Source organism: Phyllobates terribilis, unplaced genomic scaffold (assembly GCF_046119375.1).
Source record: "Phyllobates terribilis strain yellow unplaced genomic scaffold, ASM4611937v1 Scaffold_1__5_contigs__length_1240528914, whole genome shotgun sequence".
In the NCBI taxonomy this organism is placed as follows: Eukaryota; Metazoa; Chordata; class Amphibia; order Anura; family Dendrobatidae; genus Phyllobates; species Phyllobates terribilis.
The window spans coordinates 1182819980-1182892068 of record NW_027362761.1 but is presented as its reverse complement, the minus strand read 5'-3'; the positions used below and the strand labels follow the sequence as shown (position 1 = coordinate 1182892068).

At 45.1% G+C, this 72089-nt stretch overlaps 1 pseudogene; it reads left to right on the top strand.

The window, feature by feature from the left end:
* The first annotated feature begins 50827 nt into the window (after window positions 1-50827).
* Window positions 50828-51125, top strand: LOC141173195 (large ribosomal subunit protein eL42-like; annotated as a pseudogene).
* Window positions 51126-72089: the final 20964 nt, after the last annotated feature.

Here is a 72089-nt window from a genome sequence, read left to right as displayed (position 1 = left end):
TTATGGAGAGTAATCGTCCTGTCCATCTCTTACAGCTATTCACAAAAAGACCCAACCCTATCATTGCCGATTAACCCCTCTCACCACATTAGATACTGAAGAGAAGCTTCAATTTTCGTGATACATATCTCTCCTCACATACATTGCCAGTGACCCTGTCACTATATATATATATGTACTAGCTATTGAACCCGTTCTACGCCTGGATGGCGAGCATTTTTATTGGTATATGGTCTCCCATGCTGGTATGTGCTGCCCCCCTCCTTGTATTTGTGCTGCCCCCATCCTGTCCCCACCATCCAATCCTGGTATGCGTGGTACCCCTCACCCCCAATCCTGGTATGCGTGACACCCCTCACCCCCAATCCTGGTATGCGTGGCACCCCTCACCCCCAATCCTGGTATGCGTGGCACCCCTCACCCCCAATCCTGGTATACGTGACACCCCTCATCCCTGTCCTGGTATGTATTGCACCCCTCATCACTATCCTGGTGTGTATGGTATCCCTCATCCTGGTATGCATGGCACCCCATCCCTCATCCTGGTATGCATGGCACTCCATCCCTCAGCCCCAATCCCGGTATGCGTGGCACCCCTCATCCCCAATCCCGACATGTGTGGCACCCCTCATCCACAATCCCGGCGTGCGTGGCACCCCTCATCCCCAATCCCGGCATGCGTGGCACCCCTCATCACCAATCCCGGCATGCGTGGCAACCCTCATCACCAATCCCGGCATGCGTGGCACCCCTCATCCCCAATCCCGGCATGCGTGGCACCCCTCATCCCCAATCCTTGTATGTTTGGCACCCCTCATCCCCTATCCCGGTATGCGTGGCACCCCTCATCCCCAATCCCGATATGCATGGCACCCCTCATCCCCAATCCCGGTATGCATGGCACCCCTCATCCCCAATCCCGGTATGCGTGGCACCCCTCATCCCCAATCCCAGTATGCGTGGCACCCCTCCCCCTCAATCCTGGTATGCATGGTCCCCTCACCCCCCAATCCTGGTATGTGTGTTACCCCTCACCCCCAATCCGGGTATGCATGTTACCCCTCACCCCCCAATCCTGAAATGTCTGGCACCCTTCACCCCCAATCCTGGTATGCGTGTTACCCCTCACCCCCCAATCCTGGTATGTGTGGCACCCCTCACCACCCAATCCTGGTATGCATGTTACCCCTCACCCCTCAATCCTTGTATGTGTGTTACCCCTCACCCCCCAATCCTGGTATGCGTGGCACCCCTCACCCCCCAATCCTGGTATGCATGGCACCCCTCACCCCACAATCCTGGTATGCGTGGTACCTCTCACCCCCCAATCCTGGTATGTGTGGCACCCCTCACCGCCCAATCCTGGTATGCGTGGTACCCCTCACCCACAATCGTGGTATGCATGGTACCCGTCACCCCCCAATCCTGGTATGTGTGGTACCCCTCACCCCCTAATCCTGGTATGCGTGGTACCCCTCACCCCCAATCCTGGTAAGCATGGTACCCCTCACCTCCAATCCCGGTATGCGTGGCACCCCTCATCCCCAATCCCTATATGCGTGGCACCCCTCATCCCCAATCCCGGTATGCATGACACCCCTCATCCCCAATCCCAGTATGCGTGGCACCCCTCATCCCCAATCCCAGTATGCGTGGCACCCCTCCCCCTCAATCCTGGTATGCATGGTCCCCTCACCCCCCATCCTGGTATGTGTGTTACCTCTCACCCCCCAATCCTGGTATGTGTGGCACCCCTCACCCCCCAATCCTTGTATGCGTGGCATCCCTCACCCCCCAATCTTGGTATGTGTGGTACCCCTCACCCCCCAATCCCGATATGCATGGCACCCCCCTCATCCCTAATCCCGATATGCGTGGCACCCCTCATCCCCAATCCCGGTATGCGTGGCACCCCTCATCCCCAATCCCGGTATGCGTGGCACCCCTCACCCTCAATCCTGGTATGCATGGTCCCCTCTCCCCCCAATCCTGGTATGCATGTTACCCCTCACCCCCCAATCCTGGTATGCGTGTTACCCCTCACCCCCCAATCCTGGTATGCGTGGCACCCCTCACCCCCCAATCCTGGTATGCGTGTTATCCCTCACCCCCCAATCCTGGTATGTGTGTTACCTCTCACCCCCCAATCCTGGTATGTGTGGCACACCTCACCCCCCAATCCTGGTATTCGTGGCACCCCTCACCCCCCAATCCTGGTATGCGTGGTACCCCTCACCCCCCAATCCTGGTATGTGTGGCATCCCTCACCACCCAATCCTGGTATGCGTGGTACCCCTCACCCCCAATCGTGGTATGCGTGGTACCCCTCACCCCCCAATCCTGGTATGTGTGGTACCCCTCACTCCCCAATCCTGGTATGCGTATTACCCCTCACCCCCAATCCTGGTAAGCGTGGTACCCCTCACCCCCAATCCTGGTATGCGTGGTACCCCTCACCCCCAATCGTGGTATTCATGGTACCCCTCACCCCCAATCCTGGTATGTGTGTTACCCCTCACCCCCCAATCCTGGTATGTGTGGCACACATCACCCCCTCAATCCTGGTATTCGTGGCACCCCTCACCCCCAATCCTGGTTTGTGTGGTACCCCTCACCCCCAATCGTGGTATGCGTGGTACCCCTCACCCACCAATCCTGGTATGTGTGGTACCCCTCACCCCCCAAACCTGGTATGCGTGATACCCCTCACCCCCAATCCTGGTAAGCGTGGTACCCCTCACCCCAATCCTGGTTTGTGTGGTACCCCTCACCCCCCAATCCTGGTATGTGTGCTACCCCTCACCCCACCAATCCTGATATATGCATGGTCCCCTCACCCCACAATCCTGTTATGTGTGGTCCCCTCATCCCTTTGACACTGTACACACATGCAAAAAAAACAAAAAACAGTTATACTCACCTTTCTTCTCTGTGCTCCAGCGCTGCTGCGTCCTCTTCTGCCGGAGGCCGGGGGAGGAGTGCGGCGCTGAAGCACCGCGCTGTCCGGCGCTATTTTGCTGAAGACACACTGTAAATGTGTCTTCAGTAAAATGGCGCCGGATAGCGCAATGCGCACGCGCCGGTCCGATGCCTTCACTCCGCCCCCTGTTTCCAGCGAAGAGAGGCGCCGCGACAATGCTCCTCCCGGTCAGGTAAGTATGTAAGTATGGCGCCGGAGATCGCGGGATGCGTTCAGTGTCTACGCATCCTGCGATCTCCGACGCCATACACCTCCTCTTGCCTGTAACGGCTGGATGCCTGCTTCTGTCTGGAGCCAGACTGCGCGTCGTGCATGCGCAGTCTATAAAGGCTTCAGACAGAGGGAAGCATGCCGCCTTATATTATAGATATATTTTTTTACACTTTGGCTACTTGCTATTTATTATCTTACTGCCTCTATTGTTCACTCTGGTGCTATCTGTCTACCTTTTGTTTGATCATAGAGGTCTTGTTCATCTTATGTTTTTATGACCTTTTCTAAGTGCACTTTATTAGAGCGGTATTGTATTCCGTAACATTTCTCTCATAACTGCTTTACATCAGCACCATCTATAAAATGTTCTTTTATTTTGTTAGAATGTTTACATATGTAGCAGTAATTTTTCACCTTTTGAAGGAAATTTACAAAACTTATTTTTGAAGTGACTTTGCGAGACCTATATGTAGGAGAAAAAAAAAAAGTTGATACCATTTTAAAAACATTGCCCCCAATATATTCAAAACTGGTGTCAGGTAGTTTATTAACCCTTCAGTTGCTTTCCAGGAATTAATGCAAAGTGGAATGATAGGAAAGAAAACTTTGATTTTTACCATCTAAATATTGCAAACTTCTAAACAGGTCACTATAGCCGGAAGACTCTAAGGCCATTAATTGGACATGGCAACCATCAGGACCACACAATCAGGTTACCATTGGGGTTAAAGAGGGCGCTTCCACACCCTGTTAACTGTCTAGATGCCATAGTCACTATTGACAGCTGCATCTAAGGGGTTAAACAGCCATTGTCAGTTTTACCACCAATCGTGGCTTATGCAGTAGGGTGCCAGCTGTAATGTACAGTCAACAGCTGCAGGATTTTGACCCTTCAGGGAATGCTGTTTGCTTAGTCAAATTCTCAAGTTATTAGTAAATATTAAATATTGTATTAATTATCTAATAATCAATTTTCAGTTTTACCTGGGTATAATAGTTATTATTTTTAGTAATAGTTGACAGTAGTAGTAGCAGAACTAATAGTAGTGCTATCATTATTTAATATTTATTTTTTTATGTTGTTTCTCTTAAAAATACGTTTATTAATTATCTTAGTTTTACCACCAAATTAGCAATAACAAAGTGTAACTTTAAACAATCCCCATGGGTACAGCATGGGCTACTTATCTTAATTATTGCGATGTCTGAAGTTTGCCGTTAGCTACCGCTTCCTGTTCTCCGAAAGCAAGGACTGGCTTGACTCGGGGCGAGTGATGTTCTGTAATGCTTTGTATAAATTATAACCCAAGACTGCTATTTCATCTGATTTCTTTTAATTTTTTTTTTTTTTTTCTGGCTTCCAGTAAAATAAGTATTCTGCTGAGATCACATTAATTCATTCGGCACATAATGCTTTTAGCATCAACAGCTAAAGTAACAAATGAATTGCCGAGATGTAGATATGTAAATAAAAGGTTCTATTGATGGATTCGGAGGCTCTGGCGGTATTAGATAGCCCTCGTCTTTTTACCTAATGTTTATTAGAATAAGGTATTAGTATGTAAAAATAAGCCTGTGCGCTGTGAACAAATATACTAATATGTGAAGAGGGTTAGGAAATTATGCTGCCATATTTTTGGTTTTTGTACCTTAAATTCCAGATTATTACACAGGAACTGCATGAAAAAAAATCAGTAAATTAAAGGGAATCTGTCAGCAGTTTTTTGCTATTTAATTTGACGTAGGGGCAGGGAGCCTAATTCCAGGGATGTGTCACTTGCTCAGCTGCTTTCTATAGTTTCAGTACAATCATCATTTTATCAGAAGGAGATTATCACTAGAGGACTATGTCTCACGTGCAAACCAGTCCAGCCCATCGGTGTACACCCACCCCCACCACTGATTGGCAGCTTGATGACAATGTACACGGGAAGCTGCCAATCAGGTGTGTGGGCTGGGGTTATACACAGCTCAGCATTATGACCACTGCTACATCTAGAGCAGGAAAAATAGGGATTTGATCAAAACTGTGCCAATCAACCCAGTAAGTGATACATTGCTGGAATAAGAGTCTCTGCCCCTACATTATGCTGCTCTCAGATTCCACAAAAAAAAACCACTGACAGATTTATCGGCATATGTATATACACAATAAATAATATTTAGTTCCTCCAAAAGATGATATGGATTCATTAAATGGTTCCCACTGGGTAAAAATATCAAATGTTGCTTTACTTGCCATTTCCTGTTACAGAGCAAGCTCTTCATCTCTGCCTTCGGTGATGTCACCACAGCCGCCTGTCCACAAGAGCAAATGCAGAGGTGAATATCTGTTGGCTGCACAGGGGATATTAAGTAAAGCTATAATATTTAACTCTTTAATCATGTATGATTTTTTTTTCTGAGATTAGCACTTGTTAGTTTATACTCCATAATAGATACTGTATGTACAACAGGCTCGTTGCATGGTACTGCTTCTGTACTGAAGCGAACAGTTACAGGCTCCTGCTGTAACTGATCAGATTGGTGATCTCACTGATCAGAGCAGTGTAACCCCTCACATCCTGCTGTAAATGTTGACAGTGGCAAATGAGGAGTTTGACAGAGGGAGAGAGCTTCCTCTGTCAGCTCATTGGCTACCCTCAGGCACTTTAAGTTGATATGGCAAGTAGAAGTCTGAAAATGGCCCTGAGTCTGACATACACTACACTCAGATCAAAGTGGAGGCTGGGTCAATTAGGCTAACTGTTAGTTAAACAGTGACAGGATCAGTTAATACAATGCACTACAAGGACAGTGCAGTGTATTACCTATTCGATAACAGGATACCTGGCTGTTGCATTCAGGATGGATTGGAGAGGGGGAGTTTAGTAAGATGGAGTACGATCAGTAGAGCGTTGCAATAGTCCAGACAAGAGTGAATAAGAGCAACAGTAAGAGTTTTTGCAGAGGTAAGAAAATGTTGAATTCTAGAGATGTTTTTGAGTTGTAGATGACATGAGCAACCCAATGGTTGAATGCAGGAAGTAAAAGAAAGATCTAAGTCAAATATAACCCCAAGAGAGAGTGCATGTTGCTGAGGAGTAATGATAAAACCATACACGGAATTGGCAATATTGGGTTTGGAAATATTAGTAGAGGGAGGAAACACAAGGAGTTCAATTTTTGACTGATGGAGGACATGGTGTTAGAGACAGTAGAAAGACAATCACTGGCAATTTGTAGTAATGCAGTTGTGATGTCAGGAGATGATGTGTATAATTGGGTGTCATCATCATATAGATCGTACTGGAAATTGAATCTATTGATAGTTTGTCCAATAGAGGCAGTATGTAGGGAGAAAAGGACCTAAAACTGAACCCTGAGGAACCCCAACAGAAAAGGGAAGAGTAGAAGAAGAGGATACAGCAAAAGATACAGTGAAGGAGCAGTCATAGATGTAGGAGGAGAACCAAGAGAGAGCAATATCATTGAGCCCGATAAAGGGAAGCATAGTGATGAGGAGCTGGTGATCCACAGTGTCAAATGCTGTAGTGAGATCCAGGAGACTCAGTGTTGAGTTGTGGCCAATAGAGTTAGCTGTTATTAGATCATTAAAGGCTTTAGTAAGGACAGTTTCAGTTGAGTGTAAAGGGCAGAAACCAGATGTAAATGCGTCAAGGAGAGCGTTATCTGAGAGATAGATTCGATGGGAGTGGATCAAACGTTCCAGAAATTTAGAAATGAAGGGGGGATTAGAGACAGCTCTTTAGTTAGCAGCACAATGCTGGTCAAGGGATGTTTTTTTAAGTATTGGGTGTATACTGACGTGTTTGAATGAGGAAGGAATGATACCAAATGAGAGAGAGAGAGAGATTAAATATATTAGTTAGTTGAGTGGTAACAGCCGGGGAAAGTGACTGAAGGAAATTAAGTTCACTGGTGCAGGTAGTAGGGTGAGGGGATGTGAGGAGCCTGGTTACTTCTTAATCTGAGACCAGTTCAAAAACAGAAATTGAGCTAGATGAAGTGTAGGAGGCAAGAGAATGCATCATATGACGATATTGGTAGAAAATTTCCTTTTCTGATAATGGTAAATTTTTTCTTTGAAATAATTGGCCAGATTATATTGCTGAGGTTGGTGGTTCAAGCCTACACTCTTGGACTGAGGAGGGAATGAAAACCGTTGGAGAAAACAAGTTTCCAGCATGTGCCAGGGTTGCTACCATCTGTGCCGAGTTGTTCCATGTGTAGTAGGTGCAGCCTCATGCAGGGCTCTTTCCAGTGTTACATTATAATGTTTCAGTGCAAAGTCAGTACATGAGAGATAGGAAATTGGGGCCAATGATGACTGCTAATTTTTCATAAGTTTCTGGATTTTAATGGCATGTATATTACTAAAAGTGTTTTAAGTGGGTGACAGTTCTTGATAAAAAATGAAAGAAGGTTGTGATCAGAGAGCGGGAGAAGGGAGTTAGGAAAATTATGCACTTAGTAGAGCCGGGAGAAGATCAGGTCCAGCGTATTCCCATCTTCATGTGTAGGACAGTTAGTAAGTTGTGAATGGCTGAGAGAGGAGGTTAAAGATAAAAGATGAAATGCAGATGGTGAGAGCGTATCTTCGATGGAGATGATAAAATCCTCCTTGATGAGAGTGGGGATGTCACAGAATGTAAAGTGTTGAAGCCAAGTGGCAAAGTGATTGAAGAACTGACGGGAGAGGCCCGGAGATTGATATACAACCGTCACTTGGAGGGAAAAGGGCCAGAAAATTCTGACAGTGTGAGCCTCATAAGAAGGGAAGATAAGTAAGGGTACTGGGGGGATAACCTAAAAACCAAATTTTGTTAAAAAGGAGCTGACCAACACCTCCAGCTTGTCTGCTCTCAGGTCTGGTAGCATGTTAAAAATGTAGGCCACCATACAAGAGCAGCAACAACGGTAGTGTCCAACTTCTGGATCCAGGTATCAGCCAGAAGGTTAAGAATGTTTGAAAGGAGAAAGCCATGGATGTAAGAGAGTTTGTGTTAGGTTCTGCAACTTAGAACTAAGGAATAGGAGGGAAAAGCTGTCCCTGCACTGAGACTCAGCTTTACCCTACGCTGGGGTGGGTGCCCTATTCCTTATGAATAGCCCCACCGAAACTCCTTCACTGAACTCAAGCGAAGACCTGTAGGAAGGGGAAAGGGGTCCCTTAAAGATCTAAGGACTGGGAGCAAAAGCAGGAGACCTCCTAACAGAAAAGTTAGTTGCAGAAATGAAAATCAAAGGAAACAAAACTGGTGGAACAAGAAGTCCCAGGATAACAATAGTCCAAAGCAAGAAGAACTAATCTACTTAGCCAGAGCACGAGCCTTACAACACTGATGTCCAGCGGGCAATGAGAGCCAGGTGCTGAGTAATAAAGGGTGCAAAGATCACATGACCAGGAAACCCAGCACCAGAGGAAAAGACTAGAAGCCAGCAAACCACAACAAGATGGCCGATAGTAAAACAACATAGATTCTAACAGTGTGTTATACGCTGACCATGAGTTCCAGAGGACACATTTAAGAGACTGAAGGCATGCAAAGAATATTAATGAGATTTGCAGAGTTTCTGAGTGTAGTAGGGAAGAAGTTAATGTTACTTTTACAAGAAATTAAATTTCTCCTGGGACAAATGAAGGAGCATACAGAGTGAGCAGATTTATAAGTGATTTCTGAGAACGTCTCTTATATTGTATGGTGGAAGTGAATGGATCTGTGCGATTTAAGATGATAGAAAGAGCATGGGAGCTGTTTATAAAAATGGGTAGGAAGGAGGGGCTAATATAGATGGAGTACACAGAGAGTGTGAAAAGGCGGTAGATATGAGTGACTACAGCAACTAGAACATAAATTATTCAAATACATAGGGTGAATGAATTTTGCAGTACAAATGAACTGGAAACAATATTGTTTCAATATCTTGCATGTCTTACCTGAATCCTGCCCAGTCCAGCTTTCATGTTTAACTGCCCTGGCAGTTTTAATAATATGGAACTTTGATAAAATCAGCACAAGTGCCTTCCCCTTATCTCTGTTCAAACATATAGGAAGGTTTGTGCTTAGACATAGCTCTAGTTTAAGTACAGTAAATTATATACTTCTGATATAGCGGTGTCAGTATCAGATATGTAAGTATTTTTGGAAGATATTCCCTTATCTGTCTTGTCTGATTCCCATAGGACTTTCCTGGATGAGCCTATTACAATCTTAGATTTAAGAGCTGAAGTAAAACATATTTAAGGGAATTCTTCCCTAGGAGTGGATGGGATCCCATTTGACGCATATAGCAGATTTGATCAGGATCTGATGGATCATTGATGGAAGTTTTTAATATGTCCTATAAAGTGGGCCATATTCTACAATCTAACACTTATGGTTAGTGATGAGCGAGCATGCTCGCTACTGCTCGGTGCTCGCCTGAGCATCTCACTGCCGAGTATTTCCGGGCTGCTCGGGCTTGAACTCAGGTCCCCTCCCTACATGTTTGGCACTTTTTAGAGAGCCAATGAACATGCAGGGATTGCCTGCCATGCACTGTAATGCCGTAGCCATGTTGGTTGTGGGCATTACAGTGATTGGCTGGCCGCACAGCGTCATCAGGTCTATATCAGACCTGGTGCCACCATGCTCGTCACAGTCACTCCGGATCAGACAGTGTAGGGAGAGCTGCTGCTGTGTAATGGAGAGATTTTCTTGTGTATTAGGTAGTGTAGGGAGAAAAACCGTACATTACACATATCCATCTTAACAAACAGTCCTTCTGAGGACTAATCCATCTGCAGAGATATCAGGCAGGCAGGATGTGTAGGCAGGCGGTGTATATAGCAGACTGCAGTGCATATAGCAAAAGAGGCTCCATTCCAATTCTGTCTTCTGCTGCTGTTATATATTTCTATTCAAAGGCCCAGGTCTCAGGGGCCAGGAATACTTTTCTTTGGATCTTAATCCTCATTATTTGCTTAAAAAGCAATCCAGAGAACAGAATTTTTTCTGCGCCATTTGCTTGTTGCCACTGCAGAATACAGCCAGGTTCTTTCCTTATTACAGCTCTAGAAATCCAGCTATTTGAAACTGTGTTTTCTCCGTCAAACGGATCACATATACGTTGTCAGAAAATACTGCCATTTCTGGCCTCCATTAAAAATTTCCTTTAGTGTGTCATTCATTGAAGCAATTCACCACAGTTTGCTGTTCAAACTACTTACCTACAGGCCAGGTATTTAAAACTCTGTTTTCTCCATCACAAGGATCACATATAAGTTCGCTCCAAACTCAGTCATTTGTAGTGAGCGTGGAAGATACTCTTTCCATTTAAAATGGGCAAGGCACGTGGCAAGGAACAGGAAACTGGACGTGATGGTAATGGTGCATGCAGAGGCCGAGGACAAGGCGGTGGGCAAGCCGAAATTGTGCCACAACAAACACCCACATCTTCTCGCCTGACCTTCCTGTCCCAATTTCTAGGGGACTGCAGCACACCACTGTTGAACCCAGAGCAGTGTCAAAAGGTTGTTGGCTAGATAGCAGATAATGCTTCCAGTCACTTAGCCACCACCACCACCACCCTGTCTTCCACACGGTCATGTCTCAGTAGAAGTGAGTATGGACCGCATATTCCTCACCCTGATCCTCCTTCCTCCCACCATGCCGAGTACCCACAGACAACTGATCCCACACTAGGACACTCTGAAGAGCTGTTCACTTTTCCATTTATAGATTCGGGCCTCTCGCCCGGTCCACTTGAAGCGGGGCAAAAGGAGATCGCGTGTAGCGATACCCAAATATTTGAGCAGCCACGGTCACATGAAGGCGACGATGGGAAAGTGTCACAAGAGGTGGATAATGATGAGACACAATTGCCAGAAAGTCAGGAGGAGGACCAGGGTGCGGAAGTGGAAGACGAGGTGGTGGATGATATAGTAACTGACCAAACCTGGCAGGAGGACATGCAGAGCGAGGACAGCAGCACACAGGGGGAGGGAGGCAGAGCACCCCAACAGGCAGGAAGAAGCAGTGTGGTCGCCGCAGACAGAAGTCAGGCAACCGTTCCCCGTAACACCAACACAAATGAAGTTGCCAGTACAACTGTTAGGTCTTCCTGAGTCTGGTTGTTTTTTAAAGTCTCTGCCGATAACTCAAAAAGTACATTTGTACCACCTGCCAGGCCCGCATCAGCAGGGGTGGCAAAACGACCAGCTTGACCACCACCAGCATGATCAGGCACATAGCAGCAAAGCACCGACTTTGTGCGCTGAACTCCAGGGTCCAGGAACAGTGTCTGCGGGTGGCACCATTGCTTCTTCCGATGTTGTGCATGCAAGCCAATCCCCTGTCCATGGTGCATGCGAAGACACCTCCTGCCCTGCACCTGTCGTGACACACTCTCAAGTAGCAGCATCATGAAGCACGTCCATGTCCTTGTCCCAGCACAGCGTTCAGTTGTCCATACCCCAGTCCTTGGAACGCAAGCGCTAATATGCAGTCAACGCCCCACAGGCCACACTACTAAATTCTCACATTTCACGACTGCTTGCGCTCTAAATGTTGCCTTTTAGGCTTGTGGAGATGGAAGCATTCCGCAGCTTGATGGCGGCGGCCGTCCCTCAATACTCGGTCCCCAGCCGCCACTATTTCTCCCGGTGTGCCGTCACCGCATTACAAAAGCACGTGTCCCAAAACATTAGCCGTGCTCTCAACAACACAGTTACCAGTAAAGTTCACCTAATAAAGGACACGTGGACAAGTGCTTGTGGGCAGGGACGGTACATCTCGCTGACGGCACACTGGGTTAACATAGTTTAAGCCGGGACCCAGTTGGACCTGGGGACGGAACACGTCCTCCCGATGCCAAGGATTGCCGGCAGAAGGTCAATCAGGGTTGCCCCCACGGTCTACAGCTCCTGCATCTCATCCTCCTCAGCTTCCTCCTCCTCTTCAGCCTCCATCTTCGAAATGACCACATCAGTCATAATCTGGAAGCACTGCTGCACTGCCTCGGCCAAGCGGCAACAGGCTGTTCTGAAGCTTAATATGCTTGGGTGAAAAACCGCACAATGCTGAAGAGTTGTGGACAGCTCGGAAAGAGCAGGCAGATCTGTGGCTCATACCGCTTCCGGCTCACAGACTGGTGTGTGATGTCCCTACGCGTTGGAACTCTACACTGCAGATGTTGGGAAGGATTTGTGAGCAGAAGAGGGCAGTTGTTGAGTACCAGCATCAACAAGGCCATCGGTATTCAGTTCATGCTCCACACATAAGACCTCAGGAGTGGAGATGGATGTCAGACATATGTAACATCCTCCAAAAATTTGAGGACTCCACCAAGATGGTGAGCGGCGATGACGCCATAATTAGCGTCACCATCCCGCTTCTCTGTCATCTGAAACACTCTCTGCTCACAATCAAAGAGGATGCATTGCAGGCGGAGCACTATGAGATGGAGCAAGGAACCATACAGGGTGATTACACACAGCCAAGCCTCATCTCATCCCAACGTGGATTGGGTGACAATGAGGAAGAGGAGGAGGAGGAGGAGGAAGGACAGGAGCTAGTTTCATGCACTATAAATGGTACTACCTGCACAGCTGTCATACCGTCTGTTCAGCGTGGATGGCCAAAGAACAGAGAGGAGGAGGAGGAGAGCATGGTCAGTCATCCTCTTGGTGAGGACACGGAAGTCTTGCCTGTTAGCAGTCTGGCACGCATGGCTGAGTTTATGTTACGCTGCCTTTCCCATGACCCTCGCGTTCTTAAAATTTTGGGTGACAGTCATTACTGGTTGGTGACCCACGCTACAAGGAGAACTTTATATCTCTTATTCCTGAGACAGACAGGTCTACAAAAATGGGGCAGTACCAGAAGGCACTTGTTGCGGAACTATTAAAAAAAATCCCATCTGAAAACGCTGGCGGCAGAGGGCACACTTCGTTGGACAACCAAGGAGTACAGGCAAGAGAGACAAACCTTCAATCCATCAGAGGCAGGGGAACCCTGTCAAAGTTCTGGGAGAGTTTTCTCAGACCCTCCCATCGCACAGGCCCTGAGGCGTGGGGTACTCTCACAAGGAGTGCAAAGTTTGGGAAGATGCTGAGGGAGTACCTTGCCGACCGTACCAACGTCCTCCGTGATTCCTCTGTGTCTTATAATTATTGGGTATCCAAGCTGGATTTGTGGAATGAACTGGCTCTCTATGCCTTGGAGGTCCTGGGCTGCCCTGCCGCCAGCGTTTTATCACAGCGGGTTTTTAGTGCCGCTGGTGGAGTTATAACTGATTAGTGCATCAGCCTGTCAACTGAAAATGCTGACAGGCTGACTCTTATAAAAATGAACAAGGGCTGGATTCGGCCAGACTTCTCAAGACCACCGAATGATAGCAGCGCAACATAAACTCAAATCCAGTGTCTTTTCTTGGGAGGTGTATTCCCATTCCTGATTTTGTCTATTTGCTATTGTCCTCCTCCTTCTCCTCATCCTCACCATCATAACATCAGGATGACCGTGGTCCATGATGCAACACCCCCATAATTTTTTTAAAGGGTGTTTATGATGCCCGTGAAAATTTTTTTTTATACAGTATGTTCATGTATGGGTAAATGTTTGTCAGCCCATTCACTTAGTGCATGAGCATTACAAGTATAGGAGGCCCGCTCCTTTCTAATGGGAACATTTTTTTATGGGGCCTCTTCCACGTCTCTTCCAAGGAGCACTGAAGTGCTTCCAAATTTTTGGCAGCCCTTGCAACACTATGGGAGACTCTCTCCTTTCTAATGGGAATTTTTCGTTACTTTGGCCCTGCTCTGTGTGTATTTATCATAGAATCATAGAATCATAGAATGGTAGAGTTGGAAGGGACCTCCTGGGTCATCTGGTCCAACCCCCTGCTCAAAGCAGGATTCACTAGATCATCTCAGACAGATGTCTGTCCAGCCTCTGTTTGAAGACGTCCATTGAAGGGGAACTCACCACCTCTCGTGGCAGCCTGTTCCACTCATTAATCACCCTAACTGTCAAAAAGTTTTTTCTAATATCTAATCTGTGTCTCCTCCCATTTAGTTTCATCCCATTGCTTCTAGTCTTTCCTTGTGCAAATGAGAATAAAGATGATCCTTCTACAATGTGACAGCCCTTGACATATTTGTAGACAGCTATTAAGTCTCCTCTCAGTCTTCTTTTTTGCAAGCTAAACATTCCCAAATCCTGCAACCGTTCCTCATAGGACATGGTTTGCAGACCAGTCACCATTCTGGTCGCTCTTCTCTGAACTTGCTCCAGTTTGTCTATGTCTTTTTTAAAATGTGGTGCCCAAAACTGTACACAGTATTCCAGATGAGGTCTGACCAAAGAGGAGTAAAGACCGATAATGACTTCACGTGATCTAGACTGTATGCTTCTGTTAATACATCCCAGAATTGTATTTGCCTTTTTTGCTGCTGCATCACACTGTTGACTCATGTTCAGTCTATGATCTATTAGTATACCTAAGTCTTTTTCACATGTACTGTTGCTTAGTCCTATTCCTCCCATTCTGTATATGCTTTTTTCATTTTTATTGCCCAGATGTAGTACTTTGCATTTTTCCCTGTTAAAAACCATTCTGTTGGTTGCTGCCCACTGCTCCAGTTTATTTAGGTCTTTTTGAATCCTCTCTCTCTCTTCTCTAGTATTAGCTATCCCTCCTAGCTTTGTGTCATCAGCAAATTTAATCAGTTTACCCTCAATTCCTTCATCTAAATCATTGATAAAGATGTTGAACAATACAGGTCCCAGGACGGAGCCCTGTGGTACCCCACTTGAGACATTCATCCAGCTGGATGTGAAGCCATTTACAACCACCCTTTGAGTCCGATCACTAAGCCAGTTATGAATCCACCTAACAGTTGCCTGGTCCATTGCATACTTGGTCATTTTTTCAATAAGGATGGTGTGAGATACTTTGTCAAATGCTTTGCTGAAGTCAAGATATACTATATCTACAGCATTTCCCTGATCCACCCAGTCAGTGATTCTGTCATAGAAGGAAATTAAGTTAGTCTGACATGACTTGTTAGTTACAAACCCATGCTGACTCTGGTTAATCACTTCATTCTTATCCATGTACTTACATACATGTTGTTTAATAATTTGTTCAAATATCTTTCCTGGTATAGAAGTCAGACTCACCGGCCTATAGTTCCCTGGGTCCACCTTCTTCCCCTTTTTGAAGATAGGAACAACATTTGCTCTTCTCCAGTCTTCTGGGACTTCTCCTGTTCTCCAAGAATTTTCAAAGATTATGGAGAGTGGTTCTAAAATTTCTTCTACGATCTCCTTCAGTACTCTGGGGTGTAATTCATCTGGACCTGGAGACTTGAACTCATTTATGTTAGCTAAATATTCCCTCACAATCTTTCTGTTTACAGATAACTTGGATTCCTCTATTCCTTTAAAAGGACAGTGAAGATCAGTTGATGTTACATTTTCTTTCTGAGAGAAAACAGATGCAAAATAGGAATTAAAAAGTTCGGCCTTCTCAACATCCTCTCTTACCATTTCTCCATTTTCATCCTGTAAAAATCCTATAGCATCTTTGACTTTTCTTTTACTTTTGACATACCCCCAAAATCCTTTTTTATTGCTTTTGACATCTCTTGCAAGCCTTAATTCATTGTCAGCTTTAGCTAACCTGATACGTGCCCTGCAGGATCTGCAGACTGCATTATAATCTTCTTTAGTTATGCCTCCCTCTTTCCATTTAATAAACATTTCTTTCTTTCTTTTTAGCATGTGTTTAAGTTCTGTGTTCATCCATCCTGGTTTCCTTAAATGCTTCCCATTCTTCCTACTTTTCGGGATTGTTAACGATTGTGCTTTGAGAATCTCATTTTTAAAAATTTCCCATCCTTCCTGGACATTTTTGTCCTTAAGGACATCCAGCCATTGGATCCCTCCTATTCTCTTTCTGAGTCTCTTAAAATCTGCCTTTCTAAAATCTAACCTTGAAGTCTGAGTCTTCACATGTCTTCCTCCTCTAGTTATCCAAAATTCTATAATAGCATGATCGCTGCCTCCTAGGGTCCCAGCCACCTTTACCTCCTCAACCATTTCCTCCCTGTTTATAAGGATTAGATCCAAAGTAGCAGATCCCCTTGTTTTCTCCCCTACCTTTTGGAAGATAAAGTTGTCAGCAAGAGAGGATAAGAATTTGCTTGACCTGTTAGTTTTACTTGAGAGAGATTCCCAACAAATGTCTGGATAGTTGAAATCTCCCATGACCACTACGTCATATTTTTTGGAGAACTTGGTCATTTGATACATAAAGAGTTCATCCATATCTTCAGCTTGCCCAGGTGGCCTGTAGTAAATGCCTACAAAGGTGTCCTTTCCGTTGTTCTCTCCTTGTATTCTTACCCAAACAGTTTCCACAGAACTCCCAGTCTCTGAAGCTTCAATCTCTGTGCAGATATACGCTTTTCTAACATACAATGCGACTCCTCCTCCTCGTTTATCAAGTCTGTTTCTTGCAAATAAGTTGTATCCTTTTAGCCTTTTATTCCAATCATGTGTATCGTCCCACCAAGTTTCAGTGATTCCAATGACATCATATTCCTTTTCCTGCATTAGTAGTTCCAATTCTCCTTGTTTGTTGCCCATGCTTTGTGCATTTGTATAAAAACATTTTAGTTTGTGATTGGTTTCTCTTCCTCCCATATTTTTATTATTTAAATTGTTTTGTCTTTGTTCTTCCTTTCCACTTCCAGTAGCAGAGATCTCAGTAGTATTTGTCAGCTGTATGGCTTTTTCTGGCCTTTTGCTTCCCTTCCCACATTGTTCTAGTTTAAAGCTCTTCTGATGAGTGTAGCAAGGCGACTTCCAAATACATGTTTTCCAGTCTTCGTAAGGTGCACCCCATCTCTAGCAAGTAGTCCATCGTATAGGTAATTCATTCCATGATCCAGAAATCCAAATCCTTGTTGACGGCACCATCGACGTAGCCAGTTGTTCACCTGTAGAATCTTATTCCACCTCATTGTTCCATGGCCATCCACTGGGAGGATGGATGAGAAGACCACCTGCGCTCCCAATTCTTTCACTTTCTTGCCTAAGTCTTCAAAGTCACTGCAGATGGTTTCCAGGTCCTTTCTTGCGGTGTCATTTGTCCCCACATGTATTAGCAGGAATGGGTAGTGATCTGTAGGTCTGAAGAGTCTTGATATCCTGTCAGACACATCTTTAATTTTTGCTCCTGGAAGACAGCACATTTCTCTTGAGGTTATGTCTGGTCTGCAGATAGCGGCCTCTGTTCCTCTTAACAGGGAATCCCCCATGACCACCACTCTCCGTTTTTTTAATTCTTAATTTAAATTCTTAGTGGGGTTTTTCCTAAAATTGGTCAGCCGTTGGACTCACTGCATACCCTATAACTGTATAGCAGACCCTCTCCTTTCTAATGGGAACATGTCGTACCTTATTACTGTTGCCCTGCTCTATGTGTCTTTAAATTCTTATTTGGATTTTTCCCAAATTTTGGCAGCCCTTGCAGTCACAGCATGGGCATTACCACTATAGGAGACCCACTCCTTTATAATGGGAACATTTTTTTTACTGAAACCCTCCTCTATGTCTCTTCAAAGGGGTATTGGGTTGCGTCCAAATTTTTGGCAGCCCTTGCAGTCACTAGATATGCAATAACAGTATAGGAGACCCACTTGCTAATTATGGGAACAACAAAGCAAAGCCGACTGATGGCTCTCTAACAATAGCTATGGCCGACTGCTGTCCTTTCAAGAATAGTAAGGGCCATCTGATGTCCCTTTAAAAATAGGATATATTACTTTCAGAGTCCTTCCATCATCAATAAAACAGGAAGTGTCTGATGATGTGTCACACACCACATTGCCAGATAAGGTTGTAAAATGTTAAAATGACATTTCCCGGTGAATGCATTTGTCTTAAAAAATAACGTAAAAAAACCAAAACAATAGGATCTTTCTTTAGTATAAAAAACAGCGTCACCAATTTAACCTCAGTGTAATCACATTGTTCAGCTCATGCACCTCCTCCTCCATCTCCGAAATGATAACATCAGTCACAAGCTGACAGCACTGCAGCACTGCCTTGGCCAAGCGGCAACAGGCTGTGCTGAAGATAACATGCTTAATGCTTAATTGACAAACCGCCCAGCGCTGCAGAGTTGTTGAAAGCTGTAACACAGCAGCCTGATCTGTGGCTCTCACAGCTGAACATACAGCCAGGCATGGTTGTGTGTGACAATGGGCGGAACCTGGTGACGGAGAAATGACAGCAGGGGTAGATACGGTTTCCCTCTATGCCAGTCCTTTCACCGAGCTAAAGAATATGGCTGTGGTGAAATACAACTCCTACTGAGAAGCTGTTTCAGATTGAAAACCATTTTGCCCACCAGAGGATTTGATTCTGAGGGCTAACCTTTCTTACGCGCTCAAGAGCCTCATAGCAGCTTCAAAGTTAGGGCTATCATGAACTCTCCTGAGGTAGAAGCTAAGGCACATCAGAGGATTCTGTGGTGGGACCATCCAACCTTGCCGAGAAGCAGTCCTGGCTAAGAAAAATGTGTGGGAAGGTTCCCGGACACTCTATGGCTGCTTTTTTACTGATGAGGAAACACACGCAAACACTGTGAGAATGTACAAAGTCCTTGCAGATGTTATCCTTGCTGGGATTTGAACCCAGGATCCCAGCGCTGCAAGTCTTTAATGCTAACTAGAGATGAGCGTTGTTCGACTCGAACTGTTCGCCAATCTCAAATTCGAGCTGTTTTGGGCGGTGTTGGAGCCGTTCGGCGAACACGAACGATTTGAGAAAAATTCGGCTGTTCGAGGTTTTGTTCGATAACTGTTCTTGCACCAAAATCATAACTGGATTTTTTCTCAGTAATGATGAAAATTAATGTTAATACGCAGTTTGAGTGTACAGCGGGGCGGGGGGAGGTGCAGGGGATGGATCTCTGCAGGATTAATGAAGATCTCCATTTTTTTTTCTCTTTCCCGCATTTACAGTGGGGAGGTGCAATCTGTCAGCCTATCAGCAGCGCACACACGGAGCGAAGTGCTTTTTTTCACACAAGCAAGGGCATGTGTCATTGGCAGTGTATGTCACATGTCCTTGCCCTATAAGACCAAGCCATTTTCCCCGTCGCCACCATTTTCTCACTGCTGCAGCTGCGTGTTAGACAGCACCGCTGTTGCTGTGTGCTCTATACCTTGTTAATTTCAAGCCAATTTTCGCACATATCTACAGATAGCTTGGGAGTAGGGAATAGTTGTGATTGCAGTCCTTTTAAGGACTAGGTTACAGCATTTCCTACGACTTTTATCAGGCAGGTCTGTGCTCTTAAATAGATAGGTTGTGGGAGTAAAGACTAATTGTAATTGCAGTCCTTTTCAGGACTATGTTACATCAGTTCCTATCAGTTTTTGCCAGGCAGGTCTGTGCCAGTGCTGTGCAAGTTTTTTTCACAGCATTTGGCTGAATCTAGCAAAGCTAATCCTTTTTGGCCTATTGCAGAGTGTGTTAGTCAGTGGAGTAGCCTATCTGTGTTGCAAGATATACCACCTGTGCATAGAATACCAATTTTTTTACTGCACCTAGTGAAGTAAAATCTTTTGGGCATAGCATCATTCTATTAGTCCATCTATACTGACCTCCATCAGGTTGCAAACTGAATATAATTTTTTTCTGCATCTAGCTCTGAAAAAATATTTGGCCTTCTAGCAGTGTGTGGGACTTGTTCTATTAGTCCACCTATACTGACCTCCATCAGGTTGCAAATTCAAAATATTTTTTTGTCTGCATCTAGCTCTGAAAAAATATTTGGCCTTCTAGCAGTGTGTGGGACTTTCTCTATTAGTCCATCTATACTGACCTCCATCAGGTTGCAAATTGAATATAATTTGTTTCTGCATCTAGCTCTGAAAAAATATTTGGCCTTCTAGCAGTGTGTGGGACTTGTTCTATTAGTCCATCTATACTGACCTCCATCACGTTGCAAATTCAAAATAATTTTTTGTCTGCATCTAGCTCTGAAAAAATATTTGGCCTTCTAGCAGTGTGTGGGACTTTCTCTATTAGTCCATCTATACTGACCTCCATCAAGTTGCAAATTAAAAATAATTTTTATATGCATCTACCTCTGAAAAAATATTTGGGCTTCTAGCTGTGTGTGGGACTTTCTCTATTAGTCCATCTATACTGACCTCCATCAGGTTGCAAACTGAATATATTTTTTTTCAGCATCTACCTCTGAAAAAATATTTGGGCTTCTAGCTGTGAGTGGGACTTGTTCTATTAGTCCATCTATACTGACCTCCATCAGGTTGCAAATTGAATATAATTTTTTTCTGCATCTAACCCAGCCAATAGTTTTGGCCTAATACCACAGTTTGGCCACTCAGCTCTGCTCGGTTCCCATCCATTGTTTTTTTGTGCAAACAACTCCAGAGTTGTGAATTAGTTAACCACCAAAATGAGTGGAAAAAGGCCTGCTGCTGGTGGAAAGGGGAATAGGCGTGTTGGGAAGGGGAAAAAAGGTTGTGTCCGTGGGGTAGGTGTTAAAGCAACAGTAACATCTGCAAAAGAAAGACCATCTTCCAGCCAAACTAAAATGTCTACTTCTTTTAGCGTACAATGTGATAAGATCCCTTTCTTACGGCCACGCCAATCGCTACAAATTCCAGATGAGGCACAAAAACAGCAGGTGCTTCAACGGATATCAAGTGTTCCATTAAGTGGGCTCTCCTCCACATCAACTTCAACATCACAAATACTCCAGTCCTCAAAGGTGTCACCCGAATCGCACTTGCTTCCTCACAGCTCCCAAATCTCCAGCTGCCCGTCTGAGTATGAGGTAGAACAGATGGTTGAGTCTGCAGAGCTGTTTACTCATACTATAGCCTGGGAATCAGAGGTCGACTCCAGCGCTTCTGTGAATCCAGACGAGGAAATGATCAGCACTGATGCCCAGAATCTTTATGAGTCGGATCCAGGACCAGACGCAGAAGGTTCTGACCATAATGTAGACCCTCATTCCCAAACTGTAACTCCTGTTGGTGGAGACAATGAGGAAGACGATGATGAGACTCAAATACCTGATTGGAGCGACAACTTTAGTTTTTTGTCAGGGCAGGAACAGGTTGGCTCTGAGGACGACGGGTGTGATAACGCACAGGGTGATGATGATGAGGTTGGAGATCCCACTTACTGTCAACCCACAGTCAGCCAAGAGATGAGGTCAGCAGAGGAGGTGGAGGAGGATGCTAGTGACGACGAGGTCAGGTTGCGCCTTCCTGGACAGAGACGTAGTACTGGAAGCACGTCAACAACTGCATCCTCAAACACAACTCTTCCTCTCACCACAAGTCGTGGTGGCTCTTTAGGTCGCATGGGTGCTAAGCCTTGCATAGCCTGGGCATTTTTTCAGATCGATAAAGATGACCCAACTCGTGTTATCTGTAACATTTGTCAGCAAAAGCTAAGTAGAGGCCAAAAAATACATAGTTTGAGTACTTCATGCATGAACTGGCACATGGACATGAAGCATAAGTTGCAGTGGGAAGCTCACTGTGCTACAATGCGGCCTAGCCGGCCGGGCCAACCACCGTCTGCCATATCTTGTGCATCCGCGGCCTCTTCATCCTCTGTGACTGGGGGGACAGCAGTCACACCTGTTTTGGGGCGCAGACCTGCCACCTCTTTACCCGCAACAGCCAGCGTGATTGGCAGGTCATCATTTTCTTTGGAGGTGGTAACACCAGCTGGTGTTGAGCGCTGTCCGACATCGATAGCATCACCTTTGGATCAAGGCAACCTAACATTTCTGCCTGCATCTTCCTCACAGACCGGCAGTTTGCCGGGGACACCCTTATCAACCCCGTCTAAGCACAATAGCCAGCCCAGTCGGCACTATTTCTCAAAGAAAGGTGTGCCTGCGCTCCATCAGCATGTCGCACATAACATCACCGCTTCTTTGAGAAGCTCTGTGTGTGACAGGGTGCATTTCACCACAGACACTTGGACGAGTAGGCATGGACAGGGGCGTTACATGTCGCTGACTGGGCACTGGGTAACTATGGTGACAGCAGGACAAGGGGCTGCTGTCCAAGTCTTGCCGTCCCCACGAGTTGTGCGTCAATCCTCTTTATCTCAAAGTTCCTCCACTGCTTCTGCCTCCTCAACCTCCTCTCGGTCCTCCACCTGCACCCAAAGCCTGTCTGGTCATGCTACAAGCTTTCTAACTGCGCAGAAGGGATCCTGCACACCTCCTTACTATGCTGGCAGTAGGGCTCAACGTCATCAGGCGGATTTTACTTTAAAATGTCTGGGAAATGTGAGTCACACAGCTGAGGAGTTGTGGTCAGCTCTGGAGAACCAATTTCATGAATGGTTGTCTCCACTGGACCTGAAACCAGGGAAGGCCGTGTGCCCCAATGTTGCAATCCTGGGTGCGGCCCTTCGCCGGGGCAATGTCACACACGTGCCTTGTATGGCTCACGTGTTGAACCTGGTTGTCCAGCAATTTTTAGCCCACTATCCCGGACTAGATGGCCTTCTGCAGAGGGCACGGTCACTGTGTGCTCACTTCCGCCGTTCGCATCCCGCAGCTCAGCGACTTACATCTCTACAGAAGTCGTTGGGCCTGCCACTTCACCGGCTAAAATGCGATGTGCCTACCCGGTGAAATTCAACTCTGCACATGTTGCAGCGACTGTGGCAGCACCGACAAGCCCTGGTGCAATACGTTCTGATGTATAGCCTGGGCCAACGAGATCCAGAGGTGGGGCAAATCACGCTGGACGAGTGGTCTCAGATCAGGGACCTATGCACCCTTCTGCACAGTTTTGAAATGGTGACTATGATGTTTAGTGCTGACGATGCCATTATCAGCATGACTATTCCGGTGATTTACAAGCTGGAACACATGTTAAACAGAATTCGGAGTCAGGTGGTGGCACAAGAGGAGGTGGAGGAAGTAGAGGAGGAGGAGTTGTATGCGGAAGGGCTAACATCTGCAAGGTCCAGACGGTCGGCAGCACCAAGGCGGCAGGCATTTGAGGGTGGGGGAGATGGTTTTACCAGGGCGCATGGTAGCAGCCAAACTAGTGAGGAAGGTGCAGGAGCCCAGGAAGAAGTGGAGGACGAACTTATGGAATACTCATCAGATGAGGGAGACCTTGATCACATTTCTGTTGTGCGAGGTTGGGGGGAGAGGACAGAGGAAGGAAGCATGATTGTTACCTCGCCACCAACACAACAGGGACTTGGTGCTCCTGGATGCGCAACACACATGAGTGCCTTCTTGCTGCACTACCTGCAACATGACCATCGAATTGTGAGAATTAGAAATAATCCTGACTACTGGGTTGCCACACTGTTAGATCCCCGGTACAAAATTAAATTTGCAGAAATTATTCCTGCCATAGAAAGGGATGTACGCATGCAGGAGTATCAGCAGAGACTGTTGCAGAATCTTACATGTGCTTTTCCACAAAACACCAGTGGTGCACGTAGTGAATCTCACAGTTCCAACTGGCCAACCGTGGGACCGTCAAGTGTTCAGCACTCAAACCGTAACAGAACCACAGTATCTGCTGGTAACATCAATTTTGCGGAATCATTTCACCACTTTTTTAGCCCATCCTTTGCAAGGCCACAGGAGACAAGAAGTCTGGCACATAGTCAACGCCAAGAGACGATGGTACAGGAGTATCTCCAAGTAAACATTGAAGCCATGACTGCGTCACTGGACCCTTGCTCTTTTTGGGCTTCCAATCTGGATAAAGGGCCGGAGCTAGCCACTTACGCCTTGGAGATCTTGTCATGCCCCGGAACCAGCGTTCTGTCTGAACGTGTGTTCAGCGCTGCTGGTGGTGTGCTGACAGATAAGCGCACACGGCTCTCCACTGATAATGTAGACAGACACACGTTCATAAAGATGAACAAATCATGGATCTGAAACGACTTTTCTACCCCTGTGTCATCCTGGGGAGAGTAAAAGCTTGATGATTGGTTAAAATCACCTCACCAACCGTTTTAAGCTTTCAAATTACTAATCTTGTTTATCTTTATCTTGGCTGGAAAATAATTTGGGCTTTGTAGCAGTGTGCAGCACTGATTCTATAAGGCCATCTTTAATAAGATCCACCAGATTTAAAATTACTCATCATGTTTATCTGTATCTTGGCTGGAAAATAATTTGGGCTTTGTAGCAGTGTGCAGTACTGATTCTATTAGGCCATCTATACTAAGCTCCACCAGATTTAAAATTACTAATCATGTTTATCTGTACCTTGGCTGGAAAATAATTTGGGCTTTGTAGCAGTGTGCAGCACTGATTCTATTAGGCCATCTATACTAAGCTCCACCAGATTTAAAATTAATAATAATTTTTAGCTGCATCTAGCCCGGAAAATAATTTTGGGGCTCCGAGATGCGCAAGACACATAAGTGCCTTCTTGCTGCACTACCTGCAACATGACCCTCATATTGTCAGACTTCGAAGTAATCCTGACTACTGGGTTGCCACACTCTTAGATCCCCCAAACTTTTCGATCAACCTTTTCATTTTGGTAAAGACCAAAAAAATGGTTATTTTTGAAATTATAAGCATTAGCAGGTTATTAGAAACTGAAATCAAACAGTTTTCAACTCAAAACTTTATTCTAGGTGATGTTACATTTTCACATAGGACCCCTTTTTCGAAATGAGCTTCTGAACTCTCTCGTCCATTGAATTTGTCAGGTTTTGGATGGTTTCTGCTTCAATTGTTTTGCATGAGGACAGAATACCCTCCCAGTGCTGATGCTTAGATGTGAACTGCATCCCGCCATCATAGACACTCCTTTTGATGATGCTCCAGAGGTTCTGAATGGGGTAGAGGTCAGGGGAGCATGGCGGTCACACCATAAGTTTGTCCCCTTTTATGCCCATATCAGCCAGAGATGCAGATGTTTTATGTGCAGCATGAGATGGTGCATTATCATGCATAAAAATGATCTTGCTGTGTAATACACGGTTCTTCTTCTTGAACCATGGCAGGAAGTGCTGTTTGAGAAACTCCACATACATTATGGAGTTCATCTTTACAGATTCTGGGATCCTAAAGGGGCCAACAATCTCTCTCCCCATGATTCCAGCCCAAAACATTACACCACCTCCTCCTTGTTGGCGCTGTAGCCGTGTTTGCGTGGGGTGTCCATCAACCAGCCATCCTCCACTCCATCCATCTGGACCATCGAGCGTTGCACGGAACTCATCCGTGAACAAAACAGTTTTGAAATCAGTCTTCATGTAATGTTTGGCCCACTGGAGCCGTTTCTGCTTGTGTGCAGTGGATAGAGGAGGTCGACAGGATGGCGTATGCACAGCTGCAAACCTCTGAAGGACCCTGCATCTTGTTGTTCGGGGGACGTTGGAGGCACCAGCAGCTTCAAAAACTTGTCTGCTGCTATGACAAGGCTTTTTTGCCGCTGCTCTTTTAACCTGACGTAATTGCCTGTAGGAAAGAGTCCTTAATTTTCCCTTATCAGCACGCACACGTGTGTACTGTGAATCAGCTACATACTTCTTGATTGCCAAGACACTTCATCCTGATCATCAATGTTGATTGTAGTCATGCCTTGACCTAAACACTCCACAATTTGTTGCTCCTCAGCAGCCGACACATCCTTTTTCTTTCCCATTTTGGCAGAAAATGTAGTCTGCTTAATAATGTGGGACAGCCTTCTTAAGTAGTCTTGCCTTTCATTGGACACACCTGCCAAACTAATTAGCACAGGTGTCTGCAATTGCTTACAGTGATATAAAGAGCCCTGACACACATCACCATCAATGAGTTTAACTGACAAACAAACAAATTCTTCCCTTATCACTCCTAAACACTTTTTGCATAATAATTTGGAACACAGTGTACATGTGCTTTTCCACAAAACACCAGAGGTTCAAGTAGTGAATCTTACAGTTCTAACTTGCCAACCGTGGTCTGTATGGAGTTGTTCAATAAAGGGCCCAAAATTAAGATAACATAGATGGGAGAGGTCTGTATGAATAGGAATTCCTAAGTATTTGATACCCTGTGAGGGCCAGGCAAAGGGAAAGTTGGACTGGATGGAATCCTGTATGGATTTGGGGAGGGAGACATCGAGGGCCTCAGACTTCGCTGCATTGATTTTAAAATTTGACCATGTAACAAAGTGATCTATTTCAGCCATAACAGCATGGATGGATATATGTGATTGAGTGATATATACTAGGACATCATCAGCAAATAGAGAGCACTTGTACTCGGTGCCTCCCACCTCAATCCACCTAATATTGGGGTTATGGCGAATTGATGAGAGCATGTGCTCCATCACTAGGATGTATAAGAGAGGGGACAGAGGACTTCCCTGCCTTGTCCCATTGGTGATTGTGAAAGGTGATGAAAATGTTCTGTTGCACCCCCTGGGCCTTGGGACACCCGGAGCCGGACCCTTTTTGGTGGATGCTGGTGGTTGTAGTCTCCGTGGCGGCGACCCGGTTCCGTGGCTCAGGGCGGTCAAACCAGTGGCGGAACTATTTATGTGGTTTTGACGTTTAAATGTCTGACTACGCCACCCGTGGATTGCGGTCAGAGTGAAACGCCGCTGCAGGGCAGACCGCTGAGGCTGGTGTTGTGGGTGCAGCAGAGCATAGCATAACTCCCCACAGGAGGAGTATAGCCTCAGGGCAGTGTATGCGGAGGATGGGGGTGATGGTGCAGGGCAGCAGCAGTAACGACACGGAGTCAGTGATGCAGTCCAGGACCTTTACTCACAGTTCTTATTATCCAGACCACGTCTGCAGTTAACGGCTGCCCACGTCGTACTGTGCTCACCAGGTGAGGGGCTCAGACAACTCCCAGATCACTTTGGAGCGCTTCACAGGACCCCCTTTGTGTGTCCTTTGTCTGGCCTTTCTTACCAACCCTTCTGTCCGGCTGCCTCAGGCCTCCTCTTGGTTAACTTGGCGCCAGTTTCCCTGACCCTATGTGGTGCCTTCCTAGCGGGTGTAGCGAGGTGCTGCGCCACATAAAATGTCACAGCCTCCGGTTTCTAGCTGATGGTCATTTCCTGCCTCCACTAGTTTCGGGGACCGGTCTCCCCCTTTTGCCTGACCCCTCCACGCAGGTGGATTCGGGCGTGCGGTGGTGACTCGCCCGTCCGCACCTCTGGGATCCCTTCGTTCCTCGTTCCTGGAGCCTTCTCCGCTCCTCTTCCTTCCTTCTCCCTCTTCCAGGCCTGGGCCTCTGTTACTAGGCCCGCCTCCGGAGCAGAGCTCATGCAGAGCCCCTGCTCCCTGCCACTTCTGCTCAGACTTCTCTGCACTGAACTAAGATGGTGCCCACCTTTTATACTCCCTTCTCAATGCACCCAGGAACTGCTTCCTCCCTGCTCCTGCACTACAGGGTTCCCCTTCCTCAGTGTTCCCTCCCCCCACTCCAGCCAGGGACAGGGACTGTCGTGCCCATCTCAGGGGCATATTGGTCGCCCTGCCCCACGGCAATGTGGTGTAATGCATGCAGGTGTCTGGTCCTGATCCACACTCCATCCTTACCTGAGAGTGAGATATCACACCTCTGGGTGAGGTGCAATACCTCTGTAGCAACCGAGCCCTCAGGGTGCTACAGTTCCATTCATCTTCAGCCTAGGTGACATATTGCGATATACGGCTGTGATTTTGGCTATAAAAGGGTCATAGAATCATATATGGCATGCCAGGAGACTCTATTGAATGCTTTCTCAGCATCCAACGAGAGTATCTAATTACAAATTTTTAACTGCATCTAGCCCAGGAAATACTTTGTGCTTAGTAGCAGTGTCTGCTAGTCAGCGGATTATCCCGGCTGTTAAGCAAGCTACACCACCTGTAGTTTGGACATTTAATTTTTTCAAAGGAAATGCTTCGGGACCACGGGATACTCAGTGAAGAGCATCAGGAGGCACCCCAAGGCATAGGGGCTGGGACTGGCAGTAGGATGCCTTGCGGTGGACAGCCGAGCTCGATCCTTATAAAAGCTTTTTAACTGCAGCAGCTTTAGTGGATGCTACTGGAGCTGGAATTACGCGGCTGCTGGCATGAGACTTGCCCTCCAATAGATCCTTGTAAATGGATTTAAAGTGTATTCATTCAAATTAGAGAGACAATTTAAATTAAAAAGCTTAGAGCTGCCTCCACCACAGGGGGGCTCGCTCGACCCACCAGCGGACAGGCACCAGTATTGGGAGAGGGGGGCTGGCCGTCAGAATTCACCGTGGCTCTGGCACAAACCCGGCGACACGGAGGTGGCACAGGCAGGAGCGGACTGGCCGTGTCGGCTTCTCACTTTTTGGATTTTAGAAGGGCATGACATGCCTATATCTGTGTCTCCCCCTCCTTTTACTCCTCCACCTCTTTTCTTTTCGCATGACTATATGTACTTGTCACTTTTCCATGTGTTAGTTGTGTCTTCTGAGCAGTTTGTCAGCTTTTGGACACCTTTGAAGGTGTTTTCTATGTGTTTCTATGTGTTTTTGTTTGCCTGCCATTGGTTTTAACGGTGTTCGAAGGTGTTCGACGAACAGTTCGACGAACAGTTCGGCGAACACACGGGTGTTCGACGAACCGAACCGAACTCGAACACTATGGGGGTGGCTCAACACTAATGCTAACCACTGATCCAATGTGCTGCCATTCACCCTCTAATATCTAACAGGCTGGAGAAACTTGCACCTACTGCTACTCTATCTTCAGCTCCTTTGTGAGAAAATGTATTTGTGCAGCCACTCAGTCTACCAAATAAAATTCCTGAGAAGGAAATTGGGGATGGCTTTGCTACTTGTACTACTCGCAGTGCAAATACCATGGCGTCGTACAATAGTTTGCTGGAAATATTCCAGGCAGGTAGGAGGCAAGCAAATTCTAACAGAAAAGTACCAGCAGTAATGTTCAGGCCACATTTCAAGTGCAAGCAGCTTTAGAGCACTTTCTGGGAGAAATGACACGCAGGGTAGATACGGTTTCCCTCTATGCCAGTCCTTTCACCGAGCTAAATACAACTCTCAGCAAAAAAAGTTGTGGACTGGCTCCGTACCGTCCCTGGCCACATTCACCTGTCCACGTGTTTGTGGTTAGGGAGTCCTTACCATTAAGTGCACTGGGGAGGGCACGGGTGATGTTGTGGGACCCGTGCTTGTGGAAGGCGGAGGCGATACCGGGAAATATAGTGGCGACTGGGGACCGAGTCAGAGATGCTTCCAGAGGTCTTCCCCATGCTGTTCCCATGACTTATCAGCACGGTATGCATGTGTCTGATGATGTGTCACACACCACATGGCAAGATAAGGTTGTAAAATGTTAAAATGACATTTCCTGGTGAATGCATTTGTCTTGGTTGAAAGCAATTCAAAAGTGCAAAAACGCATCAAAAACGCTATGTGTGATCATAGCCAAAGTTGTGGAGGAGTGTTTTTGTTTTGGTTATTTATTTTGCCTTATATACAAGTCATTACCCTGGAAAGGATGTTCCTTAACATATTTCCCAGGAAAATACATTATGGTTTTGTTTTTGTATGTTTTATTGTGAGTCCTTAAAAGTAGCGTAATACTCTGACCACGTTGCTGACAGCAGTGATCTTGGAGTCAGATATACTTCAAGGGGTCTTCCCCATGCTGTCTCCATGTCATTTGAGCACTGTTCCCATCAATTTGGGCAATTTTCAGGCCCTCTGCAGACCGCCGGGGGGAGCCACCTGAAAAATGCTCGAGTTTCCCATAGACTTACATTGGGCTCGTTGCTCGGGTTGAGCACCCAAGTATTCCAATGTGCTCGACTCGAGCAACGAGCACCCGAGCATCTTAGTGCTAGCTCATCACTACTTATGGTATTATTTTACTGATTCTGAAGAAAGGGAGAGACCCATTATAATTTAAAACATGTAGACAAATTACTTTCTTACAATTTAATAAAATGTAAAAATCCGTGGAAATGTCCTGACTGAAAGATTGAAGAAAATTATATCTACTATTGTTCGTCTGGACAAGTGCGGGTTTATTGCTCACATGAATGTACAAAGGTTTTTTATAACACTCATATACAGTACAGACCAAAAGTTTGGACACACCTTCTCATTTAAAGATTTTTCTGTATTTTCATGACTTTGAAAATTGTACATTTACACTGAAGGCATCAAAATTATGAATTAACACATGTGGAATTATATACTTAACAAAAAGTGTGAAACAACTGAAAATATGTCTTATAGTCTAGGTTCTTCAAAGTAGCCACCTTTTGCTTTGATGACTGCTTTGCACTCTCTTGGCATTCTCTTGATGAGCTTCAAGAGGTAGTCACCGGAAATGGTCTTCCAACAATCTTGAAGGAGTTCCCAGAGATGCTTAGCACTTGTTGGCCCTTTTGCCTTCACTCTGCGGTCCAGCTCACCCCAAACCATCTCGATTGGGTTCATGTCTGGTGACTCTGGAGGCCAGGTCATCTGGCGTAGCACCCCATCACTCTCCCTCTTGGTCAAATAGCCCTTACACAGCCTGGAGGTGTGTTTGGGTTCATTGTTCTGTTGAAAAATAAATGATGGTCCAACTAAAAGCAAACAGGATGAAATAGCATGCCGCTGCAAGATGCTGTGGTAGCTGGTTCAGTATGCCTTCAATTTTGAATAAATCCCCAACAGTGTCACCAGCAAAGCACCCCCACACCATAACACCTCCTCCTACATGCTTCACGGTGGGAACCAGGCATGTAGAGTCCATCCGTTCACCTTTTCTGTGTCGCACAAAGACACGGTGGTTGGAACCAAAGATCTCAAATTTGGACTCATCAGACCAAAGCACAGATTTCCACTGGTCTAATGTCCATTCCTTGTGTTCATTAGCCCAAACAAGTCTCTTCTGCTTGTTGCCTGTCTTTAGCAGTGGTTTCCTAGCAGCTATTTTACCATGAAGGCCTGCTGCACAAAGTCTCCTCTTAACAGTTGTGTCTGCTGCTAGAACTCTGTGTGGCATTGACCTGGTCTCTAATCTGAGCTGCTGTTAACCTGCGATTTCTGAGGCTGGTGACTCGGATTAACTTATCCTCAGAAGCAGAGGTGACTCTTGGTCTTCCTTTCCTGGGGCGGTCCTCATGTGAGCCAGTTTCTTTGTAGCGCTTGATGGTTTTTGCAACTGCACTTTGGGACACTTTCAAAGTTTTCCCAATTTTTCGCACTGACTGACCTTCATTTCTTAAAGTAATGATGGCCACTAGTTTTTCTTTACTTAGCTGCTTTTTTCTTGCCATAATACAAATTCTAACAGTCTATTCAGTAGGACTATCAGCTGTGTATCCACCAGACTTCTGCACAACACAACTGATGGTCCCAACTCCATTTATTATGCAAGAAATCCCACTTATTAAACCTGACAGGGCACACCTGTGAAGTGAAAACCAGTTGCGGTGACTACCTCTTGAAGCTCATTAAGAGAATGCCAAGAGTGTGCAAAGCAGTCAGCAAAGCAAAAGGTGGCTGTTATGCACACGCCCGGACTGACTGGTGTGTGCGGGAGTAGTGGTTCCACTGGACCATGAACCGGAGAGTGCCTGGAGGGGCGTGACTAAGTATCTGGCCGATCCGACCAAGGTGGCACGACGGCATACGACGCCAGTGCACCAAGGAGAAACCGGGTAGAGGGACCAGGTGCTACTCCAGGTCAAACTCCGGACACGGGGGCAGACCCACACAGGGATTACTGGAACAGGCAGGTTAGGCTGGCACAGACTGGTGGATATAAGCGAACACGGCAGGTATGCAGACGGGTGGATACAGGCGAGTATGCAGGCGGGGAGGTACTGGCCGAAAGGACGGGCTGGAGCACAGAGAGGACAAGACCCAGTACAGACTGGGTCACAGAAACAGAACCGCAGATGCGGTAGCCAAACACAGCAGAGAGGGAACGCCCGAAGCGGTGGGCAAGAGCAGAGCAGGACGGGACTGCCGGAGCAGCGAGCGCAAGCAGAGCAGGACAGGACTGCCGGAGCAGCGAGCAGATGCAGAGCAGAAACCGCAGGAGCGGCAAGCAAGGCAAGAGCAGAGTGGAAACCGCAAGAGCGGCAAGCTAAGCAGGAGCAGAGCGGAAACCGCAGAGCGGTAAAAAAGGCAGGAGCAGAGCGGAAACCGCAGAGCGGTAAACAAGGCAGGAGCAGAGCGGGAACCGCAGAGCGGCTAAGTAGGCAGGAGCAGAGCGGCAAACAAGGCAGGAGCAGAGCGGAAACCGCAGAGCGGCAAACAAGGCAGGAGCAGAGCAGAAACCGCAGAGCGGCAAGCAAGGCAAGAGCAGAGCAGAAACCACAAGAGCGGCAAGCTAAGCAGGAGCAGAGCGGAAACCGCAGAGCGGTAAACAAGGCAGGAGCAGAGCGGAAACCGCAGAGCGGCTAAGAAGGCAGGAGCAGAGCGGAAACCGCAGAGCGGCAAACAAGGCAGGAGCAGAGCGGAAACCGCAGAGCGGCAAACAAGGCAGGAGCAGAGCAGAAACCGCAGGAGCGGCAAGCAAGGCAGGAGCAGAGCAGAAACCGCAAGAGCGGCAAGCAAGGCACAGCAGGGGGGACAGGGCTCTGTTCACACGGAACAGACAGGAAGAGAAAGGCAGAGCCAGATACCCACAGGGTACTTGCAGTGAAGTAGCGAGTGGACCACAAACTCACAAACGGGAGTACAGAGACAACAAGCAGGAGTAGGGTACGAGTTCAGACTCTGCAGAAAAAGGAAGGGAACGGACATAGAGGCAAAACAGGTAAAGGATAGGAGAGAGTTCAGACTGGAACTGAGTGTACGGAGGAGACCGACACTGCAGCGGGATACAGGAGCGGGTCTGGGAATACGGCCCCCAGAGAGGCGGGACGAACAGGCAAGGAGCGTGTTCAGACAGGACAGACACGATACAGGAGCGGGTCTAGGTAATCGGCCCCTAGAAGGCGGGAGGAACAGGCTAGGAGCGTGTTCAGACAGGCCTGGAAATACAGCCTCCAGGAGAGGCAGCAGGCAAGAATACACAGACAGGACTCAGTTCAGACACGGGAACTGATACCGCAAGGCAGGAGACATAGACAGGACTCAGTTCAGACACGGGAACTGATACCGCAAGGCAGGAGACAAAGACAGGACTCAGTTCAGACACGGGAACTGATACCGCAAGGCAGGAGACAAAGACAGGACTCAGTTCAGACACGGGAACTGATACCAAAAGGCAGGAGACATAGACAGGACTCAGTTCAGACACGGGAACTGATACCGCAAGGCAGGAGACAAAGAACGGGACCGGCACCTTCAGAGTGCAAGCACACACTGAATGAAACACTATGCTCAGGCAGGGATAGATGGGAGCAGCTGAGCTATATACCAGGTGACAGACAGCAATAGGCTGAGGACGCACAAGGGGCGCGACCCACAGCAGGCACAAAAAGCAGGAAGTGATCGGGCGCCGCCCTTAAGCAGCAGAAACAGACACAAACAGACAGCATGGAGGGAAGCCAGAGAGACATTCTGGACAGGAGATCAAGTGCGCGCTCTTGCACAGTGGGAGATGGACCACTATGCAAGGACGCCGCCAGGTATGTTACAGTGGCTACTTTGAAGAACCTAGAATATAAGACATATTTTCAGTTGTTTCACAATTTTTTGTTAAGTATATAATTCCACATGTGTTAATTCATAGTTTTGATGCCTTCAGTGTGAATGTACAATTTTCATAGTTTTGAAAATACAGAAAAATCTTTAAATGAGAAGGTGTGTCCAAACTTTTGGTCTGCACTGTAGGTGAAGGGGGTTTCCATTCTAACCTCTCTTTGGTGGAAGGGAATTTTCTGTGAAAGGTTTTGAAATGGTTTGAATGTGGCACTAACATTATTACATGTTGCATTTGCTGAATCATAGCCCCAGGCCAGATTGGGCATCAACAGGGAAGTTACTCAACCCTTTTAATTATTTAGGGGCACAAGATAGGGTTTTCCTTTATTTTCATTGCTATTTGCCTTTTTTAATCCTTGCTCACTTCCAAAGTTGATTCAGGTTATTGAGGAATGTTACCTATTCTTGCTTGGAAATCAATAAGTAAGTCTGCAATAGGGCTAAGTCTTGTATGAGGGTACTGAATACCTTGAGGGGGTCTTGAGAATTTTGAGTATTAAGTTAAGGGCCCCATCATTTTTGACCAGACCATTTTCAGTAGTTTTTCAACTCAAAAGCAATGTCTGATTTTTTTTTAGTGTATATTCACTAAATTTAAAAAGAAAATTACTTTTGTCCCTTTCAATATCAGTGACCATTGTTGGGTTTTTCTTTCTTTTACAGAAGGTACCAACAATTTTGTCCATGTCTGTAAGTGCCAGGTCAGACAGCGCTGAGAAATCATAAAGGATTAAATTATCATTCTTGGATGAAAAGTAAGTACACCAACCTCATCAGGAGGTGACCTATTCCACTATATGTATAGGTTATATTGTTAGAGCTAGTGATGGATCTGATTTAAAGATAACAGTCAAAAACAATGCATTCTTCTCAAGATAGGTCGTTAATCATTTGGTGATTGAAGGTTCTGGGACTCCCACAATTATCAGAAGGGGTCATCAATGTGCATTTCCTGAAAAATCAATTTCAGATTACGAAGTCTCTCTATCAGAGTACAATTAAAAAACCTCAACTACTTTTCTCGGCACGAAAAAAATATAATCCAAAATTCGACACCAAAAATGGTGCTGATGTCATATTTACAGATTACTTTTCACATTACACTAAAAATTATGTTCCTTGAAATCAATTTTGCCAAATGAACACATGTTGTTTGACAAACACAAAAAAAACAGTGGTCTCGTAAAAAAAAGAATCAACTGAGCATGCTGCACACAGAAACATGAAGATGCTTACACATTGTTATCTGCTTTCGAGAGACGTCTTAATTAACCATGCTATCAGTGATCACCATATGCTTCAATGTAAACACTGTATTATAAGACTGTAATCTGCTCAATTTACTAGTACATTTTAAGAAATGAAAATTTGTTTTTCAGATCTTGCTTTACTTCTGTATCAGGGAACAGGATGACGAGCTTGTAAGTACATCTATATTTTAAAGAGTAACTGGATTTTCAAAAAAGGTTTAGATGTTCTAGACTATGAATTTGTATAGTGCGAATACTCAATTTTTGAAAAAAAATTAATGAACCACTAATCTTACAAAAATGGAGTCCAGCTGTGTTTTTTTTAACCTTTACAATGGGTGACAGAGACTTTCACTGTTTGGGAGAAGAGTTTGAGTCTCACATTCCAATTATTATTTTAGACAGGGGAAAAAGAGGTGAAGAAGAATGATAACGTCAGTGAAGTACCAGCTAAGTGTTTTCTTGTATCCCGTATATCAAATCTAAGTGAGACATGAAAGAGGACTTACTTTGTGCACATTGTATCCCTTTCTACTCATTGGTTGCAAAAAAAGATAATATTTTCCACTCTGTTCCCTTCAAATTCCATGGATTCACTGAGGAGAGGTTCTTAATCCTAACACCATCTCATGAAGGTTTATTGTTGCTTCTAAAACATTTTTTTTGTGCTCGACTATTATGTTAAGACCCAAAGACATGAACAAAAAACCCCTCTATTTATGTCCATATTTTAAGTCTAGATTTATGTTCATTTTCCACTGTGATAGTAATTTCTAGTGGATCTTGAAGCATTGAGGTCCGAACCCTAAAGCCAGCACCATTACTTACCCAATGAGGAGAGTGTAGCCATTGGACACATTTAATTTCAATAAAAGATGCAGCATAATAGTAGTTTTAAAAACTCGGTGAGAGTACTAATAAAGGTTGATTTATAAATCCAATTATTCTGATCCAAGCGACTGCCATCAATGGGATCCTCACAAACATTTATGGCACACGCTATAAATATTTCCCTCCAGAAAGGTGGGTCTATATTGATTATTTTAATTTTTTTTTGTATTGTGTGTACCAATGTGTTAGGAGGACAAACTGAAGAATGCACTTCTCCCAATTGTACCAGTTGCACATATATATCTGATACCAGTCCACTAGCTAACGAGTAGTGTTGAGCCACCCCCGTAGTGTTCGGGTTCGGTTCGTCGAACACCGGTATGTTCGCCGAACTGTTCGTCGAACTGTTCGTCGAGCACCGTCGAACACCGTTAAAACCAATGGCAGGCAAACAAAAGCACATAGAAACACATAGAAAAGACCTTCAAAAGGTGTCCAAAACCTGACAAACTGCTCAGAAGACACAACTAACAATGGAAAAGTGACAAGTAAATATAGTCATGCATAAAGAAAGAGGTGGAGGAGTAAAAGGAGGGGGAGACACACATTTAGGCATGTCATGTCCTTCTAAAACCAAAAAAGTGAGAAGCCGACACGGCCAGTCCGTTCCTGCCCGTGCGACCTCCGTGTCGCCGGGTTTGTGCCAGAGCTGCGGTGGACCCTGACGGCCAGCCCCCCTCTCCCAATACTGGTGCCTGTCCGCTGGTGGGTCAAGCCCCCCCGCGGTGGAGGCAGGTCTAAGCTCTGTAATTTAAATTGTCTCTCTAATTTGAATGAGTACACTTTAAATCCTTTTACAAGGATCTATTGGAGGGCAAAACTCATGCCAGCAGCCGCGGTAATTCCAGCTCCAGTAGCGTCCACTAAAGCTGCTGCAGTTAAAAAGCTTTTATAAGGATCGAGCTTGGCGGTCCACTGCAAGGCGTCCTACCGCCAGTCCCAGCCCCTGTGCCTTGGAGTGCCTCCCCCGATGCTCTTCACTGAGTGTCCCGGGGGCCCGAAGCATTTCCTTTGAAAAAATTAAGTGTCCAAACTTCAGGTGGTGTAGCTTGCTTAACAGCTGGGATAATCCGCTGACTAGCAGACACTGCTACTAGCCCCAAAGTTTTGCCTGGGCTAGATGCAATTAAAAATTTGTAATTAGATCTACAGGCGGTGGCTACTCCGCTGACTAGCAGACACTGAAGCTTTGCAGCAGACCTCTGATTCCCAGGCTATAGTGTGAGTAAACAGCTCTTCAGACTCAACCATCTGTGTTACCCCAAGCCATAGTGTATGTACTTCCTTATGGTTAAAAGGGGGGGGTAGAGACCCGACCCACCTGGAATTGATGATGCCAACGTCATGTAAAACACAGCATGGGGACTCCAAAAAGAGTCTCCATTTTTTCCAACAATTGTGGCACAGACACCACTTAAGTGGCATCAATTGTCCCAGAGTTGCTTAAAATGGTTGGTGAGGTGATTTTCCAAAATCCTAAAGCTTTTTGTCTCCCCAGGATGACACACGTGGGGCAGATGGTGGTTGGACCGGCCCGCTAGGCCGCATTGTAGCACAGTGAGCTTCGCACTGCAACTTATGCTTCATATCCATGTGACGGTTCAAGCATAAAGTACTCAAACTATTGTTTTTTTGGCCTCTACTTAGCTTTTGGTGACAAATGTTACAGATAACATGAGTTGGGTCAATCTTAGACATCTCAAAAAATGCCCAGGCTACGCAAGGTTTAGAGCCCATGCGACTCTGCTACTAGCAATACTATCAAATGATTGGCTGGGTTAGATGCAGTAAAAAATTCTTATCAGACACACAGGTGGTGCAGCTTGCTTCGCAGCTAGGCTACTACGCCCAAAGTATTGGTAGACTCTATACTAAATAAGGAAGGATTCACTGACTGTGGTGGCCCCTCCGCGGGCCGTGACGAATGATCATCCACTTTCGCTGCCCCTTTCTCAACGAATTCACAAACATCTCCCGTTGGTTTGGAGTCCCATTAAGCCCAACCAAAAACATAGGCCCCACAACAAAGATATCATTCTTAGGCATCGAAATCGATACCACAGCAAGGTTGTTCCGTCTCCCATGGGAAAAAATACCAAAACATTACCCCTGATCTAGGTTTTTTGCGCAGTTTGGAAAGTAACACTACAGCAGATGCAAGTATTACTAGGTCTACTCGTGTTTGCTAGCCGGGTGATGCCAGTCGGAAGGGTTTTTTCTCTTCATTTATCGCCCGCAACAAAAGGGGCATCTAAACCGAGTCATACAGTCAGAATCAGCAGGCAGCTACGGGCGGACTTAGAGGTGTGGAAAACCTTCTTATAATCATTCAACGGTCACACGTTATTTATGTCAGCAGAATAGTCCAACATTGAAATAAGATTATTCACCGGGGCGGCAGAATCAGGCGGATATGCAGCGATACTAAATAACCAATGGTGCACAAGCTTATGGCCTCCGTATTGGGCAGAACAAGTGCTGACAAAAAAACAGACAGTCCTGGAACTGTTTCCAATAGTGGTAGCAATAGAAATATGGGGCGCGCCTGGCTAACAAAAATATATGCTTCATAACAAAAAACACCAGCCTAGCGCACTTCATTAATAATATGGCATCATCGTCTCTCCCAGTGCTAGGCCTACTATGCCGGCTAGCATAACTGTGCCTAAAACACAATGTATGGGTCCGTGCTAGCCACGATGCTGATGGGTCTAACACTGCTGCTAACGCTTTATCACAATTCAATTGGCAGATTTTCACAGAGCTCCTCCCCAACGCCCACCCATCGGGCAACAGTTGCCCAGCCTCTCTATGGGATCTAGTAGTGAATAGTTGATGCCATTAATCAGAGCGTCAGTTGCCCCGTCAATGTGGCAAGCATACGATAAGGCATGGGAAGAGTGGACACGACTAGTAGCAGGCAGATGGGTTGACCAATGTGAACAAGCCAGATTACAAGTCACCTTAGAATTTCTCCACCAGCTAATGATGAGGGGCATATCAGGGGCGTCAGCGCAGCGGTGGCTGACCGGATTAGCATTTCACTTCCAACTACTGAATTGGGAAGATGTGACAAAGAGATTCATCATCAGACAATCTATAAAAGGGTGGAAAAGGGGTCAGCCAAGTCAGGAGTGTAGACGTCCCGTCCCGTGTCATTAAAACTGATTTCTCACATCATATCCCTAACACCATTAACAGGACACTCACAATTCGAAGCAACACTACTGTCTACTGCATTTGCGATCGCCTTCTTCGGGGCGCTATGCATAAGCGAATTAGTCCCTCAATCCAAAATTACCACCATTAGAGGCTTATTACACCAGGACGTAGTCATAGCCAATAATGTAATACGTCTACACATATGCAAATCGAAAATGGTTCCAGCGGGCAGGGGCACTTGGGTACTTCTACAACCCACAAACGGTATGCTGAGTCGGGTAACAATAGTAAAAACATATATAACCATCAGATCACAAAGTAATTTCTTCCTATCACACATTGATGGAACGCCATTATCAAGATACCAGTTCCAAGCTATATTTAATAAATGCCTAACATGGGCAGGGAACCACCCCAAAGATTATGGGACACACTCATTCCGCATAGGCGCAGCCATGGAAGCAGCAAGAGCAGGACTGTCATAAACGGAAGTTCAGAGGATAGGGAGATGGCGATCCACATGTTTGGCGAGATACATAAGACCGGACTTGTTATCCTAACGTGGTTTGTTTCTTTTACAGGTGACTCTAAGCCAACAGTGTGGATGATAGGCCACTCGTATATATATTGTGCAGAAAAAAGGGCGAAAGTCCACCCAGGCAGGAGGAAATTTGAGTTTCATAACACATATTTCAACTGGAGAGGTATTAGAGGCCTGCAATGGCCACAGGTACTAATGGAGGTAATCAAGGAAGGGAGAGAGGCAAGAGGTCCGGTCATCTTAGTTATACAGGCCGGGGGAAATGACATAGGTTATCACAAGAGCGCATAACTAATGGCAATAATGAAACTAGACACTGAGCGCTTCAGAGAATTTTTCACAAAAATAACTATAGTATGGTCAGAGATTGTGCAGAGAGCAGTATGGCAAGGTGCCTGAGACATCACGGCCATTGAACGGGCAAGGCGGCTAATAAATATTTGGATGGCAAAATTTATAAGAGACAGAGGCGGTGTAGTGATACGACACTGACAACTGGAAGGAGATAAAGCAGGCCTCATACGGCCCGACGGTGTTCACTTAATGGATATTGGACTGGACATATTCCTGTCAGGACTCCAGGACGGAGTGGAACTTGCGTTAAGAGTGATGGATGGGGGTCAGAGTCTTGCATACGAATACGCAGGATCCTCCGTGGCCTGGAAATAGAAAGGACATGTTGGAGAGTTACACTTGTTGGCCAACTTGCCGGTGTGGAGACACAGGGCATGCTGCAACAAGCTGAATTATTTTAGAAATAAAATGCCTTTCTAATGTCATGAGTATAAACAGTTAATAATCTGTGACCGATCCTCACCCATCCAGTTGTAAGAGTTACATGATTGTATTGTCAATGAAAGGGGGGCGGTAGGGGGGCTGAGCGTCTGGGTTTGGTTGGGGGTCCCCACAGTCTGCCTAGGCTAGATGCAGTTAAAAATTATTATTAGATACACAGGCGGTGCAGCTTGCTTCACAGCTGGGCTACTACGCTGACTAGCAGACACTGAAGCTTTGGAGCAGACCTCTGAGTAAACAGCTCTTCAGACTCAACCATCTGTGTTACCCCAAGCCATAGTGTATGTAGTTTCTTATGGTTAAAAGGAGGGGGGGAGACCCAACCCACCTGTAATTGACGATGCCAACGTCACGTAAAACACAGCAAAGGGACTCCAAAAAGAGTCTCCATTTTTTCCAAAAATTTGTTGCATAGACACCATCAATTGCCCCAGAGTTGCTTAAAATGGTTGGTGAGGTGATTTTACCAAATCCTCAAGCTTTACTCTCCCCAGGATGACACAGGGGTAGAAAAGTCCTTGCGGATCCATGATTTGTTCATCTTTATGAACGTGAGTCTGTCTACATTCTCAGTGGACAGACGCGTGCGCTTATCTGTCAGCACACCACCAGCAGCGCTGAACACACGTTCAGAGAGAACACTGGCTGCGGGGCACGACAAGATCTCCAAGGCGTGAGTGGCGAGCTCAGGCCATTTTTCCAGATTGGAAGCACCAAATGAGCAAGGGTCCAGTGACACAGTCATGGCTTCGATGTTCACTTGGAGATACTCCTGTACCATCGTCTCTAGGCGTTGACTATGAAGACTCGACAGTCCCACGGTTGGCAAGTTAGAACTGTGAGATTCACTACGTGCACCACTGATGTTTTGTGGAAAAGAACATGGAAGATTCTGCAACAGTCTCTGCTGATACTCCTGCATGCGTGAATCCCTTTCTATGGCAGGAATTATTTCTGCAAATTTACTTTTGTATCGGGGATCTAAGAGTGTGGCAACCCAATAGTCAGGATTATTTCGAATTCTGACAATCCGAGGGTCATGTTGCAGGTAGTGCAACAAGAAGGCACTCATGTGTCTTGCGCATCCTGGAGCACCAAGTCATTGTTGTGTTGGTGGCTAGGTAAGAATCATGCTTCCTTCCTCTGCCCTCTCCCCCCAACCTCGCACAACAGAAATGTGATCAAGGTCTCCCTCATCTGATGAGTCTTCCATGCCCATCGCCAGTTCGTCCTCCACTTCTTCCTCGGCTCCTGCACCTTCCTCAACAGTTTGGCTGCTACCATGCGCCCTGGTTAATCCCTCTCCCCCATCCTCCCATGCCTGCCGCCTTGGTGCTGCCGACCGTCTGGACCTTGCAGATGTTAGCCCTTCTGCATACAACTCCTCCTCCTCTACTTCCTCCACCTCCTCTTGTCCCACCACCTGACTCCGAATTCTGTTTATCGTGTGCTCCAGCATGTAAATCACCGGAATAGTCATGCTGATAATGGCATCGTCAGCAATAAACATCATAGTCGCCATTTCAAAACTGTGCAGAAGGGTGCATTGGTCCCTGATCTGAGACCACTCCTCCAGCGTGATTTGCCCCACCTCTGGATCTCGTTGGCCCAGGCTATACGTCACAACGTATTGCACCAGGGCATGTCGGTGCTGCCACAGTCGCTGCAACATGTGCAGAGTTGAATTCCACCATGTCGGCACATCGCATTTCAGCCGGTAAAGTGGCAGGCCCAACGACTTCTGTAGAGATGTAAGTCGCTGAGCTGCGGGATGCGAACGGCGGAAAAGAGCACACAGCGACCGTGCCCTCTGCAGAAGGCCATCTAGTCTGGGATAGTGGGCTAAAAATTGCTGGACAACCAGGTTCAACACATGAGCCATACAAGGCACGTGTGTAACATTGCCCCGGTGAAGGGCCGCACCCATGTTTGCAGCATTGTCGCACACGGCCTTCCCTGGTTACAGGTCCAGTGGAGACAACCATTCATGAAACTGATTCTCCAGAGCTGACCACAACTCCTCCGCTGTGTGACTCACATTTCCCAGACATTTAAAAGTAAAAAACGCCTGATGACGTTGAGCCCTGCTGCCAGCATAGTAAGGAGGTGTGCAGGATCCTTTTTGCGCAGTTAGAAAGCGGGTGGCATTTCCAGACAGGCTTTGGGTGCAGGTGGAGGACCGTGAGGAGGTTGAGGAGGCAGAAGCAGTGGTGGGACTTCGAGATAAAGAGGATTGACGCACAACTCGTGGGGACGGTAAGACTTGGACAGCAGCCCCTTGTCCTGCTGTCACCATAGTTACCCAGTGCCCAGTCAGTGACATGTAACGCCCCTGTCCATGCCTACTCGTCCAAGTGTCTGTGGTGAAATGCACCCTGTCACACACAGAGTTTCTCAAAGAAGCGGTGATGTTGTGTGCGACATGCTGGTGGAGCGCAGGCACACCTTTCTTTGAGAAGTAGTGCCGACTGGGCGTCTGGTACTGGGGCGCTGCGACGGACATAAGGTCTTGAAAATCCTCTGTGTCCACCAGGCGGAAACGCAGAATTTTTGTAGCCAAGAACTTGCAGATGGTGAAATTCAACCTCTTAGCTTTCTCATGGCTAGGAGGAAATGGTCTTTTACTTGTCCACATCTGAGGGACCAAGGGCTGTCTGTTGTGCTTAGAAGGGGTTGAGTAGGGTGTCCCTGGCAAACTGACGGTCTGTGAGGAAGATGCAGGTGGACATGTTAGGTTGCCTTAATATAAAGGTGGTGCTCTCGATGTCGGAGAGCGCTCAACACCAGCTGGTGTTTCCACTTCCAAATAAAATGATGACCTGCCAATCACGCTGGCTGTTGCGGGTAAAGAGGTGGCAGGTCTGCGTCCCAAAACATGTGTGACTGCTGTCCCCCCAGTCACAGAGGATGAAGAGGCCGCGGATGCACGAGATGGGGCAGACGGTGGTTGGCCCGGCCCACTAGGCCGCATTGTAGCACAGTGAGCTTCCCACTGCAACTTATGCTTCATATCCATGTGACGGTTCATGCATGAATTACTCAAACTATGGATTTTTTGTCCTCTACTTAGCTTTTGGTAATAAATGTTACTGATAACATGAGTTGGGTCATCCTTATTGATCTGAAAAAATGCCCAGGCTATGCAAGGCTTAGAGGCCATGCGACCTGAAGTGCCACCACGACTTGTGGTCAGAGGCACAGTTGTGTTTGAGGTTGCTGTTGTTGACGTGCTTCCAGTACTACGTCTCTGTCCAGGAAGGCGTAAGCTAACCTCGTCATCACTAACATCCTCCTCCACCTCCTCTGCTGACCTCATCGACTGGCTGACTGTGGGTTGACAGTAAGTGGGATCTCCAACCTCGTCATCATCACCCTGTGTGTTCTCACACCCGTCGTCCTCAGAGCCAACCTCTTCCTGCCCTGACCGAAAACTCAAGTTGTCGCTCCAATCAGGTATTTTAGTCTCATCATCGTCTTCATCATTGTCTCCACCAACAAGAATTACAGTTTGGGAACGAGGGTCTACATTATGCTCAGAACCTTCTTCATCTGGTCCTGGATCCGACTCATAAAGATTCTGGGCATCAGTGCAGATCATTTCCTCGTCTGGATTCACAGAAGCTCTGGAGCAGACTTCTGATTCCCAGGCTATACTATGAGTAAACAGCTTTGCAGACTCAACCATCTGTGCTACCCCATACTCAGCTGGAGACTTGGGAGCTGTGAGGAAGCAAGTGCAATTGGGGTGACACCTCTGAGGACTGGAGTATTTGTGATATTGAAGTTGAGGTGGAGGAGAGCCCACTTAAAGGAGCACTTGATATCCGTTGAAGCACCTGCTGTTTTTGTGCCTCATCTGGAATTTTTTGCTTATTGGATCACATTGTCCACGAAAAGAAGTAGACATCTTAGTTTGGCTCTAAGATGGTCTTTCTTCTCCAGATGTTACTGTTGCTTTAACACCTACCCCACGGACACAACCTTTTTTCCCTTCCCAACACGCCTATTCCCCTTTCCACTCATTTTGATGGTTAACTAATTGACAACTCTGTAGTTGTTTGCACAAAAACGATGGATGGAAACTGAGCAGAGCTGAGTGACCAACTGTGGTACAAGCCCAAAAGGATTGGCTGGGTTAGAAGCAGTAAAACAATTTTATTACATACACAGGTGGTGGAGCTTGGTATAGATGGCATAATAAAATGAGTGCGACACACTGCTACAGGCCCCAAATTATTTTCCGGGCTAGATGCAGCTAAAAATTATTATTAATTTCAAAGCTTGAGGAGCTTAGTATAGATGGCCTAATAGAATGAGTACCACACACTGCTACAGGCCCAAAATTATTTTCCTGGCTAGATGCAGCTAAAAATATTATTAATTTCAAAGCTGGTGGAGCTTAGTATAGATGGCCTAATACAATGAGTACCACACACTGCCACTAAGCCCAAAATTATTTTCCAGGCTAGATGCAGCTAAAAATTATTATTACTTTCAAAGCTGGTGGAGCTTGGTATAGATGGCCACACACTGCTACTATGCCCAAATTTATTTTCCGGGCTAGATGCAGCTAAAAATTATTATTAATTTCAAAGCTGGTGGAGCTTAGTATAGATGGCCTAATAGATTGAGTACCACACACTGCTACAGGCCCAAAATTATTTTCCGGGCTAGATGCAGCTAAAAATTATTATTAATTTCAAAGCTGGTGGAGCTTAGTATAGATGGCCTAATAGATTGAGTACCACACACTGCTACAGGCCCAAAATTATTTTCCGGGCTAGATGCAGCTAAAAATTATTATTAATTTCAAAGCTGGTGGAGCTTGGTATAGATGGCCTAATACAATGAGTAACACACACTGCTACTTTGCCCAAAAGGTATTACTTGGCTAGGTGCAGTAAAAAATTCATATTACATACACAGGTGGTTTAGCTTGCAACACATATAGGCTACTCCACTGACTAACACACACTGCAAGAGGCCCAAAAGGATTTGCTTAGCTAGATTTAGCCAAATGCTGTGAAAAACACTTGCACAGCACTAAAACAGACCTGCCTGGCAAAAAGTCCTAGGAAATGCTGTAACCTAGCCCTCAAAAGGGCTGCAATTACAACTAGTCCCTACTCCCAACCTATCTGTCTATTTAAGAGCAAATTCGCTTGCAATTCACACAGTTAGAAAGTATAGCGCCCACAGCTGCAGCAGTGAGAAAATGGTGGCGACGTGGAAAATGGCTGGAAAATTTGAGATTGGCGAACAGTTCGAGTCGAACACTGCTCATCTCTACTATCGAGTACAAAAGAATCCTCTATTTGGCCAAGAATTTGACACAAAATTGTCCTAAAACTCTAGAAGGCAATGTTATGTAGCATTGAAAGTGGAATAAATGCTACTTTTTTATGGGCTACTAAACAAATGCCCTCTTTATAGTGTTATTCACAGCATGTAATGTTATCACTTATCCGATACAAAGTGTTCTGCGTTGTCAGGTAGCCACTGCTCTATTTTAATGGGACATTTTAGAGTCGAGTTATTGGAATCAGCAGAGGTTCAAGTGGCCAGACTCCCATCCCCACCAATTTTTACTTATTCTATTTTGTTAGATGTGTTTATATTTGTAGGTAGTGTATTTTTTATTATATCTTGCTTATGAAGCGCCATCATATTCCCCAACACTCTACAAACATTATCAATGGAGCTTACAATCTAAATAATCTATCAGTATGTCTTTGCAGTGTGGTAGAAAACTGGAGATTCCAGAGGAAACCCATACAAACATGGAGAGAACATACAAACTCCTTGTAGATGTTGCCCTTTGTGAGATTTGAACCCATGATCTCAGCGCTGCAAAGCACCAGTGCTAACCACTGAGTCACCGTGCTGCACGAGTAGTGTAGAGTGAGTGTATTAATATATTCATCTACCACTACCTTTTTTGGGATCCAGGGCCATTCACTCCTCTTCTGAGTGACATCACCACTCTTCACACTCCCCGGGTCACACTGCCCTCCAAGGGACCTTACTTTTACAGTATAAGCCTATGGAGCGTCAGAACTAGGCTCTATAGACTTACATTGTAAAAGAGATTTTGTGCTCACGCAGAGAACGTAGAGTGAGCTAGAGAGTCTAAAAAGCAGTGATGTCACTCAGAAGAGGAGCAGAACAGCACTGGATCCCAGAGAAAATGATGGTAGGTGAGTATATTAATGCAGTCGCACACTACATTTACATATACACACATTTAATGAAAAAGAAACTTAATGGGAGGGCTCCTTTAAAGAGGTTGTCCACTACTCTATTATTGATGACCTATGCTCAGGATAGGTCATCAATGTCAGATTGGTCAGGGTCTGACACCCGGCATCATTGAAAAATCCTCTATTCTCGGTAATAGCAGCAGCCAGCCGGAAGTGCTCAGTTGCGGAGCTGCTCCATCTTCTGATGCCCACAGCCGGGTATTGCACATCCGCCTCCTATTGATTTGAATATTCGGCGGATGTGCATTACCAAGCTGCATCCACTATCAGAAGATGGAGCAGCTCCGCAACTGCCGCCAACAAGAACAGCTGATCGGTGGGGTGCCGGTGTCAGACCCCAACTGATCAGACATTGATAACCTATCATAGGGATAGTTCATCAATAATAAAGTAGTGGACAAACTCTTTAAGCCTTATTGAATCTATGACCTAATAGTTAGATGGTGAAAGACATTAATTAAATATTTTAGATATTTTTTTTAAGTTCTTGCACGTTTCTGCATTGTAGAAAGATTGATTCTTAAGCCCCTGCAGGTCCTACTAATTGTGTGACTCACTTACTTCTTATCGTATTAAGTGTGTTAAAAGCGAATGTAATTGTGGCTTTCAGTGTCCTTTAGACCACGATAACATATGTCGTCTGGTTTCTTCTATTCATGTTTATGGCTTAAACATCTACTCCAGGTCAGGGCTACACATGCATAAGTGAGCTCCTAACTAATGCAATCGATAAACATTTAGATGGAAAGAGGTTGCTGAGAATCATCCATCCAATGACTCAGGGATGAACTGACACTAAACTACCCAAGCTCTATAATTACATTGTATGGATGTCTTACTTGCTCTGATTGTTTTCTATATCGATGTACCTGATATAGGCAACGCTTTTCATCAAAAAATGGTTGTCACTAGGGTCTGTTTTTTCTATAAAATTTCAAACAAAGTAACAACCAAGTATCTTTAAAAATTTATTAAAATTCTTCTTTATTCTTAAAATAGTGTTCTCTGCATACTGTATACTTGGAAAATAATTTTCTAAAGAAAACCTAGCAATACTCTGTAGTCCTGCATGCATTTGAAAAAGAAGTTTGAAAAACGTAGACAAAGTATGCAAATTAGTGCTCAAGTGTCCATTAGGTTTGTCCAGACCTTACCAGTGTCCTGGTGAATCACTATTAAACAATCCCTCTTCCTTTAATTAATGTAGTTCATCTCTTATATTCTACCAATACTAGTGGCATGGACTAACAGTGTTTGTGCCTAACTGAAGACAGAGAAGAGGAAATCTAGGAGGGGACAGACGAATGTGTTTGGGACCATGGGGAAAGTAGCAACATCATGATTGCTTCAAGCCAAATTTGATGAGGAAGTGTGATGATATAGGATGTGCTTAATTAAGAAGGAAATGCCCTTAAAAAATCAGGGACATCGGAAAATTTGTATGGACACAGTCACACTTCTTAGTCCAGTCAGGACTGAACAGACAGAACTTCCCCTATAAATCTAACTAGCAAAGGCTAGCTATACAGCTGTGTCAGATATTAATAGCCAGGGAAGAGGCCTTGGATGCTGCCCACTCCGAGGCTAAAAATATCAGCTCTCAGCGGCCCCAGAATGGCGAATCAATAAGATGTACCAATTCTGGTGCTTAGCTTCACTCTTCCTACTTGACCTGAGGAGGTGGCAAGTAAGGTAATATGGTTGGTTTTCATGTCAGCAGCCTTGTATTGGTAGCTGACATGAAGCTCAGTTTAGTAATGGAGAGGGGTCTATATTACTAACCCCATAATCAAATTGTAAAAAAAAAACACCCAGAATTAAGTACTTTATTTGAAATAATGACACAGACTCCTTTGTTTATGATTCCTAATTTACCAAAAACAATTATACTTACCTACTGCCCAATCCACTGAAGCCAATGTCTCCTGTAAAAAAATAAAAATAAAAAGCAACGATATACCTCACCTGTCCGAAGTTCTGTCCCATGCCAGAATCCATGTCTGGAATAAATAGTTTTCAACCTGAATGGTGCCAAGATGCGACCGACCCAGCTGAAAACCACTGAGAAATGGGCTGCTGCGAGCTCAGCCTCAGTGACCAACGGAGACGTCATAGAGTTCACCGCCGGTTGTTGAGGCTGCATTCCCAACCAGTTTGTTATTTTTAAATAAAAAAGTAAAAATATATGTGTTTTATTTCAAATAAAAGACTTCATTCTGGCTGTTTGTCTTTATTTACCATATAACTATAGGACTAGTAATGGAGAGGCGTCTTATAGATGCCTCTCCATTACTAACCCATGGGGTTGATGTCACCGGAAAATACAAAGGTGACATCAACCCCACAAATATTACCCCACTTGCCACCGCAACAGGGCAGTGGGGAGAGCCTGGCAAAGCACCAGACTAGACACTCCCCTTGAAAAAGGTGCATGAGGCACTGAAACGTGCGTAGGGGCACTGAAGTGGACAGGGAAACACGCTGAGAAGGTAATAATTGCAATGATGTGGTGCAATTGATAACTAATTTTCATGTTCATAATGAGTCACTATCACTCAGTATATTGCTTTATTACTGGTTTTAGACCAATTTTTTGCTGGACAGCCTCTGACTCATGCCCATGTATACTTATCTCCTTACAGGAGGTTATCACTTCAATACATATTGATCAGTTGATCATATTTTATTGAATATAGGGATTTTATACAGTGGGGCATGTCATACAGTCACTATGATCTGTCGTAGTATCGGATGGCCATGACAATGGGTTGATGGGTCAGTTTGCACATTACATTTCAGTTAATACTATCAGGTACATACACATGACCGTTTAGCCTTAATTGTTGAGGTCATTTGATCTATGACAAACAGATATAGTGATTGAATGTGGAACTTAGGCAGATATTCTATATGACATGCGGCACCAGAATAGAGTCCTGCAAGTTACTTTCTGACTTGATTGCTTCTCGCCCTATGTCCTCTTGCATTTGTCGTGAACTGTTGCTGATACCTTATGTAACAAAAAGGAATTTTCCTTATGCCAATGTTAATAAGCATGGTGAATTTTTAAATGTACGTCCATTAGTCTAAGTTTGTTATTTAATAAAATGATGAATTTGTTTGACTGTTATGTGTTATTCTTCGGTCCTGTATGAATCTAATTGGTGCTTTGTAGGGTTTAAAGCATCAGAATTGATGCATCTAATAGATGCACCTTTTCTGGCACGACTGCGGGCTGCTATTTTTAGGCAAGGGGGGGCCAAAATCCATGGCACCTTACCAGCCTGAGGATACCAGCCCCCAGCTGTCTGCTTTAGCTTGGGTGGTTGTCAGCAATTCAAGCTAAAGCACGCCATTTTTTTATTTTTTATTTATAGCGCACGTGCCGGCAGATGAATACTCCCATCAGCCAGACTGCTCACGTTTTTATCTGCGACAGCAGGCATAGGCTGATGGGTGTAGTATTCCCATCTGCCGACGTCTGTGACTGGAGGTAAACTATCACTGTCTTTCCATTCACTGCTATGCAGGTTTGACCATTTTTCATCAGTTCATCAGACTGCGGTGCAAGAAACAAATACTGCCCCACTTGTGATTTCCAGGAAAGTAGATCAGTGGGTAGTGATTCTTTTTTCTTTATCTGAGGGTTGGTCTAGTATTGATATTTGTCAAGGGTTTTTCGCATCATATGAATAAAGTGTTTTGTCATAAAGAATTGTTGCTTGACAATGCGCATCGGCTCATCACTGCCCATACTAACAACACTCTACAAAATCTTTCTCTTAAGATTTTAAAACATCGACATCGTCTCTATAGTCTCGATCTTTCCACACCTGTTTGGTCCCTAGAAAGAAGCCCTTCCAAGTCAAACAGTTACATATGATGAAGAGGTAAAGACAGCGATGTATTGGTGGCTTGCAGCTCAACCTAAACATTTTTTTATTCAGGGAATGCAGAAACTTGTTGACAGATGGACAAATTATATTGAGAAGAGAAAAATGATGTAGCTGTATGCGCTCAGAGAAGTTTAAAATGCCAGTCAAGATGGTGAATGTCCCAAAGATTTGTAGAACCTACTGCAGGAAAAGTAGGAAGCATCAGCCCCCCAAAGTGATGCAGTACAAGAATGGTAAAGACTCTCTGACTGCCCAAAGAAAGAGGTGATATGACCTCAAGCATAGTGACTTCAAAACGTTTTTCTGTAAAAATCCATAAACTACCAGAAGATCATGCTAGGTCTGGAGTGGGTGGATTCTAACTGCTGTTCCAAAGGATGTTGGCCATGAAGACACTTGAACTTGACGGAGACAAGAAGAGAAAGGGACACGTTATCTGGTTTTAAGCATTTTATAGAACTGTTAAATTGAAATAAAAATTGTCACTGTAAAAAAGGAAAAAAATAAAACAAATTCTAAAGTCAAAGTACGAAAATGTTTTGAAAACCCCAGAGTGTCATTGTCTCTTTAACTTGAGTGAAGTCACTGAAAAAAAGTTCTGTAGATTGTGATGTGAAGTCGTTATAAGGGCAATATTTTTTTTTTAATTTACTGTATAACTGAGAAAATGTGAAATCTTTTGTTGGTTTATACATGCTGCTTATAAACTGTGATGCATTGCCTTTTAGATGGAACTGACATTATCGTGCTATTCACATACGAAGCACTGAATGATAAGAACTAGGTAAAACTAGGATTGAAAAAAATCACAAAAATCAGAAAGTTAAATTGTAAACCTGCAGCCAGATTTCCAAAGAAATATGTCAATTGGAATGAAGAGTGAAGACAAATTAACTGTAACGCTCTATGGAGCCAAAGTGATAGAGCTCTCATTGTGTCGCCACGGGTGGAATGTGAAAATCCCCAGTCAGATAAATCAGATTACTGTATCATTCTCTCATGGTATTTTAAGGAATGTAATTCAAGTATAAAATAACATTTGTCAGCAGCGCTGATGGGACATCCCTCATTGAAACGTTCCCGATTTGGGTCGAATTCTGTAGGGAAATGTAGGACCAGCCAAGCAGATACGTATTAATTTAAGAAATATATTGAGCTTCAGTCCCCCGTGTTTGGATGTAATATTAAAATAACCCAAAGCAAACTCTTCTGACTCTCACTCCTTAAAGAAAGACACCATGGAAGTCATCCATCAGGAACATTCACAGATCGAGCTGGATATTATTGCGCATGAAAAAAAAAAAAATAACGACAATTGCAGAATGACCAGAAGAATGTACTGTGGCAGAAAATGACTAAATGAGTTGTAAAGGAAGAGGATTGGAACAACTTGGTTAAATCATTTATTTTCAAATGTTTAACATATACTGTATATATCATCATAAACATTTGAAATGTCTATCTGTCTATATCCATCCATTCATACAACATGAAAAATTAAGCAGCACAAGAATATCAATGTAGCAGGTGGTGCGAGCCCACAAATTGTAACCCAGCGACCAATATAATTAATGGTGCTAAATAAATGAAATAAATAATAAATAGTCTCTGGGTCTAACTCTATTTTTTTTTTAGCCATGTAGGCATATATTTAGATTAAATTCTCAGTCCACTGATCAGTTATACCAGCTACTTTGTACAAGATACAACTAATTTTCTTTGTAAAATAACTACAGTTCAATTACATTGTGATTAGTGTTGAGTGAGTATGTTTGATTAACTCTTTTGGCGTTCTGGGTTGCTCGCCGAGTATTGTGGCATGCTCAGCTTTTTTTTTTTACTGTCGCCGTGGCTGCAAGTGTCACGGTTGTTAGACAGCTGTGGCACATGCAGAGATTGCCTGTTGAACCTGTGAGCTGTATATATAGAAGAGATATGCATGCACAAGATTATTCATTGTGATTGGTAAGTGTCTTGTTTCTGGAAAAGCCACCTGATTCCTTACTTTTTGGTAGCAGATAGTTGGGTGCATTTGTGTGATTGAGCAAGCCTATCCATCTCTAGGTACCAAGTCTGTGTAGCAGAGGTCAAATGAGTAATGAACCTGCTCATAGACAATTTCTTGCTAGCACTCCGAGTGATCAGATTTGGTATTGCAAGAGAAACATATATTTTTTTGAATAAGACGATTGAAAAGTTACGATGATATTAAGATTTACACAATTCCAGAGCATCAAAGTCAAACCTCGTGCATACAATTTATGCCCTTTAATATGTATTTAAATATGAAGTCTTCCACATATTTCTATGCAACTGACCTTCCTTGAAATCAATAGCTATAAGAACCTGGAAAGATCGTTTTTCTTCTCAATGACAGTATATTGTGTGTTTCATGTTATCCTTTCTATTATACTGTCATTGCTTTTACATTCGGCCATGTCTGTCTTGTTCTGCTTTGCTACATGTGGGTGTACTCATTGATGTTAGAAAATGCAAAGATGAAATTTATTATAGGCGACAGACAATTAAAAGCAATTTTCTCAGAATTGTATTACTCAGCATGTCATCTTTGTCAAAAGGAGGCCACTTTTATCAGACTTGTATTACAGATAAAACTGTATGCCGCAACAGCAAATTGGAAACTGAGCTCATCATTTGTAGTGCAAAAATAAATATTCTTAAGACTATTTTAATGGTTTTCATACAAGTTTTATACATATGATTTATATATTAAATAACATAAATTAAATAACATTATTTTCACATACTGTTATGAAATGTCAATTAGAATATATTAATGATAGAATACTTTAAATGACTAATATAGTTATAGGGAACGCCAAGCTCTCATAGGGAGACTTATTGACCATGCACTGGTTTCTGAAGAATAAATATGCTTAAAACCTCTTCAGATAGGAAGAGAGCAGGGACTCCAGTGCCACCTACTGTAATTATCAATCCTAAAAAGTCAATATTCACCCTTTAAAGCGTATGGACACACAACTTGGAATATAGAGCCAAACTAAAACCACTTCCAGACAGACATGTTCCAGTGTTTTTGCACCTCATCAGTGCAAAGAAGGAAATGTGTTTGAGTGGGTAAGAGGCCATTTACAGAGTTTCTAAAGATTAAAATTTCTTGTGAAGAATGCTACATAGGCATAGGGATAGATGAGAATCTCATGACCATTAATTCTCCCTACACCAACTTGACACTCTCAACAAGGAGAAACTTTACTCTTTAGACACTCTGTCTCTGTCAAAAGCCCCTCAGCCAGTCAATCTGTTCTCCTGCTTTGCACTAATGAAGGGCAACAACCCCAAAACTTGTGTCTGCAAATGAAGGTTCTAGTTTGGCTGCATATCCTACTGTAATTCACATGGCTAGGCTCTTTAATGGGTTGATATTGATTTTCAGGGTTGCTACTTCCAAAAGGAGGCTCTAGAGTTCCTGTGAAAAGGCTATTTATGAAACAGTTAAATCTATTATATAATGCTAGATGTGTCCCTCTCTCCGAGGCCGCTATAGACTGTGAAACCGCGTCAGTATGGCGTCGGAGATTGCGGTATACGTAGTCACTGAACACATACCACGAACTCCAGCGCCATAAGGACATACTTACCTGATCCGGTGGAGTGTTGCCGCAGTGCTTCTGTGATAGTCAGAGGCTGGGGGCAGACTGTGGCGTCGGAATCGGCGCATGCGCATAGCGCGCTATTCGGTGCCATTTGCAGTGTGTCTTCAACAAAATGGCGTCATACAGCGCGGTATGGGCATGCACATACTCTGCCACCACACTCCTCCCCCAGCCTCTGACAGAACGGGACACAGTGCTGGAGCACGGCTAAGAAATGTGAGTAGAAGTGTTTATTTGTTTGTGTGGGTTCGCAGAGTGATGGGGATGAGGAGTGCCATACATACCAGGATTGGGGGATGAGGAGTATCATGCATACCGGGATTGGGAGAAGAGGAGTACCATGCATACTAGGATTGGGAAATGAGGAGTACCATGCTTACCAGGATACGGATGAGGGGCCATACATGCCAGGATAGGGATGAGGGGGGCCATTCATAGCAGGATGTGGATGAGGGACCATGCATACCAGGATTGAGGATGAGGGGTGCCATGTATACCAGGATTGGGGGTGAGGGGACCATTCATACCAGGATTGGGGGATGAGGCGTACCATGCTTACCAGGATAGGGATGAGGGGCCATACATACCAGGATAGGGATGAGGGGTACCATGCATACCAGGATATGGATGAGGGGCCATACATACCAGGATAGGATTGAGGGGGGGCCATAAATATCAGGATAGGGATGAGGGGCCATGCTTACCAAGATACGGATGAGGGGCCATGCATACCAGGGCAAGGGATGAGGGGTGCTATGCATACCAGGAATGGGGGATGAGAAGGCCATACATACCAGGATAGGGATGAGGGGTGCCATACATACCAGGATAGTGATGAGGGGTGCCATACATACCAGGATAGGGATGAGGGGCCATGCAAACCAGGATAGGGATGAGGGGGTACCATGCATACCAGGATAGGGATGAGGGGTGCCATGCATACCAGGATAGGGATAAGGGGTGCCTTGCGTACCAGGATAGGGATAAGTGCCATACATACCAGGATTGGGAATGAGGGGGGCCATACATACCAGGATAAGGATGAGAGGTGCCATGCTTATGTGTCACACTGTCACAGAATACTGGAGGTAGGGGGCCTAAGCTGACCCTAAGCTGGGGCCCTGACTAATCCCTCATCCTGGAGGTACTGTTAAAGGTACAGAGGTCCAGGCCGCCAGCGTAACCCCTACCTCCTGAGGATCCCTGCACCACAGTAATCTAGTCCTGAGAAGGACCCCGATCACAACAATTGGGAACCAGCGATAATATGCCCACACACAGTATTTAGACGAACGAGACAGTACAAGGGAAAAACCAAAACCACCTTGCATACAACTTCAACAAAACTACAACAGAGGGAACACCAACGGGAAAGGAGATAAATGATAAAGCGAGGAAAGGGAAATAACACTTTCAAATACACTTATCTCAGCAACTCCAAACACCACGATCCGCTCTGTAAGTCTGAATGAAAAGCTTTCACCGACACCTCACAAACAGACCTGCAGGAATATAAAGGAGTCTCACTAACGAAGCATTGATTGCAGCTGGGCGAGGCTGGACCTCAGCTAGCCCAGAGAGAGAGAGAATTAACTCCTTCACTGCCGAGAAAACACAAAGCACCAACAAGTCAGCTGCGAGAAGTCAGGCTGTGTACTCGTGACGATCTTCGTGGCAACACACCCGTGACAGTACCCCCCCTTCTACGAGGGGCCTCCGGACCCTCAGGGCCAGGTTTATCCGGGTGAGTCGTGTGGAAGGCCCGAACTAATCGGTCTGCGTTAATATCCGACGCAGGAACCCACATCCTCTCCTCAGGACCATACCCCTTCCAATGAACCAAGTACTGAAGGGACCGGTGATTAAAGCGTGAATCAATGACCCTCGATACCTGGAACTCCAAGTTACCATTGACAACCACAGGAGGGGGAGGTAAAGGTGACGGTACCACCGGCGCCACATACCTCTTAAGCAATGATCTGTGAAACACGTTGTGAATTTTAAACGTAGGGGGGAGGTCAAGACGGAATGCCACCGGATTAATAACAGAACTGATTCTGTACGGCCCGATGAACCTGGGACCCAGTTTCCAGGAGGGAACCTTAAGTTTAATATTCCTGGTAGACAACCATACCTGATCGTTCACACTTAGGTCCGGACCAGACACTCTCCTCCTATCAGCCATACGTTTGTATCGGTTCCCCATAGTATTCAGATTCTTCAGCACCCCTCTCCATACTGAAGCGAGAGATGAGGAAAATCGTTCCTCCTCCGGAACCCCCGAAGAGCCCCCCCTACTGAAAGTACAAAACTGGGGGTGAAAACCATATGCCCCAAAAAACGGGGACTTACCAGTGGACTCGCTTCGCCTATTATTGAGAGCAAACTCTGCCAGAGGTAGGAAAGAAGCCCAGTCCTCCTGGTTCTCTGACACAAAACACCGAAGATATGTCTCCAAGCTCTGGTTCATACGTTCCGTCTGACCATTGGTCTGAGGATGAAAAGCCGACGAGAATGACAAATGCATCCCCCGCCGTGCACAAAACGCCTTCCAGAACTTGGACACAAACTGAGACCCCCGATCAGACACCACCTCGGAGGGTACCCCGTGAAGCCTCACAATCTCCCCAATGAACACCTGCGCAAGAGTTTTAGCATTAGGGAGAGCCGGAAGAGCGATAAAATGTGCCATCTTGCTGAACCTGTCCACTACAACGAGTATGACCGTTTTACCCGAAGACGGAGGGAGGTCCGTAATAAAGTCCATAGACAGATGAGTCCAAGGACGCTCCGGGATCTTCAAAGGTAAGAGGGCCCCAGACGGACGGGTATGTGAGGTCTTAGAGCGCGCACAAACCCCACAGGACGCGACAAAAGTTACCACCTCTTTATGTAAGTTAGGCCACCAAAACCGACGCGAGAGGAGATCCACAGTTGCTTTACTCCCCGGGTGTCCTGCAAAAACTGAGTTATGGTGTGCCTCGATCACCTTTTGTCGCAACTGATCTGGAACGAACAGTCTCCCCGGAGGTCCAACAGGGGCGTCCCCCTGAGCCTCCAATATCTCCTCCTCCAGCTCAGAGCATACTGCCGAAACCACCACCCCCTCCTGAAGAACAGGAATCGGGTCGTCCGTATTCCCGGCCCCAGGGAAACTACGAGATAAGGCATCCGCCTTTACATTTTTAGACCCAGGACGATATGTAACGACGAAATTAAACCTGGTAAAAAACAATGACCACCTAGCTTGTCTGGGATTCAGACGTTTAGCGGACTCCAGATATAGCAGGTTCTTGTGATCGGTGATGACGGTGACCGGATGAACTGCCCCCTCCAAAAAATGGCGCCACTCCTCAAAAGCTAACTTAATGGCCAGGAGTTCCCTATTGCCGACATCGTAATTCCTCTCAGCGGACGACAATTTTTTAGAGAAAAAGGCGCACGGATGCCACTTACCAGGGGACGAACCCTGTGACAATACTGCTCCCACCCCTACCTCGGAAGCGTCTACCTCTACAAAGAATGGCTGAGACGCATCAGGTTGAATGAGTATGGGTGCCGAGGCAAAACATTTTTTCAAGGAGGAGAATGCTTGACAAGCCTTGTCAGACCACCTAGAAAAATCCGTCCCCTTTTTAGTCATGTCTGTGAGAGGCTTAACCACGGACGAGAAATTACGAATGAACTTCCGGTAATAGTTAGCAAACCCCAGGAAACGTTGTAGTGCCTTAAGATTCTCCGGCCGATCCCACTCAAGAACTGCCCGCACTTTCCCAGGGTCCATACGAAAACCGGACGCAGAAACCAGGAAGCCTAAAAACTGGAGTTCCTGTACGGCGAACACACACTTTTCCCACTTGGCATACAGTTTATTATCCCGCAAGATCTGTAACACCTGTCTAACATGCTCCTGATGAGACACCAGATCCGGCGAGTAAATTAAGATATCATCCAGATATATGACAACAAACTGTCCCACCAGGTGGCGAAAAATATCATTAACAAAGTGTTGAAACACCGCCGGGGCATTAGTCAGACCGAATGGCATGACAAGGTTCTCATAATGCCCCTCCGGAGTGTTAAAAGCCGTCTTCCACTCATCCCCCTCCTTCATCCTAATCAAATTGTACGCCCCCCTGAGATCCAACTTAGAGAACCATTTGGCGCCCACGATCTGATTAAAGAGATCGGGAATAAGTGGGAGCGGATACGGATCTCGGACCGTAATCCGATTAAGTTCACGGAAATCCAGGCAAGGGCGTAGGCCTCCATCTTTCTTCTTAACAAAGAAGAACCCCGCGGCCACCGGTGAAGATGAAGGTCTAATATGCCCCTTAGCCAGACTTTCAGAAATATAATCCTTCATGGCCTGCCTCTCAGGACCAGAAAGGTTATACAACCTAGCTTTAGGTAACTTGGCCTCAGGGAGCAGTTTTACAGAACAGTCATACTCGCGATGAGGAGGTAGTTCCTGACACCCATTCTCCGAGAATACATCCTCAAAGTCTGCCAGAAATGGAGGTAAGACCCAAGGAGTAACCGCACCGATGACCGTGTTCATGCAGTTTTTATTACAGAATTTACTCCATTGGCTTATCTCTCTGGTTTGCCAATTAATAACAGGGTTATGCTTAGCTAACCAAGGAAGGCCCAACACTATAGGAGTGGGAAGACCCTCCAACACGTAGCAAGACAACAGTTCTTTATGTATTGCCCCCACTTGAAGTTTTACGCCATGCACAGCTTGCAAAAAACTTCCCTGACCGAGAGGCCTGGCATCGATCGAGAATATGGGGATGGGTTTAGCCAACTCACTCAATCGCATACCTTGAACCCGGGCAAACCGAGCATCAACCAGATTAGCCCCGGCCCCACTATCCAGAAGAACAGATATCCTCTCAGTTCTCGTACCCACCACCACCTCCGCCGGTACGAGAAACTGAGACGAACCTAGGGACGAAATACCTACTCCCAGATTGCCGTCCACCACACAACCTGGGATCAACAGTTTTTTCGACGACTCTTTACTCAGCAAGGGGCGGGATGGACACCCCCCAATAAAATGTCCCTTTTTCCCGCAGAGGAAACACCTTCCTGTCTTATGGCGCACCACCGGTCCCCTTCCCCGAAATGATGTCCCTCCTAATTGCATAGGCTCCTCTGGACTGACCAGGGGAACCACCATATGAGGGGACCTTGTAAGAGGTGGAGACATTACAGGGGGTAGAGTTATCCCGCACCTCTCCCGAAGCCGTCTGTCAACGCGAATAGCAAGGGCCATAGCGGCTTCCAGTGACGCGGGAGAGTCATACTGTGCCAACACATCCTGTAATTTGTCGGATAAACCATGACAAAACTGGCTCCTAAGAGCCGGGTCATTCCACTGGGTGTCCGTGGCCCACCTACGGAACTCCGAACAGAATTCCTCCGCCGGACGATCTCCCTGCTGAATCCTACGTAACTTAGACTCAGCAAGGGAGATCCGATCTGGGTCATCATATACGAGTCCCAAAGCAGCGAAAAACCTATCCACTGACTGGAGAACTGGGGAGCTAGGGGGAAGAGAGAACGCCCAAGATTGTGGGTCCCCTTGTAGGAGCGAGATGACAATTCCCACCCTTTGTTCTTCACTGCCCGATGACCGAGGCCGCAGCCGAAAGTACAATTTGCATGCCTCCCGGAAAACAAAAAACTTGTCCCGCCCCCCAGTGAACCTGTCAGGGAGAGCTACTTTAGGTTCTGGTCCGGCTTGCTCCAGAGGATGCAAAACCTTGGACCTAACGTCCGCCAGCCCCATGGACAAACTCTGCAACTGCTGAGCTAGACCGGCTACTGGATCCATGGTAGCTGGAGAAAAACTAAGTTGGTCGGTGAAAATGTCACACTGTCACAGAATACTGGAGGTAGGGGGCCTAAGCTGACCCTAAGCTGGGGCCCTGACTAATCCCTCATCCTGGAGGTACTGTTAAAGGTACAGAGGTCCAGGCCGCCAGCGTAACCCCTACCTCCTGAGGATCCCTGCACCACAGTAATCTAGTCCTGAGAAGGACCCCGATCACAACAATTGGGAACCAGCGATAATATGCCCACACACAGTATTTAGACGAACGAGACAGTACAAGGGAAAAACCAAAACCACCTTGCATACAACTTCAACAAAACTACAACAGAGGGAACACCAACGGGAAAGGAGATAAATGATAAAGCGAGGAAAGGGAAATAACACTTTCAAATACACTTATCTCAGCAACTCCAAACACCACGATCCGCTCTGTAAGTCTGAATGAAAAGCTTTCACCGACACCTCACAAACAGACCTGCAGGAATATAAAGGAGTCTCACTAACGAAGCATTGATTGCAGCTGGGCGAGGCTGGACCTCAGCTAGCCCAGAGAGAGAGAGAATTAACTCCTTCACTGCCGAGAAAACACAAAGCACCAACAAGTCAGCTGCGAGAAGTCAGGCTGTGTACTCGTGACGATCTTCGTGGCAACACACCCGTGACATTATGAGGATAGGGGTGAGGGGTTCTATGCATACTAGGATAGAAATGAGGGGTGCCAGGCATACCAGGATTGGGGATGAGTGATGCCATGCATACCAGGATAAGGGTGAGGGGTGCCATGCATACTAGGATAAGGATGAGGGGTGCCATGCATACGAGGATAGGGATGAGCGAGGCCTTGCATACCAGGATAAGGATGATGGGGACCTTGCATATAAAGATGAGGGGTGCCTTGCATACCCGGATGGGGATCAGAGGTGCCATGCATACTGGGATGGAGGGTTGGCATATACCAGGATGGGGAATATTAACAGAATTGGGTGACTTCTATAATATAACCAGGGATGTTTCCTTCTGTCCGAAGCCTCTATAGACTGAACATGTGCGTCACGCCTGCGCAGTCTGGCTCCAGACAGAAGAATGCATCCAGCCGTTACAGGTAAGAGGAATGTATGGCGCCGGAGATCGCGGTATACGTAGACACTGAATGCATACCGCGAGCTCCAGCACCAGAAGTACATACCTGACCCGAAGGAATGTTGCCGCGGCACCTCTGTTTTGGCCGGAGTTCGTAGGAGGTGTGTGGCGTGAGAATCGGAGCATGCACATAACGCGTGACCGGCGCCATTTTAGTGAAGACACATTGGCGCCGGACAGCGCAGTATGGGCACACGCGTACTCTGGCGCCACACTCCCCCAGCTTCCGGATGGGGGCAGCACATAACAGGATGGGGGCGCAGGATGGGGGCTGCACATAACAGGATGGGGACTGCATATAACAGGATGGGGCAGCACATAACAGGATGGGGGCTGCACATAACAGATTGGAGGTTGCACATAGGATGGGGGCGCAGGATGGGAGCCGCACATAACAGGATGGGAGCAGCACATAACAGGATGGGGGCTGCACATAACAGATTGAAAGTTGCACATAACAGGATGGGGGCGCAGGATGGGGCAACACATAACAGGATGGAGGCTGCACATAACAGGATTGGGGCTGCACATAACAGGATGGGGGCTGCACATAACAGGATAGGGGCTGCACATAACAGGATGGGGGCTGCACATAACAGGATGGAGGCTGCACATAACAGGATGGAGGCAGCACAAAACAGGATGGGGGCTGCACATAACAGGATGGGGGCTGCACATAACAGGATGGGGGCTGCTCATAACAGGATGGGGGTTGCACATAACAGGATGGGGGCTGCACATAACAGGATGGGGGCTGCACATAACAGGATGGGGGCAGCACATAACAGGATGGGGGCAGCACATAACAGGATGGGGGCTGCACATAACAGGATGGGGGCTGCACATATCAGGATGGGGGCAGCACATAACAGGATGGGGGTGCATATTCCAATAAAACTGCTCGCCACCCAGGCATAGAACGGGTTTCATAGCTAGTTAATATATATTGGCATTCCTTATTCACGAGTTGAAGGCATATATCAGGCTCTCAAGCTTCTCAGTGTTGTGGTTCCCTGATTGTTGGCAGCTTCTGATATTATTTTACTAGAACCAACATAGTTATCCTATTAATCACATAAGATCCACATAACACTATCATACAGAACCCAATTAATACAACCAACCAGTGCACAAATACATTACACATTGCCAAAATCATACCATTATATAGTGCTTAAATAAAGTCAACATTCAATGAACAAAAAATATCTTCATACATTACCAAAATAATACCATGAAACAGTGCTCAAATAATAGCATAACAAAGTGTCTGAATAATATCATTATACATTGCCCAAGTACTGGGTCGTAACGCAGTGTCCAAATAATATAATCATACAACGCCAAAATAATGTCATTACACAGTACCTAAATACTACCATACTTTAACACAGTCCCCAAATAATGTCATCTTACATTTCCTCAAAAATAGCATCATAAAGAGTACAAATATTTCCATAATGCAGTGCCAAAAAGCTATCATCATACCTTAACAAAATAATACCATTGCACAGTGCTGAAATAATAGCATTATATAGTGCTGAGTACAAATAATATAATCACACAGTGCTCAAATAATGTCAATACACAGAACCTACATATTATCATGTTATGATATCAAAGTGCCCAATTAATATAATCATGCATTTCCCCAAAAATACCATCATACAGTGCCTAAAGACTACCATGATATACTGCCAAAATAATATTAACATAACTTACCAAAATAATACTATCGCACAGTGCTGAAATAATATTATGCATTGCCCAAGTACCATAACATAGTGTACAAATACTATAATCATACAGTGCCCAAATAATGCCATTACACAGAACCTAAATTTTATGATATGGTAACATTGTGCCCAAATAATATCATCATACATTTCCCAAAAATACCATCATGCAGTGCCTAAAGATACACTGTCAAAATAATATTATCATACCTTACCAATATAATACCATCTCACTGTGCTCAAATAATAGCATTATATAATGCTGAAATAATATCGCTATACATTGTCCAAATAATACCATAATATAGGATGCAAATAATATAGTCATGCAGTGCTCAAATAATGTCATTACACAGAACCTAAATATTATCATATTATGATAAACACAGTGCCCAAATAATATCATCATGTTTTCAAAAAATATATGATCATACAGAGACCAAATATTACCATAATACAGTGCCAAAATAATATCATCATACCTTACCAAAATAATCGCCCAGTGCTGAAATAATAACAATATACAGTGGTGAAATAATATCACCATGCATTGCTCAAATAATACCATAATACTGTGCCAAAATAATATCATCATTCAATGCCCAAATTATATGATCATACTGTGCCAAAATAATATCATCATACATTGCATAAATTATATCATACACTGCCCACATAATTCAAAAATGCAGTGCCCAATTAATGTTGTTATATACTACCCAAATATTGTTATATACTAGCCAAATATAATCATGAAGTACCTAAACCTTTCCATTATAATGTACCCAAATAATACCAACAACGTTCACATAATATCATCATACATTTCCCACCTAATATTATCATACAGTTTCCAAATAATAAGCATATGTTGTCTAAATACTACCATAATACAGCACCCAAATAATGTCATTTTTTAGCCAAATAATACCATCACAATGCACAAATATCAGCATAGGATGATGAAACTATGTTATAAATACTACAGTGCACCAATATATCATCATACCGGTTTTTTTTTTTTTACAATTTTCAAAACTACAACCAAAAGTTTCAATAACTAGATATTGAAAATTCTACATCCGCAGTCATTTTCTAGCAGTGTTCTTTTAGTATTTCAGGCATTTTTTCCCATAATATTACAAAAAAAAAAAGGCAAAATATACTTGTACACAATGTAAAAAGAAAATTAAAAAGTCACCAAGAATTGCTGGTAAAAATAATCGGTAAATCACTTGATGTACATAACATTGTTGTCCCGGCCCGTAGATGACGTACAGCCCTAGGACATGTGTCCTTTTTGCCCTTCCGCACCATCCATCTCTTTGAATGGCTAACGAGAAAATATAATTTTTCAGGTTTATTATTAGACTTACGTCTACTTCTAAAAGGAGCAATTATGATAATACCATTCAATTCATTAAATGAACTGGCTCTAGGCCACTTTAAAAGGCCGCGTAGTTTAATGCAAATAGATATAAAATAATACAACACATGCGACGCGCAGAGGGTACGGACCATTTCTGTGCATTAAAATTTCATGCAAATCTTTCTATGATCCCGTTCCATCAAGCGCTCTCGTTACAGGTAATTTAACTGATCGGCAACGATCTTAATCACTGTCATAGAAGGACACCATAAACAATTGACGGTATACATCTTTCCTGACATGACCCTTAATCACCGAAAGTAAAACCTGCTGCCCTTGATTAACATTGCACTGCTGAATATGATATTCTACAAATCTCATTGATCATCCTTCTCATCAAAATGGCAAGCTAATGCATTTTTGTTTGTTGTTTATAAAGGCTATATATCATTAAAAGACCTGGGCTACATAGGGATTCATTTCCAATAAGACCCTGTATACCTATCGCTGATGACACAATACATCTCCAGAGAATCAACACATCAATTAACCTTCTGACTGCTCCAGAGGCAATTTAATTAGTTAATAGAGCAGTTATAGAATGGATGAGATGTTATCGGCTCATTAGCATAATGCATATGTATCATTATAATAGTAGTGCATTATGGAACTGAAATGGGGGAGACAGGGTGATCTGTTTGGATATAGGTGTAGATGTGGTGTCGAGGAATATTTTGGGGTAAAAAAAATAATGACTTCATACATTTAACGTGCCTGGAGTAATATAGAAAGATAATGTTAAATATGAATTAAGTCCCTGTCTTGCCCTGCCCTTTTTTACATTGAGGTCGTTTGACACATTGTGTTGTTTTAATACTAGAGACAGGTTAGGACAGTCCCATTGGGTACACCTTGTCGTGGTGGAATGGCTTTTATGTTCTTTTGATCAAAATAATGTTAACTAAGTGCGCTATGTTATTTACATGTACTATTACTATTTACTTATGTACTTTCTGCAGAGTATATGCTCATTTTGCTTTTTTTGGTTAGTTTTTTCTTGGGTTTTGTCTGTGAAATGGCTACGGGATGAACATGCTCTTACACTTTGCATGTATACCAACTTACAGTCCAGCTCATTTCTTTGGCTTTACTGTAATGTCTTGTACTATGTAAAAAGAGGGACATGCCCCCTCCCTTTCTGAGCTTGGCATTTCATCTATATAGCTTCGAATGGATGGGTGTCTCAGTCGGGACTCTGTTCTGCTTTGCCCCTATGCACATTGAGGGCGTTACCTATGAATTATGTCTCTGACCTGCCCTGCCCTTTTTTACATTGAGGTTGTTTGACACATGGTATGGTTTTTACACTAGAGGCAAGTTAGGACCGTTCCATTGGGTACACCTTGTCGTGGTGGAAAGGCTTTTATGCTTTCTTGTTCCAAATAATGTTAATTAAGTGCCCTATGTTATTTACATGCATTATTACTACTTACTTATATATTTTCTGTAGGGTATATGCTCTTTTTGTTTTTTTTTTCTTGGGTGTTGTCTGTGAAATGCCTGTGGTGTCAACGTGCGGTTACACTTGATGGAGGTGGCTTTTATACCTTTTTGATCAAAATATTGGTAATATGTGTTTTATTTATTACCTTTTACTGATTTACTTGCTGTAAAGTATATATTCAGTTTTTTTCTTGGGTTTTGTACATGAATTATGTATAGCCAGCCAAAATAATAAGTATAGTTCGCTCTATACTTCATTTTCTTGTCTTTGTGGCTGATCTACAAGGCATAAAGAGAGTTATCCACCCCCCTAAAAAATAAAAGTAGGGTAGAATAGTAGTGTAATAAAGAAATGACAAAAAAGCCCCAAAAAACAAATACTCAACTACTATTCACCCCGACATATGGGTGTAATGCTGTCTGAGTCCGCCTCGGACTTGTTTTGATAACTGACTGCCTATTTCGGACAGTATTAGTTTTTGGAACATTTTCATGTTTCCATGATCTTTCTGTTTTTATGCTTTTTTCTTAATTCTGTTTTTTTATTGCATTTTTCATCCATTTTCTATGCATTTTCTTTTTTTCAAGCATTTTTTCTAGTTTGTTTCTTTCTTTGAAAGAGTTTTTCATCTGCTTTAGTTACTGCTTAGTAGAGATGAGCGGTGTTCGACTAGAACTGTTCGCCAATCTCAAATTCGAGCTGTTTTGGGCGGTGTTCGAGTTGTTCGACGAACCCGAACGATTTGCAAAAAATTCGGCTGTTCGAGGTTATGTTCGATAACTGTTCGTGCACCAAAAGCGTGTCCTGCATGTCTGGCGCTATTTAGAGCACCAATGATGCAGGGATTGTCTGCCACTCACTGTATTGCCACAGCCATGGTGGTTGTGGCATTACAGTGATTGCCCAAATCGATGGGAACTGTGCTCACAGTGAAACATGAAAAGCCGGCAATTCAGCAGCGGCGTACACAGGTACCCGACAATTTAGAACCGAAAGAATAGAGCTTCACACATAGATTAGATAGATAGAAACATGTCAGTCACACATATAAGAAGCACAGTGACAGTGTTGCTTACTGTACTTGTCATTTAGTGTAAAGGATTTATCAAAAAAAATAATAGTGTTTTCATGCACCGTCTCTTTAAAAAAGCCGGCCGGCAATTCAGCAGCGGTACCGACAATTTAGAATAGAAGGAATAGAGAATCACACATAGATTAGATAGATAGAAACATGTCAGCCACATATATACGAAGTACAGTGACAGTGTTGCTTACTGTACTTGTCATTTAGTGTAAAGGATTTATTAAAAAATATAATAGTGTTTTCGTGCACCGTCTCTTTAAAAAAGCCGGCCGGCAATTCAGCAGCGGTCCCCGACAATTTATAACAGACAGAATAGAGCTTCACACATAGATTAGATAGATAGAAACATGTCAGTCACATATATATGAAGTACTGTGACAGTGTTGCTTACTGTACTTGTCATTTACTGCAAAGGATTTATTAAAAAAAATAATAGTGTTTTCATGCACCGTCTCTTTAAAAAAGCCGGCCGGCAATTCAGCATCTGTACCCGACAATTTATAACAGACAGAATAGAGCTTCACACATAGATTAGATAGATAGAAACATGTCAGTCACATATATAATAAGTACAGTGACAGTGTTGGTTACTGTACTTGTCATTTAGTATTAAAATAAAGGATTTATTATTAAAAAAATTGGCGTGGGGTTCCCCGTAATTTTAGTCTCTAGCGGAGGTTAAGCAGACAGCTGGGGCAGATGTTTGAAGCCTGGGAAGGGGGTAATACCCACGGAGCTTTCCAGACTACTAATATCAGCCCCCAGCTGAATACCTAGCCTTTACTAGCTATTAAAATGGGGGACCCCCCCAAAAAAATGACGTGGGGTCCCCCCTAATTTAATAGCTAGCAAAGGCTAGGCAGACAGCTGGGGGCTGATATTAATAGCCCAGGAAGGGAACCATGAATATTGGCCCCCTCCCAGGCTAGAAACACCAGCCGTCAGCCGCCCCAGAAATGGCGCATCCATGGGATGCGCCAATTCTGGCACTTAGCCTCGCTCTTCCACGCTGCCCTGGTGCGGTGGCAGGGGGTAATAGGGTTGGGGTTGATGTCAGCTTATAATGCCAGCTGACATCAAGCCCAGGTTAGTAATGGAGAGGCGTCTATAAGACACCCCCATTACTAACCCCATAGTCAAAGTTAAAAGAAAACACAAACACCCAGAATAAAGTCCTTTAATTGAAATAAAGACACATTCCTTTATTGTTCTAAATTAAACCATACTTACCGTCACGCCCATTCCAGCTGAAGCCAACGATCTCCTGCAATAAAAGAAAAATAATAAAGCAACCTCATCCTTACCTTTCCATGGTTCCCACGACAGCTTCAGCTCTGCTACATCGAGATAACAGGCTGGACCGCAGCAGAACGCTGCCATCCAGCCTGTCATCCCGCAGACACTGAGAAGCGCAGGCATGCTTGCGCTCTGCAGTGTCTGGCTGTGATGGCATAAAGATGAGACGAGTTCATGTCCAATGAACTCGGCGCACCTCATGCACGTCACTGACAGCGTGGGAGAATTCTCCTGCACTCAGCACTTCAGCGTGAGAATTCTCCCACGCTGTCAGTGACGTGCATGAGGTCAGCTGAGTTCATTGGACATGAATGAGCTCACCTCATGCACGTCACTGACAGCGTGGGAGAATTCTCACGCTGTAGCGCTGAGTGCAGGAGAATTTTCCCACGCTGTCAGTGACATGCATGAGGTGAGCTGAGATCATTGGACATGAATGAGCTCACCTCATGCACGTCACTGACAGCGTGGGAAAATTCTCCTGCACTCAGCGCTTCAGCGTGAGAATTTTCCCACGCTGTCAGTGAAGTGCATGAGGTGAGCTCATTCATGTCCAATGAACCCAGCTGACCTCATGTACGTCACTGACAGCGTGGGAGAATTTTCACGCTGAAGTGCTGAGTGCAGGAGAATTCTCCCACGCTGTCAGTGACGTGCATGAGGTGCGCCGAGTTCATTGGACATGAGCTTGTCTCATCTTTATGCCGTCACAGCGAGACACTGAGGAGCGCAAGCATGCCTGCGCTTCTGAGTGTCCGCGGGATGACAGGCTGGATGGCAGCGTTCTGCTGCGGTCCAGCCTGTCATCTCGATGTAGCAGAGCTGAAGCTGTCGTGGGAACCATGGAAAGGTAAGGATGAGGTTGCTTTATTATTTTACTTTTATTGCAGAAGACATTGGCTTCAGCTGGAATGGGCGTGACGGTAAGTATGGTTTAATTTAGAACAATAAAGAATTGTGTGTTTATTTCGATTAAAGGACTTTATTCTGGGTGTTGTGTTTTTTTAAATACTTTACTAGAAATTCATGGTGGTCATGTCTAATATTGGCGTGACCCCATTAATTTCGGGCTTAGGGCCAGCTGATAATGCCAAGCTGGCCTTAACCCCTTTATTACCCAGTGAGCCACCGCACCAGGGCCCTGGATGAGTTGGGTACAGCGCCAGAAGATGGCGCTTCTATAAACGCGCCATTTTCCGGGGCGGCTGCGGACTGCAATATGCAGCGGGTGGGGTCCAGAAAGCTTGGGCCTCCCTGCGCTGCAGATTCCAGCCCCCAGCTGCCTAGTTGTACCTGGCTGGGCACAAAAATAGGGCGAAGCCCCACGCATTTTTTTTTTAAATTATTTCATGAAAGTCATGGAATAATTAAGAAAAAAAGGGCTTCCCTATATTGCTGTGTCCAACCAGGTACAAATAGGCAGCTGGTGGTTGGGGGCAGCCCGTCCCTGCCTGCTGTACCTGGCTGGACACAAATATAGTGCGAAGCCCCACGTCAATTTTTTTTTAATTATTTCATGAAATAATTTTTTTAAAAAAGGGCTTCCCTATATTGTTGTGTCTGGCCAGGTACAAATAGGCAGCTGGTGGTTGGGGGCAGCCCGTTCCTGCCTGCTGTACCTGACTGGACACAAATATAGGGCGAAGCCCCACGTCAATTTTTTTTTAATTATTTCAGGAAATTCATGAAATAATGAAAAAAAAATTGATGTGGGGCTTCGCCCTATATTTGTGTCCAGTCAGGTACAGCAGGCAGGAACGGGCTGCTCCCAACCACCAGCTGCCTATTTGTACCTAGCCGGACACAACAATATGGGGAAGCCCTTTTTTTCTTAATTATTCCATGAATTTCATGAATTTAAAAAAAAAATACGTGGAGCTTCACCCTATTTTTGTGTCCAGCCAGGTACAACTAGGCAGCTGGGGGCTGGAATCTGCAGCGCAGGGAGGCCCAAGCTTTCTGGGCCCCACCCGCTGCAAATTGCAGTCCGCAGCCGCCCCGGAAAATGGCGCGTTTATAGAAGCGCCATCTTCTGGCGCTGTACCCAACTCATCCAGGGCCCTGGTGCGGTGGCTCACTGGGTAATAAAGGGGTTAAGGCCAGCTTGGCATTATCAGCTGGCCCTAAGCCCGAAATTCATGGGGTCACGCCAATATTAGACATGACCACCATGAATTTCTAGTAAAGTATTTAAAAAAAACACAAACACCCAGAAAAAAGTCCTTTAATTGAAATAAACACACAATTCTTTATTGTTCTAAATTAAACCATACTTACCATCACGCCCATTCCAGCTGAAGCCAATGATCTCCTGCAATAAAAGTAAAATAATAAAGCAACATCATCCTTACCTTTCCATGGCTCCCACGACAGCTTCAGCTCTGCTACATCGAGATGACAGGCTGGACCGCAGCAGAACGCTGCCATCCAGCCTGTCATCCCGCAGACACTGAGAAGCGCAGGCATGCTTGCGCTACTCAGTGTCTGGCTGTGACGGCATCCAGATGAGCCGAGGTCATGTCCAATGAACTCGGCTCACCTCATGCACGTCACTGACAGCGTGGGAAAATTCTCACGCTGAAGCGCTGAGTGCAGGAGAATTTTCCCACGCTGTCAGTGACGTACATGAGGTGAGCCGAGTTCATTGTCGGCTCATCTGGATGCCGTCACAGTCAGACACTGAGGAGCGCAAGCATGCCTGCGCTTCTCAGTGTGTGCGGCATGGCAAGCTGGATGGCAGCGTTCTGCTGCGGTCCAGCCTGTCATCTCGATGTAGCAGAGCTGGAGCTGTCCTGGGAACCATGGAAAGGTAAGGATGAGGTTGCTTTATTATTTTTCTTTTATTGCAGGAGATCGTTGGCTTCAGCTGGAATGGGCGTGATGGTAAGTATGGTTTAATTTAGAACAATAAAGAATTGTGTCTTTATTTCAATTAAAGGACTTTATTCTGGGTGTTTGTGTTTTTTTTTTAACTTTGACTATGGGGTTAGTAATGGGGGTGTCTTATAGACGCCTCTCCATTACTAACCTGGGCTTGATGTCAGCTGGCATTATAAGCTGACATCAACCCCAACCCTATTACCCCCTGCCACCGCACCAGGGCAGCGTGGAAGAGCGAGGCTAAGTGCCAGAATTGGCGCATCCTATGGATGCGCCATTTCTGGGGCAGCTGAGGGCTGGTGTTTCTAGCCTGGGAGGGGGCCAATATTCATGGCTCCCTTCCTGGGCTATTATTATCAGCCCCCAGGTGTCTGCCTAGCCTTTGCTAGCTATTAAATTAGGGGGGACCCCACGTCATTTTTTTGGGGGGGTCCTCCATTTTAATAGCTAGTAAAGGCTAGGTATTCAGCTGGGGGCTGATATTAGTAGCCTGGGAAGCTCCGTGGGTATTACCCCCTTCCCAGGCTTCAAACATCTGCCCCAGCTGTCTGCTTAACCTCCGCTAGAGACTAAAATTACGGGGAACCCCACGCCAATTTTTTTTAATAATAAATCCTTTATTTTAATACTAAATGACAAGTACAGTAACCAACACTGTCACTGTACTTATTATATATGTGACTGACATGTTTCTATCTATCTAATCTATGTGTGAAGCTCTATTCTGTCTGTTATAAATTGTCGGGTACAGATGCTGAATTGCCGGCCGGCTTTTTTAAAGAGACGGTGCATGAAAACACTATTATTTTTTTTAATAAATCCTTTGCAGTAAATGACAAGTACAGTAAGCAACACTGTCACAGTACTTCATATATATGTGACTGACATATTTCTATCTATCTAATCTATGTGTGAAGCTCT